Below are 72,089 nucleotides of genomic sequence, written 5' to 3'. Positions count from 1 at the left end.
CTACCATGTTACACCTTTAACAGTAGTTATCTCTAGGTGAAAATGTTATGGGTCATTTTAATTTTTTTTTTTTTTTTTTTTTTTTTTTTTTTTTGTGATGGAGTCTCACTCTTATCACCCAGGCTGGAGTGAAATGGCATGATCTTGGCTCACTGCAACCTCTGCCTCCCAGGTTCAAGTGATTCTCCTGCCTTAGCCTCCCAAGTAGCTGGGATTACAGGCACATACCATCACGCCCTGCTAATTTTTTGTATTTTTAGTAGAGATGGGGTTTCACCATGTTGGCCAGGCTGGTCTCAAACTCCTGACCTCATGTGATCCACCTGCCTCAGCCTCCCAAAGGGCTGGGATTACAGGTATGAACCACCACACTCAGCCCATTTTAATTTTTTGTGTTAGCTTTTCAGTGTTTTCTATTTTTCTTCTATCAGCATGGCTAATGAAGGCCTTCTAACGCAGAGTTGAAGATCAAGGACATTAGCATCAGACAGCAAGCGTTCTGGCTGGGTCCTGTCCCAGCTCTGAGAAAAGCTGCATCCTTGCATGGCAGCCGTCAGCTGGAGCTGCCCTTCACCCAGAGGCACCCCAATTCCCATAAAGTCACCCCATGGCAAGATGTCAGCAAGTCCTTTTTCTCTTCTGGAAATCATCCAAAAGCAACAATTTTTACTGAAATGTAGAGACAACCTAAACTCCAGGATGAAAACTATTTGGAAGTGCTGCCCAAAGCAGTGGAAATAAAACAGGAGATAGAACAAGGGGAGCACGTGAGGCCGTGAGGGGCTGCAGGCCTCCGGGAGAGCCAGCAAACATAATTTTCTACATTGAGGGGTATTCCCCCAATATGCAGAATGAATCACTTGTTCAGAACAGTGAGTTCATAGTAGGGGTTATTGCCTAGCATATGGAGATTTTCCTGGACATGGTTTTCTTCTAAAAAGCAAAGGAAAAGGGGCTATAAATGAGAGCTCACCCAAACTAGCTATATGTGCAGGCAGGAGTTTGGGGAAGCAGCAGATGAGAAGAGTGAATTTGTGTGGCTAAAACAAACGGCACTCCCCGAGAAAACAATAAACAAAACCCAGCTTATTTCCACTGGCTTGGGAGCAGTAAAGGCTAAACAAACTCACATGCAATACCTTGCATCATTTCGAAATAAAACAAAACAAAAAACCCATTGTGCTGGGGACATAGTGGTGAGGCAACTGGTCATACTTCCTACCCTCGTAGACCTCACAATCCGGCTGGAGGAGCCAGGTGACAGCCAAATAATTCCACGAACCACGAACTGCAAATGCAATATGGTGGGTAAGAGCTTGGGCTTTGAAGTGACGTAAACCCAGGCTCTAAACCCCCACTCCTCCACCTAACCTCTCAGAGACTCTTTGCTCATCTGCAAAATGGGAAAGTATAATATAATAGCACCTGCCTCTGTGGGTTGTTGTGGGGTTTAGAAGACGTCACGTGTGGAAGACACTTAGCGCAGTGCCCAGCACATAGTGGGTGCTCAGTAGATGTTGGCTTTGCTATTGTTAATATCACTGGCATGATCAGTAGCAACAGCAGCAGTAGTTGTAACACTATGATAAAGAAAAAGCACAAGTTGTTGTAAGAACTTACAATGTTCTTATAAGGGCCTGGAGGAGGGCATGTTTAGATGGTGGTCATGGAAGCTTCTCTGGGGAAGAGCTAGAGGAAACAAAAAGAACGTAAGTCCCCAGAATTTGCCATCAGTCACCTTGCATGGAGTCTGCGCAGCCCCCTTCACAGAGACACAATTAAATCTACCCACATTAAAGGAAAATTCCTGCCACCCACCCAACACCCTTCTTTCACAAACACTCCCATTCCAAAGATGTTTGGTTACAATTGTATATAATTTCAAATGTTTTGCATATTACAAAATGAATACAAATGTTTTCACAACATGGAAAAGAACCGGTCTGATTTCCATTGATGTCTCTCCAAGTGGCGACTTTGAATTTCTGCAAGTCACTTTTGAGGACTGTGCTCTCTCTTTTGTAAAGTGCGGAGCTTGGGTTAAATGATTTTAAAAGTCCCTTCAAATACAAAAATCATGGGGATGATCCGGATTCCTCCAGTGCGTGGCAGGCGTATTCCAGCTGAGCTTAACTAGTTCTTAGGGGCCAGGAGACCCCTGCCGCCATTGGAGCCCTACCATAAAGCGGAGGGCCCCTCCCCCCACTCCGTTCAGCCTCTCCTGTCAGCAGGTGCGGCAGACTGGCAGAAGCTAATGAAATGTTTACTGAAAAGATTAGCTTGTCAGTGGAGCCTGGACAGATGGCTATTGATCTTCTGCTCATCTGTCACCCCTGTTCCATCTGAGACAAGGTGCAGGAGCAGGCTCTCTCTGATCCAGAGCTCGGCCAGGGGCTCAAGCCCCAGGTACGCATCCCCAGTGGCACACAGGAAAAGACGTTCGCAGTGTGAGAAGGTCTCTTAGATCTGTGGCCTGGTCTGAGCAGTCCCTGGGTCACTGGAAATCCCCACCTCCTCTCTGTTCAATTGTTCAGCTGTGGGATCCTGGCAATAACGTAGGAAAGGTCAGACCTGAGTTCAGATCCTACCTTAATTACTTTGTGAGTTTATACCCTCTAAGACTCCATTTTTCTTACCTGTAAAACAAGGACAATAACACCTACCTCACAGAAGTATGACAAGACTAAGGAAATTAGGATATCACAGTTCTAAGAACCAACACCATTGAGAGAATGTTTGTTTTATTTGTTAAAATGAAAAAGTTGAGGCCAAGATTGGAAACCTTGCAGAGTAGAGGAATTTTCCCAGTGTGTCATGGCCCTGAGTGGTCTTGAAGAATCTTGCTTCTATGATGTTCTAAGGAGCTTGACCTTACCTCAAGGGCAACACCATGCCACTGAAGGGCATGGCCTGATGCAATACGAGTTTAGCAAGGTAGCTCTGCCTTTAGGGAGGTAAGACTGGAATGTGTCACAGTTAAAGTAGCGGCAATGGGAATCCAGAGGCTTGCTGGAGATATAAGAAGGTACAAGGCTTGAAGAGTGATTGATTGATTGATTGAACATGAGAGGTGGTAGCAGGGATGACTCCCCTGGGCATGGCGGCACTTTCAATGACACAGAAGCCCTGAAGTAGAAGCAGTATAGGGGAAGCTAATGAGCTCATTTTGAGCATGGCGAGCGTGAGACGCCTGCAGCACTCCCGAGTAGGAGGACTCCCAGGCCGTTGATGGAGTCTGAGGCTCAGGAGTCAGATCTGACCCTGTATAGAGATTTGGGAGTTGTCATTGTCATCATCTTCCTCCTCTTCCCCTTCTTCCTCATCTAGTTGGTAACAGAGCCACAGAGTGGATGAGGTCACCCATGGAGAATATGTGACCAGAAGAGAAGGGGCCAGCACAGAAAATCCTGTGGGAACCGCCAGAAAGAAATGCCTGGAAAACACAGAGTGCTATCATGGCAGTCAAGAGTTTCGGGGGGAGGGAGGGAGTGAGTGGGCAACAGCAGAAAATCCTAAAAAAAGGTCATATAAAAAAACACAAACAAAAACCTACACAGTGTCTCCTGGACTTAGTAACAAGGAGGTTGTTTTAAACTCGAGAAAGGCAGTTTCTGTGGGGCAGTGGAGGGCCAAAGGTCAACTATGGAGAATTGAGAGTGGGTGGGAGGTGAGAAAATGCAACCTATGAAATGTCCCTTTGGAGAAGCTCGACACCAGCTGGAGGACCATGGGAGAAAGCAGGGCTGATTTAGGAGGGGCGTCCCCTGAGAGTACGCCCTGTGCTGTGGGGAGGATGCAGGAGAGAGTGAGCGAGTGGAGACCTGCGGAGAGAGAATGAGCCCGAAGGAGCCTGGAGAGGTGCGAGACCAGAGTCCAGATCCAGAATGGGGGTTGAGGCCAACTCTACAACCAACTACCACCAACAGGCAGGCCCTGTAGACAGGGCAGGCTGAGCCCCAGAGGGAGGAAGGGAAGTTAAGTAGGCCCCTCCTGGTGGGCTTGAGTTTCTCAGGGAGGGCGGTGAGGTTGTCTGATGAGGACATTAAGGCAAGTTGGGAGGCTGTGAAACAGTTGCCCTGGGGAATGAAGGGTACTGGCCAGGGGTCCCCAGAGCTGCCAAATGAGGAGGAGACCACGAGTATGCACAAGAAAGGAAGCCTGGGCTCAAGGGACGCCCAGGGTCAAATGGGCAGGACCCTCCATTTCTCGGCTGGGGGTGCAGTTGCCACTCAACCCAACTGCACAAATGGGGAGGGACAATGTGAGAAGACCTTCGGGGCTGCCTGGAGACGCGGCAGCTGCTCTCCATTTGTGAGAGGGAGCCCCCTCCTCTCCGTCTCTCCCTCTCTTCTCTTAGAAGCATCTCCCTTTCTAGTCACCCCCTCCCACCCCCCCCACGCCCTCCCCTACCCACCCACCCCCAACCCCCGGCTTCATGCAAGTCCGCATCCTGAGTGCCTGGCATCAGGCACAGAGACCAGAGAGGACAGCATGTCTCTCTCTCTCTCTCTCTCTCCACACACACACACACACACACACACACAGGACAGGGTGGACAGGAGTGCCAGCCCGGAGGCCTCCAGCTAGTGTCTGGCCCTGGGACCCTGAGGCCTTTCTCTGCCTGTTTCCCCATCTACCCAATAAGAAGGCTGTCCCCAGGAATCCCTAAGTCCCCTGGCCAGTGCAATCATTCTAGAGAGTGAAGATCTCTTTATGAGTGTGTTTTTCATCTGAGCTGCTGGCAAGGGAGGGTAGGGAGGTGTGGTGCAGGGCTGAGCTCAGAAACACAGACACAGAGTTAACCACCGAACTGTCTAAACAAGATCTGAATGGAAATGCTGCCCTGTTAATTAATGGCTGCTTTTGAGGTTATTAAGTTAGACTGGGTAGGTGTGTGGCCTTTCTTTCTACTGCCCTTCCAATTAACAGGCACTTTGCTTGGTAAATGTTAATTTAGAGTAATTGGGCGTGCAGAGGAGGGGAGTGCAGGCAGGGGAAACAATGGTCCCTCTACTGTAGGTTAATTGCTAGTAAACGTTTGTTCCCGGCAGCCCTGGTCCCAGATGAGGATGATTAATGGCCATGGAGTACTGGCTGAAACCCTCCGGGGTCAGCAGAACTGCGGCAGGTTTAACCCCTCAGTGACCATGATGAGGGCCAAATCCCAGTGACTCCTACTGGGTTTATGAGCAAGAGACCTTGAGGTGTGCTCCACACCTGTGAAAGAGGCTATGGGGTCACTTCTTGCAGGTAAGTTAGCAAAGTCAAGCACCAAGTTGGCAAAAAAAAAAAAAATGCTTCATTCCACTGATAGATGGAAGAACTCATTGCAGCTGTGATTACCCTGGGTGGTATCCTCTATGGAAATAACATTGATTTCCAAAAAAAAAAGGTAACAACAACAACAAAAAACTCCAACGCCCCCCACTTAGCCTCTGCTCTCACACAATCTGTTTCAGCCAAGTCAACCTGTGACAGTCAGTTTGATGGGTGAACTCATGAACAGCCCCATATTCAAGCAAATGCTAGTCTAGGAATTGCTATGAAAGCATATTGTAGATGGCGTTAAAGTCAGTTGACTTTGGAGCGTATTGTAGATGGCGTTAAAGTCAGTTGACTTTGGAGCATATTGTAGATGGCGTTAAAGTCAGTTGACTTTGGATAAGGAAGATTGTGTTGATAACCAGGGTCAGCCTGATTCAATCAGTCGAGCAGGGCCTAGGCTTTCCTGAAGAAGAAATTCTACCTGTAGACTGAGGCCACAGATCCTGTCCCAGAGCCCCAGCCTGCCTTTCCTGATGGCCTGCCCCTCAGATTCCATAATGGCGTAAGCCAATTCTTTGCAATAAAACTCTTAATCTATATCCCCTTCAGATTCTGCTGGAACTCTGATTGATACACAACCGAAAAGTCACTCAGGGCTGCAGACAGTGCTCTGAGCTAGGCTTCTTTTCCCTGCCTGCCTCTCTCAGAAATGCAAATGAGAGGTGGCTCATCTCCCAGCTCTCAGAGCCACCTGGTAAGAAAGCTCCTGCGCTCACCTGGGTCCCAGAGCCTCCCAAGCCCAGCTGTCTTCTGGGCTAAGGATTCTACAATCACCAGGATAATTTCTCCCCTGAAAACCTCCTCTCAGGAAAAGACCATGGATACATTCTTCTTTGGAAGAAAAATAAATTATTGTAACATGCATGGGATTGTACCTATACATACTTTGTTGTGAAAAAGCAAATGGATCAGTATTTTAAATTTATTAATTTTAAAACTTCTAGGTTATAATGGGGAAGAATAAAAGAAGAACACTGTGTAAGAAGGGAGGGAGGAATACAAATATATGTTCATATTTACATAAGAATCACTGGAAGGACAAATTAACAAAGACAGTTGTCAATGGAGGTGGTGGGGTGGAGTGAATTGGACAACAGTGAGAGGGAGAATTCTCAGGGAAAGATACTCTGATTTTTTTTCTTCCAATATGATCTCAAGATGATTTTTAATTAAGTGATTATCTATTCAAAAAATAAAATTAAAAACATATTCATTTCACAAGAAGCTCCTAAGCACCTCTATGATGGACTCTAAGAACAGAGAAAAGAATCAGAAACAACTTGTGTGTGTCTGTGTGTGTGTGAGAGAGAGACAGAGAAAGAGAGAGACAGAGAGAGAGAGAAAGAAAAACAGACAGACATTGCCAGCTTAGAGAGGGAGGCTATCTAGAGTGGACGGTATGAGTTTTGAGCTAGGCAGGAATCAGACAGGCAGAGGAGTAAGGACATTTGGCGATACTATGATGGCCAAGGCCACACAGGAGATGGTCATCTGTAGCATCTCCCAGCTCTGAGACTTATCCCATTTCCCCCTCCCACACACCCGCCTTTCCCTTCCCCTTCCCCTTCCCCTGCCAACCTGAGTGGATTTCAGGCTTTTCCCTCCCATTTGGAAAGAATAGAGTTTGGTGGAGACACTGTCCAGTCTCCATTGCTTTTCTCGCACAAGATCAGTTCAGCACACTGGACCCAGGATGGGAATGTGGCTGTGGGGGAGAAGATGAGCAGAGGGCCATCAGCAATCATCTTCATTCTTCAGTGAGACATCCACATCCAAGGCTTCCAGCTGCCACAGCAGAGTTGGGTCAAGTGGTGGGGGAGGAGGGGGATCTCCTGGGCATCTGCCTGGAGCACCAACCCCTGTCACTCAGAGACCCCAGAAAGATGCAAAACTGGGGGGAAAATGCATTGGAATTGTTTACAGGGAGGCTATTCTGTGGCTAGAACATTTCAATAAACCTCTTTTTTAGGGGGGAAGGGGTAAAGAGGCACTGAGGGTCATGTTTGAGTGATAAACTGCCTCAGAGGAAAGCGGGTTCAGTAGCTGCAGGGTTTGGGGTTTTCTAGGAGGTGGTGTATGTAGAGAGAGCTCCCCTTGTCAGCAGGAAAAGGAGAAGTTGAGCTGAGGGCCATAACCAGCAATCCTCCTCCAAACCAAGCTTGGCCTCTTCTTTAAAGTGTAGCTGTTTGGTACAGCATCATTTATGTAAAAATGGAGAGGGGGCTATATGCATGGTTGGATATTTGTGTTTATGTACATATGAATGCATTCATGCATGCGTGCCTGTATACATTTGTTAGTTTATGCATGAAATATCCCTGGAAGAATCCAGCAATATGGTCACATTGGTTGCCTCCAGGAAGGAGAGCTGAATAGCCCAGAGATTATATCAATTAGCAGACAGACTAGGCTGTCTGTCATAAGAAGTGACCCCAAAATGCAAGGCTTAAACAAGATAGCATTTCAATTCTGTCTCACATAGCAGGGCAGGTATCATGGTGATGAAGTGTCAGGGACCCAGGATCATTCCATTGTGTGGCTTTGCCATCACTACAGTGTTGCCTTTCTCTGCACAGAGGAAGATGACTCACCATCACCTCTGCAATCCAGCCAGTAAGAAAGGGGGAGTAAAGAAAGTGAAAGGCACATCCACACCCTCTAGGAGAGCCAATGAACAGTCAGCACATGGCGTCTACTCACCTCCCACTGGCCAGAACTCAGTCACTTGGACACATCTAGGAAACGCCCTCCTTAGCTGAACAGTCATGAGTATGGCTAAAATTGGAGATTCTGTTTCTAAAGAAAGAAGGGCAGAATAAATATAAGAGGACAACCTGTAGTCTTTATCTGGGATAGGATGAAAGGGACATTTTCACTTTTTATATCCTTTTAGTACCTTTAAGAATTTTTTTTTCCTGTACCCTCTTAGACCCTTCAGTATCTTCTGAACTATGTGAATTAGGAAAAAAAATTAAGTTTGAAAAATATATTAGTTTGGAAGTCACAAATTGAGCACATGCATCCACCTCTCCACTACACCGTGGATCCATGGGGGTAAAATATAAAGTATTTTTTAAAGAGTGAAATCAGATCAGTGTTGGAAAACAAGACAGGGTGCCAGCAGACGAGAAAGTCTGAGAAAATAATGGAAGCTAGAAAGTAGATGGGATTGGCCAGCTGCGGTGGCTCATGCTTGTAATCCCGGCACTTTGGGAGGCCGAGGTGGGCGGATCACCTGAGGTCGGGAGTTCAAGACCAGCCTGGCCAACATGGTGAAACCCATCTTGACGAAAAGTACAAAATTAGGCGTGGTGGTGCATGCCCATAATCCCAGCTACTTGGGAGGCTGAGGCATGAGAATTGCTTGAACCCAGGAGGCAGAGGTTGCAGATAGCCCAGATGGTGCACTCTGTCTCAAAAAAAAAAAAAGAAAAAAGAAAAGAAAAAAGTAGATAGGATCACATCAACTGAGAAAGGACAAAGGTAAACCACAGCCCCAAACACCAGGACCAAGAACTTTCCTTCTCAAGGGAGCCCTAGAGAAACCCCAAACTCAGAAACAAGAGACAGAAAGCAAGAGTAGGCCATAGGATAACTATCAGAGTAACTGAGCAAGGAGCTGCATTCACAGTGGCTGGGACATTCGGGGTCCCTCCCTTCTCCCTTCCCCTGCTCAACATATGCTCAACCTGTAAAGGAACAACTAGTGGTAATTTTGCCCTTTGGGTCCCTAGGACCCAATCATTATTCTTAAAAAATGTGAGTGATCTATCCAGGAAGGGATCCTAATACAGGTGGCTAAAGTCAAGAGAGAAGCAGAACAAGAACAGGGTTGGAAGTCTATGTAGGCCTCCCCAACAAATATATATGGCAAGTTGGGGGTGAGTAGGTATATTACTCCTTTCTCACGCTGCTAATAAAGACATACCCGAGACTGGGTAATTTATAAAGAAAAGAGATTTCAATGACTCACAGTTTAGCATGGCTGGGGAGGCCTCAGAAAACTTACAATCATGGCGGAAGCGGAAGAAAATGTGTCCTTCCTCATATGGTGGCAAGAGAGAGAATGAGTGGCAAGTGAAGGGAGAAGCCCCTATAACCATCGGGTCTCATGAGAACTCACTCACTATCACGAGAACAGCAGGGAGGGAAACCACCCCCGTGATTCAATGACCTCCCACCAGGTACCTCCCAGGACACGAGGGGATTATGGGATTACAATTCGAGATGAGATGTGGGTGGAGACATAAAGCCAAACCATATCAGAAGGCATGGAGGGGTGGTAGAAAGTCCTCTGTCCAAGAGGAAATTATAGCTAAATACTCCAGTCCATTATTTAAATACCTCCTTACCTTGGCAGGCGTAGGCATCCCAGGCTGCCTGCTGCAATCTAGAGATGAGCCTGCTGACAACATGGCCCAACCACTCAAGGGGACCTGAACTGGCCCTCCCCTTCCAGGGAGACGCCTCTTGTGGAAGCAGGCCACACCAGCTGTCCATACAGAGTAATCTAATCCTTCATTTAGGAAAGTGGATGGAGAGCCATGGAGCCCCAAATATTTGAGGAAAACCAATAGCACAACCAAGTTGAACAAACATGAGTAAGCACAATGAGTTACCCTGGAAAAAAATAAGATGCAGTAGGTAATGTTAAAGATAAAACCCTAATTAGTATCTTTGGAGAGATTTGAGAGAACGTGAAATCTCCAAAACAAGAGCCAGCTGCCATAAAAAAGGAGTCATCGGAGAACAAGAAATAATTCCTAGAAATGTAAAATGGGGGTCGAAATTTTAAAAATTCAGCAAACAGGAATAATAGAATGGCCAAGACTAAAAGCCAGATCAGTTGTGTGGAAGTCAATGAAGTCTCCAGAAATACAGAAAAAAGTCAGCGCAGTAAAAACTAAAAGTCTAGAAACAGAGGAAAGATCCAGGAGGCTAACATCCATCAATTCAGTAGGAGTTTCAGAAGGAAAGAAAAAAAATCAGAGAGGTGGTAGGGGATAAAGTCAAAGACATAATAGAAAGTTTCCCTGAGCTGGGAAAAAATACAAGTCCTCAGATTGAAAGAAGTCACTAAGTACCAGGCAGGATAAATGAAAACAAAATCCATACCTAGATACTTGTAGAAATTTCAGAACCCCAAGAAGAGTGAGAAAGTCTTAAAAGCTTGAATATTAGAAATGAGAATTTAATTAATTTCAGACTTCCCATCAGAAATACTTTAAAAATCATGCCTTTAAAACTCCAACGGAGGCTGGGTATGCTGGCTCAAGACCGTAATCCCTGCACTTTGGGAGGCCAAGGTGGGCAGGTCACTTAATGCCAGGAGTTCGAGACCAGCCTGAGCAACATGGTGAAACCCCATCTCTACTAAAAGTACAAAAATTAGCCAGGCATGGTAGCACATGCTTGTAATCCCAGCTACCCAGAAGGCTGAGGCAGAAGAATCACTTGAACCTGGGAGGTGAAGGCTGCAGTTAGCTGAGATTGCACTACTGCACTGCAGCCTGGGTGACAGAGTGAGACTGTCTCAGAAAATAGAAAAGAAGAAAAACTCCAATGGAATATGAATTTGAGCCGAAATTATACTCAGCAATGCAAGGAAAGTTTATCATGTGTGCACTCAAATGTAAAAATTACTCACGGAAGTACTTGTGCAAGCAAGACAAAGGGAATGAAAGAATGAGATTTCAAAAAATGAGACTAAAACAGATAAAAAACAATGATACCTGAATAAAAGTGAGGAAAGTAAAAACTACATTAAAATACCAAGATTTGAATGTTGACAGTTGTGTGGCTGGTATTAAATACATGGAATATTCCTTCTTTCTCTATAGATTTTATCACACTTTGTTCTGCAGTGATTAATATTTACATAACCACAATATGGTAAATGCTATTTTTATTCGGTTTAAGTATTCAAGCTTAGAAGACTTGACTGTAGTTCCGGAACAGAATGTAAATGTTATGTGAAGCCAAGGTGGGTGGATCATTTGAGGTCAGGACTTCAAGACCAGCCTGGCCATCATGGTAAAACCCCGTCTCTACTAAAAATACAAACATTAGCCCGGCATGGTAGCCAGCATCTGTAATCCCAGCTACTCGGGAGGCTGAGGCAGGAGAATTGCTTGAGCCTGGGAGGCGGAGGTTGCAGTGAACAGAGACTGTGCCACTGCACTCCAGCCTGAGCAACACAGTGAGACCCTGTCTCAAAAAAGGAAAAGAAAAAAAAGAATGTAAATTTTATAAGCCATGAAAGTGGGAAGAATGTTGATCATATATGTTGGCGTGGAAGAACAAACACTATGTAAAGAAGCAAATGTAACATGCAGAATAACATGGTTAATATGACCCCATATATATATGTCATATATATGAACATACAGATAAATAACAGTTGTATATATAAACATACAGATATATAACATTTACATATATAAACATACAGATGTATAACATTTGATTATAAACATACAGATATATAACTTTTATATAGTCATATTATCCACACTATTCTGCATTTATATATATAAATGCTATATATCTATATGTTTTATAACTATATGCATTTTTATATGCATAGCAAAACACCTGGAAAACTTTCATTCACTTTTTACTTTCTACACTTCTGTAGCTTTTGAAATTTTACAACCATGAATAACTATTATAATTAAAAATGTTAAATAATAGAATACTAGCTTGAAGATTTACCGAATTTTTAGCTGGCCTAGGAGATACTGCTTTTGGTAAGGCCTCAAGAAAAATAATCTGAATAAAGAACTACATTTAGTAGAACTCAATCTAAAGCTAGGTAGAAACCTCAACTCTTTTCTAATATGAAAACAAAACAAACCAAAATACTCCCGCGGACCAGAGACCCAAGAAAGATCAACACTGCCACCTATTGAGGATTGATTGGAGAACAGGCAAAGTTGAGTTTTTATTTTTATTTTTAAACAAATTTTGAGATCTGCACAGACCTGAAATCTGGGTTATCTTCCACCAGGCACATGGATTCTTAGCCATAGAAGTGAGGAACCAGGATCATACTGAGGGATGCTTGGGAAGGTATGAGTAACAGTTTAAGATACAGACTCTGTTCAGCCTAGTAAAGAGCCTACCCAAAGGGACTCGGTCTCAGTTTCTCACTTGCTGTGCTAGAGGACAAAGGCTGAGAGTGTGGGACCCCGGCAGACGGGTGGGCAGGAGGTATGGGCTAACATATGTCACTCTGCTAGAAAGAATGCTTTAATTGTTACTTTCCAAAAATAAGATACTGTTCTGTGAAAACAGTGAATGCACCCTGCTCACTGAATATGTATCAATAGAGAAGCACTGTGACCCTCCATCCTGGAAGTTACAGAATAACATCTGCATTTCTGAGGGAGTTAGATTACAGTTAGATTATCTGCATGCACTCATGTGTTCAACAAATACTTATTGATGCCCATTCTATGTTAAGTACTATGCAAGGCCCCTTCCACCCAGAGTCACAGATCCCATTCGACTGGCTTTTGGAATGACTCAAACATAGCCAAGGCATGAGATAGTCCAGGGGGAATCAAGCTATATATTTGGTGAGCCATCCTGAACCCAGCCTGCAGTTGGCAAGCACCGAATGTCGGTATCAAACTTAACCATGCTTAGGACACGTTCTTTTAAAAGGTAGGCAGTGGCTGGGCATGGTGGCTCCTGTAATCCCAGCACTTTAGGAGGCCGAGGTGGGCAGATCAGGAGGTCAGGAGTTCGAGACCAGCCTGGCCAACATGGTGAAACCCCATCTCTACTAAAAATACGAAAATTAGCCGGGCGTGGTGGTGGGCGCCTGTAATCCCAGCTACTCAGGAGACTGAGCCAGGAGAATCACTTTAATCTGGAAGGCAGAAGTTGCAGTGAGCTGTGATCTTGCCACTGCACTCTAGCCTGGGCGAAAGACTGAAACTCTGTCTCAAAAAGAAAGAAACAAATAAACAAACAAAAACCGTAGGTAGTGTGATCTGATGAACCAAACTCTTGTTCATTTTTAAGGTTGACAATGAGACACCATCTCACACCAGTCAGAAAGGCTCTTATTAAAAGTCAAAAACTAATAGACGGTGGGGAGGCTGCAGAGAAAAGGGAATGCTTGCACACTGCTGCCGGGAATATAAAGTAGTTCAACCACTGTGGAAAGCAGTTTGGAGGTTTCTCAAAGCGCTTGAAACAGAACTACCATTCAACCCAGCAGTTGCATTACTCAGATACCCAAGGGAAAATACATTGTTCTATCCAAAAGACACTCACATGTTTATTGCAGCACTATTCACAATAGCAAAGGCATGGAATCAAACTAGGTGCCCATCCACAGTGGACTGGATAAAGAAAATGTGTTATATATACACCATGAAATACAATGCAACCATAAAAAAAATTCATGTTCTTTGCAGCAACATGGATGCAGCTGGAGGCCATTAACCTAAGCAAATTAACACAGAAACAGAAAACCAAATATGGCCTGTTCTCATTTTATAAGGGGGAGCTAAACACGGGGTACACATGGACACAAAAATGGGAACAACCAACACTGAGGACTGTGGCACGGGGCAGGTAGGAGGGAACACGGGCTGAAACACTACCCATCGAGTCTATGCTCACTACCAGAGTGACAGAATCAGTCATATCCCAAACCTCAGCATCACACAATATAACCATGTAAAAAATCTGCACATGTACACCTTGAATCTACAAAGTTGAAATGTTTTTAAAAATCACATAAAAAGGAACTAACTTGAGAGAATAGATAAATGAATAATGGTTGAAAATACGAACATTCCAATTTCATTCAATCACTGGTTAAAAAAAATGTAAGAACTATATTAGAATCACAACATAATAGAGCCAGAAAGACTTCCACAATGGCCTGGATCACTCTGCTCATAAGCTGGGCTGAGGTCTAAATGGCTGTGAATAAGACCTCTGGTATTCATTTAGGAGAACAGTACAAGAAAAGAAATATAAAGAGATGAATAATACATATAGGACTTATTATACAGCCAATGTGCAATAAAGAGAATGCAAAATTGAGAATAATTATCGAGAATGTAAAAATATTCTTTCACTTTATATAATTCAAATCAGAAGATCCCAAACTTCCATCTTACTAAAAGGTGCTGGGTTCTGACTAAGAAGAGCTCATTGTTTTATAAAGAATGCCATCAAATATGAGAAAAATGTAAACGAATAAAAGGACAATGGAAGTGGTTGATGGAATAAATAAACAGAATAGCAAGGGGAGGCCAGAGACTGGGGCAGTAAGAAATCCCTTTATTAAAAAAAGTCTGTAGGCCTTGCATTTGGGGAGCCCCAGGACGAAGGACTCTCCTTATCTATGAGTAAATATCCATCTCCATTGTGACATTCTGTTAGATTGGTTCATATTCATTTGGGATTACTTTAATTGGATGTTCGTTTAGTCAACAAGTTCCTCTTAGTGCCTGCTCTGAGCCAAGTCCTGGACTAGGCAAGAGCTTCACAGAAATGAATCAGACAGTTCCTGTTCTCCAGGCATTCATAGCTAGTTGCAGCAGCAAGCCTTGTAACAGAGACGTAAAATTAATACAAGGGCTTAGAGGGAAGTATGTGTACAAAATGATGCGGCATTGGAAACAGTGTGGTGGGAGTCATTTAGGGAAGACCCCTAAAAGTTTGAACAAAGCACCCCAAACATGCCAGACTCCCGGAGCATCCAAGGACCCAGCAAAGTTAGCACCCAAATAAGCACTGAAACTATTTTGTTAATGTTTACGTTAGGCGCTTGGAAAGGGAAAGGCGTAGAAACCATCTGCTTCTCTCAAGGGGAAGAGAGGGAGAGCAAGAGTCCTAAACTCCCTAAGGGGATTAAAACAGGAATGAGGTGAAATGAGATGAGGCAAGTGATTTGGAAATGCAGCGGAGGATCAGTGATGCGCCAGCAGGCAGGATGCGCAACAATAGTGAAGGAAATGCCTTCCGACCTCAGCTTTGGGGTTGATTCAAGTTAGCAAGGCAGAGGAGAGGGAAAAGTGCAGTTCCAGCGGAGGGCGGAGCCTAGCAGAAAGGCAGGAAGCAGGGTGCGTCGGGACATGCAGCATGGTGGACCCACGGAGTATGGTGGTTGGCAAGAATGGCAAGGTGAGACCTGGTGCAGTGGCTCACGCCTGTAATCCCAGCACTTTGGGAGGCTGAGGTGGACGGATCACCTGAGCTCAGGAGTTCAAGGCTAGCTTGGGCTACATGCTGAAACCCCATATCTACTAAAAAATACAAAAATTAGCCTGGAGTGCTGGCGGACGCCTATAGTCCCAGCTACTCGAGATGCTAATGGGGGAGAATCACTTGAACCCAGGGAAGTCAAGGTTGCCCGGAGCTGTGATTGCACCACTGCACTCCAGCCTGCGCAACAGAGAGAGTCCCTGTGTAAAGAAAAAACAAAAGGCAAACAGTAACAACAAAAAACTGGCAAAGGCAAGTTTTACTTTTTTTTTTTTCTTTAACAGACTTATTGACGTATAGTTTACACACCATAAAATTTCCCATTGCATGTGCACAATGAATGATGTTTAGTAAATTTACAGAGTTCTGCATCCATCACCAAAAACAAGCTTTGAAACATTCTGTCACAGGTAGAAGAAGGTCGTAACTGCAAGTTGTCCAGATTCCTGGCGTTTTGAACAGAGTTGAACGAAACGCCCAGCAAAGCAAAGAAAGAATGAAGCAACAAAAGAAGGAAAGCAGGGATTTATTGAAAACAAAAGTACACTCCACAGTGGGGGAGCAGCCTGAGCAGTGGTTCAAGGGCCCGAATACAGAATCTTCTTTGTTCCAAACACCCCCTAGAAGTTTCCCATTGGCCACTTCATGCATACTTCGTGTAAATGAAGTGGTAGCCCGCAATCAGTCTGATTGGCTGCAGAAAGCAGCCAACAAGAGGCTGAAGTTACAAAGGTCACACTGCTGTGCAAACATCTGATTGGCAAAGGCAACCAATCAGAGGCTAGGGTGAAGTTAAAAAGTTATACTTCTGTGCAAATGAAGACTGACTCAGCCCACAATCAGTCTGATTGGTTGTGGACGGTAACCATTCAGAGGCTGGAGTTAAGTCACAAAGTTGCAAACGAAGACTTCACTGGTACTCAATCTGATTTGCTGCAGACAGATTTCCCATCTGCAGCCTCCGTCCTTTTGTTACTTAGGTGTGGAAAGTTAGGGTCTTCCTTTCAATTTGGTTCTAGGAAGTCAGGGTGAAAGAGCCTTAGGTTCCCTGCCTCCAGACCCTATTCTCCTGCCTCAATTCCCATCATCCCAAAAAGTTCCCTCGTGACTTTTTGCAACCTTTTCATCCCACTTCTTTCACTTAGCATGAGGGCTTTAAGGTCATCCACACTGCAACAAGAATCAAGCAGTCTCGTAAACCATGGTATAAATACCCCACTTTTTAAATATCAGTTCACCAGTTGATGGACATTTAGCTTGTTTCCATTTTTGACTAGTAGGAATTATGCTGCTGTGAGTATTCACTTACAAGTCTTTGTGTGGACTTATGTTTTAATTTTTCTTGGATTAGAGTTGCCAGATTTAGCAAGTTAAAATACAGGATGCCGAATTAAATTTAAATGTCAGATAAACAATACTGTTTTTAGTATAAACATGTTCCATGCAATATTTTGGACAAACTTATACTAAAAAGTTGTTTGTTTTTATCTGACACACAAATTTAACTGGGCCTCCTGTATTTTATCTGGCACCTCTACTGATACCTAGAAATGATATTACTGGGTTACATAATAGGTTTCTATTTAACCTCTTAAGATACTGCAATCTGTTTTCCAAAGGGAGTGTTTACATTCCAACAATGTGTGAGATTCATCTTTCTCTCATCTTTATTGACACTTACTTGGCTATCTGTCTTTTTAAAAACTATAATCATTTGAGTGTGTGAGGAGTGGTTTCTCATTGTGGTTTTAATTTCATCAAGTCTTTATAAAGAATTATGTTTATTAGCCATTCATATATCTTCTTGGGAAAATGTCAAATCTTTTGACCAATTTTTATTTTTACTTTTTTTGTCACAGTCCTACACATAATTCTTGGTATTCAGAACATCACTTTATCAACTGTTGCCAAATTACCATTTAAACATTAATACCCAAATACAGAATTTAGAACATTATTTTAAATTTTAACTCTACCATCCCCAATCTCTGAGCAATGAATTTGTTCACCAATTTTTAATTGGGCCATTTGTATTCTTATTGAATTGTAAGAGTTCTTTATACATTCTGAATACAAATCTCTTATCAGATGTATGATTTGCAAATACTTTATCCCAGTCTTTGGCTCATCTTTTCATTCTCTTGTTTTTTAAAGCCACAAATATTTTAATTGCTGTGAAGTGCAATTTATCAACTGGTTTTTAATACATTTTGCTTTTGAAGTCCTATTAAAATCATTGCCTAACCTAACATCACAAAGATTTTCTCCTGTTTTCTTCTAGAAGTTGTATAGCTTTAGCTCTTACCTTCAGGTGCGTAATGAGCTGAGGGTCTAATTAACCTTCTCCCTTTTTTCCTTCCTTTTAAAATACAGATATCCAGTTGTCTCAGCACCATTTATTGAAATGACTGTCTTTTCTCCTGTTGAATTATCTTTGTGCATATCTTGAAAGTCCGTTGGTCGTCTGTGAGGGCTTATTTCTGGACTCTTAATTCTGTCCCATTGCTGTATATGACTGGCTGACTGTCCTTGTGTCAATAAACACTGTCTTGATTATTGCGGCTTTACAGTAAGTTTTGAAATTGGGTAAGGTAATTCCTCTAATTCTGTCCACTTCAAAATCATTTAGGATCTTTTAGACATTTTGCATTTCCATGTAAGTTTTAGGATCAGCTTATGAATTTAAAGAAAAATCTTTCTGGAATATTGCTAGGGATTGAATTGAATCTATAGAACAATTTGGGGAGAATTGCCAACATAACACTGTTGAATTCTCTAATCCATGAGCGTGGAAGTTCTCATTTACTTAGATCCTTTGATTTCTCTCGGAAATATTTTTTTCAATTAAATAAATGTGTATTATATTCTATTTGACGCTATTCTTAGTTTACTTTTGAAGGTACTGTTTATTGCTAATATAATGTCAATTTTTAAATATTGATTGTGTATCCTACATTCTTGCTTGCTGAATTTATTAGGTCTCTTAGCTTTTTTTTTTTTTTTTTTTTTTTTGAGACGGAGTCTCACTCTGTCGCCCAGGCTGGAGTGCAATGGTGCGATCTCGGCTCACTGCAAGCTCCGCCTCCCAGGTTCACGCCATTCTCCTGCCTCAGCCTCCCGAGTAGCTGGCACTACAGGCGCCCGCCACCTCGGCCCGGCTAGATTTTTTGTATTTTCGATAGAGATAGGGTTTCACCGTGTTAGCCAGGATTGGTCTCCATCTCCTGACCTCGTGATCCGCCCGCCTTGGCCTCCCAAAGTGCTGGAATTACAGGCGTGAGCCACCGCATCCGGCCAGTCTCGTAGCTTTAAAAAAATTTTTTTTTTCCAGTGGATTCTTTAGAATCTGACAGGTAATACTACTTAATAAAGACAGTTTTACTTTTTTCCCCAACCTAATGTCTTTCTAGTCTTTTTGTAGGGAGAGGGAATAGGGACTGGATAGAACCTCCATGACAACATTGAACAGAAATGATGAGAGGATGTTCTCGACTTGCTCCTGATTTAAGGAGAAAAGTATTCTGTCTTTCACCATCAGGTATGTTGGCTGTGAGTTTTTTACCGATGCCTTTCACTAGGTTGAGGAAGTTGCCTTCTATTGCTAGTTTTCTGAGTTTTCATCACGAATGGGTGCTGAATTTTGTCAAATGTTCTTTCCTGTGGCTAGTTATCATAATAATATGGATTTTACTGTTTCTTCTATTAGTATGGTATAATACATCGATTTTTTATGTTAAATGAAGGATATGACCCATTTGGTCCTGGTGTATAAATTATTTTATCTGTTGTTGGATTCAGTTTCCTAATATTGTGTTTTAAGGGTTTTTGCATCTATCCCCACTGGCTTTAAATACTTTTAAAGTATAGGTATTTAAAAGTGTAAATTTCCCTTTAAGCAGTGTGTTAGCTGTACACTATACATTTTGACATGCTGTACTTCCATTTTCATTTAAAATTTTAGAACTTCCTTTGTGACTTCTTCAATACGTGGGATTTTAGAAATGTGTGATTTAATTTCCAAATATTTTGGGATTTGCAATTTTCTGTTGACTTCTAATTTAATTTAAATATGGTTGGAGAACACTTTCTACTATATTTCAACCCTTTTAAATTCAGTGAGACTTCTTTTATGAAATAGCATGCGGTTTCCCCTGGAGAATGTTCCATGTGCACTAACAAAGAGGGTGCATTCTGTTGGTGGTGGGTGGTAGTGTTAGGACAATTTGGCTGACAGCATTCTTTTATATGCCTGTGATTCTCAGTTGAGTCGTTCTATCAATTATAGATGTCAAAATCTCCAAACATTCAATTGTCCATTTCTCCTCTCAATTCTATCATTTTTCTAATTATTTTGGGGTGCTGTTAGGTGCATATACGTATGTTAACTGTTATATCTGATAAATTGGCTCTTTAAATATCCTCTATTTCCAGTAACATTTCTTGTCTCAAAACCCTCTTTATTAATAGACATTCCAGCTTACAATTACTGTTTGCATGTTTTTTTTTTTGTTTGTTTGTTTGTTTTTTTTTGAGACGGAGTCTCGCTCTGTCGCCCGGGCTGGAGTGCAGTGGCCGGATCTCAGCTCACTGCAAGCTCCGCCTCCCGGGTTTATGCCATTCTCCTGCCTCAGCCTCCCGAGTAGCTGGGACTACAGGTGCCACCACCCCGCCCGGCTAGCTTTTTGTATTTTTTTAGTAGAGACGGGGTTTCACCGTGTTAGCCAGGATGGTCTCGATCTCCTGACTTCGTGATCCGCCCGTCTCGGCCTCCCAAAGTGCTGGGATTACAGGCTTGAGCCACCGCGCCCGGCCACTGTTTGCATGTTACATATTTTTCCATATTTTCACTTTCCAGCTATTGGTCTTTGAATCTACAGTGTGCCTCTGTGAACACCAGGTAGTTGGTTTTCTTTTTAAATCCATCCTGACCATCTCTACCTTTTAACTATTTAGTCCATTCACATTTAATGAAATTATTGGCATGATTACTTATGGCTGCCCTTTTGGTATTTGTTTTCCAAACGTCTATCATTTTGCTTCTCTGTCCCTTTCTGCCTTTTGTGTTAAATATTTCTTGGTGTACCATTTTGTTTTTTTAATATATTTTAAAATTGATGCTTTAGTGGTTACTCCAGGGTCTGCAGTATGCATTTCAATTTATTACAATCTTCTTCAAATTAGGAATAATTAATTCTAATAAAATACAGCTTGGTCCCAATAGAGCTCCATTTCCTACCCACTCCCTTGTGTTATTGATATTACACTGCACCTATACTGTAAACCCAACAGTATGGTGGTGTAATTACTATATAGTCTTACGCGATTGAAAGAAAACTTGTATTTTGGTAGGCAAATATTTCCCCAAGATTTCCGTTCTCTATCTAATCCAACACTGATCTTGGTACTGCTGTGAATGGACCTCGCAGGTAAAACTGACGTTACTAATTAGAGTAATTATCCTGGATTATCCACATGGCCCCTTAAAAGCAGAAGAGGAAAGCAGAAGCATCAGAGAGACAGTGGAGATATGAGGCCGAAGGGGAGATCAGAGAGAAGTGCAAGGATTCAACCCATTGTTGCTGGTTTTGATGATGGAGGAGGGAACCATGAGCCAAGCAATGTGAGTGGCTTCTAGAAACTGACAACCACCCCTAGCCAACCTTACAACCATATGGAGCTGAATTCTGCCAACAACCTCAATGAGCTTGGAAGCCTATTCATCTCCAGCTTCCAGAAAATAATGTTGCCCAGCCAATGCCTTCATTTTGACCTTTTAAAATATGGAGCAGAGAACCATCTTGAGCTCTGTTATGCCCAGACTTCTGAATTACGGAACTCTGAGATCATAAATGGGTGTTGCTTTAAGCCAGGACAGTTGTAGTAATTTATGGCAGCAATACAATCATACAGTCTTTTCTATTTGTACACATATCCACTATTTCCGGTGCTCTTCATTTCATCCTGTGGATTCAGGTTACCATCTGGTGTCATTTATTTTCTGTGTGAAGGATTTAGTATTTCTTGTAAGGCAGATGTCCATGGGCAACAAATTATCTTAATATTTGTCTGGGAATGTCTTTCACTTTTTTTCCAACTTTCAACAAAAGCTCCATATCCTCGTGATGTCTTTATTATAAAGAAAAAAAAATCCCTAAATCCAGCCTTCAAATTGAAGTAATTATCTTTAATGTGAGAGCAATCCTATTCACAAAGCCCCTCCCCAGAGTCAATCAAGGGTTTGGGGACCACATCTCATCATTTTTCCAGTTCTCTTGTCAAGCCAAGTTTTCACCCCCAGGAGACTAACAAATGTGCTGACCCAAAGGCAACAGAGTTCACCTGTAGACAGTCCATCATGCCCCACTGGAAGACCCACACCCCTAAGCATGTGGAGAAAAGCCTCCAGGCACAGAGACACACCTGCAGACAGGAGGACACTCCCCAAACATGCTATAATATTATAACTTGCACTAGGCAGGGTTAGAAAACTTCTAAAGACTCTTGTAACTCAAAGGTTCTAGTTGCCATCTACAGCAGCTACATATGGCATGACTCATTCCAACATACACACTTTATTTTAAAATATGCCACTGGCACTTGGGAAAAATGTAATTTATTTGCACTGCTTCTGTTCTTCTACTGTAGTGTTAGGACTTAACATAAGCATCACTCTTCTATTTCCTATTTACATTTGGAATATTACTACAAATACAATATACAATTTAAAAAACTTATGGGGAAACGCAGCTTATGTTTTTTTCTCCTCTTTACAGGCTTCTCAGTATCATTCGACTTAAATGGAAATTTGTATGTACATTTTCTGTACATATCTTAAAAGGCAGAGATTACACTGATAAAGCCAAAAGAATTCTGCACAAATACAATACAGAAAACAAAAAATACAGATGATGTTATCTGGGGTACAAATATAAACAATACAGTACCATTTGAGTAACTGAGCAACATAATACCCATACTTTATAGAAATAAAACTGCAAACCTGGAGAATGCTCTGACAAATATTAAACATTATATACACAATGAGGTAAATGTACCTTGGTCTCTTGAGAGGTAATTTAAGTTTAAAGCAATTGACATTTTGAAGCATCTCCTTGACATATGAAGAAATATCAAACACCCCATTCCGTTGGCACGTGAAAAAGGGGTATCAAAACATGGTTCATGATATTCAGTTCACAAATCTTGTTAAAAAATAAAAACAAATTCACTGAAGTTCCTTTTAAGTTGTAAGAAACAGGTTGAATGTTATTAACCATATTTTTAAAAGTTTACATTTACAAAACAAGATTGCATAATGGGATTGAAAAGTTTAATGTACTGACAATCATCATAATGTCCTAGAAGTCCAGCATTCTTAAGAGAGAGGGCCCATGGGTATTCCAGTAATCCAAAACAGAGACAAGAAGCTGCAGTACATGTCCAGAGATAATCCATAGTATCTCAAAGTATCTGAGTTGGCATTTTCTGCCGAAGCCTTAACAGAACCATTACTTGGAATCACTACCATTTGGAGCCAGAACACTGCCATGGTCAAGAAACAAACAGTTGACTTACAATTCTTTCAGTGCAAGAATAAAAATAAGCTTTGGATGACGTGTCTAATGGGACAGTGATTTTGTTGTGCACTTTAATGATCTCTTTGCCATCTTGTTTTACGAAACAGCCTATATCTGATAGTTCTCAGACACAGAAAAAAAAGGTAACTCATGCATGGACTACAAAATCGCCAAGTGACCACTTACATTTTGTAATAAGAACTGAAATCTGGGATTCTTGATGGCCATGGCACTGTACACCAACTCAAGGCACTTCTTGAGCACTATCATTATTACAGCAGAATTACAGGCTCAGTTCTTCAGACTTTACCCTGTCTTATAGGGGATACAACTGACCACTGTTTCTGGCACAACTCCCACTGCAGTAGCCACCTTACTGCCATCCCACTCCTCATCCATGGCTAAAGTCAAAGCAGGGGCATCCCAAGCCTCATCTGCTCAATCTCCAAACTTAGAGATCCCTCCCTGCCACCTCTAATGACTAAAGGAAATGGAAGTATGTCCCACAACTTCCATCAGCCATTTTACTCTGGGTCTCCAAAGCTGCTCTTCAGTCAAAAGGCTGTGGGGGAGGCAACGGCCTCTGTGTCAGGGACCAGCAAGCCGGAGAGCAGGTTGCAAGAAACAGCTGGAGACAGAAAGGATGGACCAGGGATGTCTATGCCCCACTAATTCATATTTCCCCCATCCCCATTTCTCCTGGCTATTGACAAAATGAATGTGGACACACAATTTACCAGAAGATGTTTTAGCCAAGTTGAATGTTGGAAGGTGAGCATCCTAGGATGGGCAGTATAAACGACTGTGTTTTTAAATGACAAAATTATTAATCTAATCAGATTTATCTGCAGTTATCGACAGTAATCATGATCCATCCCACCTTTTAAGTTACCTTCATTTTCAATATTAGCCAATTGTGATTTATCAAACCATCCCTAGCCAAAAAAGGAATTAACTGCAATAATATGTAAAGTCAATTTAGAACTAAACTCCAACTTTAAAAAAATTCCCTGATTCATCAAAAGTACATCTTATCCACTTAGGTTAAGAAAAGTATAATCGTAACTCAATCTCTGATTCAGTAAAAAATATCTTCAGCGAAAGTGGGTAACCTTACATGAAAGTGAGAAATCATGTATTACAACTTTAAATCAGACAACTTTTGGTATATCCTTAAAATTATATAAAAATAGTTTTAGTGATAAAATGCATTGGTCCCCTGGATTTCATAAAGCAGATCTGGTAGGCTTAGATATGGCCCCCCTCCCCCCCCCAAAAAAACCCACAAAAAAAGTACCTGATCACAGAATTAGAGATTATTATTAAACAAGTAATATAACACAACTATAAAAACAAACCTCTCAAACTCATTCATTTGCTTCAATGAAATATGGTAACTACAGAAAAAACTCAACTTTGTTGTCAAAATAGTAACCTCTAAGCACTTTTCCCATGTTTTTAAACACATGAAATTGATACTAAATTCCTATGTAATATGTCACTCATTCTAAAATTACTTTGGTTTTAAGACCAAATAGTCTTCCAAATTTATTCTACATATAAGAGATAAGACATTATCAGAATGCAACTCATTCAGTGTAAATGGCCACTTTCTCTTCCTGACCAAAATACTGTATCGGTTATTCTGACCCTGTATCGGGGAACTGATAGCACTATAAAGTCGAAGTCTTGCCTCACAGCTATGAAAGTTTTTCCTCCCCTCAGAATAAGATCACAGTGATAAAAGGACTTCGAAAACTGTAAACACCCTGCAGAGACTTCATAGCATTGGAATTAAAAACCAGTTATTATAAGCTAGTTTCAACTTAATGTGAGAAGACCATGACAAGTTTGCTTTCAATATTTGACCAAAAACATCTGTAAATGGAGAAGAACCTATACTCAGAATGTTCTTTAGCTACCACCTCTCCCAAATATCAAGGGTGCACTGAATGCATTACATAAATTACATGTAAGCAGTTGCAATGTACGCACACATAAGGAAACACTGAATTAAAAGCTGCCTTCCTCAAAGTGTAGCGAGACCTCAAAACCACACTAGCTCTAACCTCAGTTACAAAGACAGAGGATCCACCGAACGTTTACTCCTACATACATAACAAATGTGACTCTCTTGCACATCTGTTATCTATTCAAAGTATTAACTACTTTCGCCTTCCTAGAAAAAGGCCTATTATTTAACATTAACCATATTCTAATTTTCAATGTAATTCATTTCTTAAAAAAATAACAGTCTTTGAACAGATAAAGAAAAAAATGGCTTACAGAATACCACATAACTTTTCACAAGCAGCTAGACAAACTTTCCCTTTAAGAAAAATTAGTCTGTATGCTACAAATATTAAAGTACTATAAGTATCTAGAGTGCCACTTGATTTTTTAAAAGCATACTTGGACAACACAATTAAAATGCAAAAGCTTGATGTGAGAATATTCAAACATGACCATGCTAACAATTTACTAATTAATGCCACTTCATTTCTTTAGTAGCTTAAGCACATTTTGGTAGGAGAAAGGCATTTTCAAAATAGAATACCAAATGACATACCACAAAAACCCTTCCAAAAAAAAAATAGAGAAAGTTTGGGTTACCCAGATAACTAAGCTTTTTGAATTCAAACACTATAGGTTTTTAACATAGAGACTTTCAGCAATTCTACTCATTTCCATTAGAAAGACACAGAAGTGGCACTTACTGGTATAGTACAATCCCATTTTGAAGGCATGTAATGTTCTGATTAAGTGAAAGAACAATAACAGTATACAAAATACAATTGCATAAATTATGTTCCTCACTACTATATGAGGTCATTTTTAGACTCAAGATAAGAGTTTTATAAGTGTTAGTTTTAAGATCCTGAAAAACTATAGAACAGTACATTCAAAGTCTGAATCAAGGAAACTCTAGTGGTTCAGAATCCTCTGAGAATGTACTAACCAGGAGCAAATCACTTTCTTTAATAATAAGAAATGTTTCATCATAACTCAGCAATCCAACTCCTTTGCCCTTAAAGATGATCTCCAGCACAGCAGAGTTACCTAAAGTTAAGACCAGCAATCATCTTTTTAAAAAACAAGTTTTGTTAATAAAAAATAAAGGTAGACTACACAACATTTTGTAACTGTCCTGGGAAAGAAGCGTTCATAGTGCACAGAAAGGACCCACACGGCTGTTTCCTGGGTCCAAAGAAATCCTGGGAAGTTTTTAATTGACTTTATTATACTGCTGCAAAAGGAAGCAACATCCTTCTGTTCCCTCTCAGTGAGGTAGAACAATTGACCTCCCAAATTAAAACCCAGGAGCAGATCTGAAGAAAAAAGTAGAGTTCAGGCAAAATCGTAGAATTACATTTTGATGCCTTCCTGTTGACTGAGTTGTGATAATGTTTTCTTAATCCGCAATGCTGTAAGCCTAGCTGCTCCGTTGGCATACCAACATTCTCTCATAATTTTAGCCATTACTCTCAAGGCCTACAAGAAAATACAATAAAAAAAAAAAATATTAATGCATGCACCATTTTCCATTGGTCTGGATAAGAATTTTTACCTGTAAATTTTCTTTTTAAATGCCATATACACTTTGTTGTTGTTGTTAAGCACTGTTTGTAATAGCAAATGAGTAGAAATTTCACAAATTTCCATCAATAGGGTACTGATGCCAGTGCTGGAAAGCAGGCAGACAAAGAGTAACTCACTTAGCAAACCTGAAGAGGTCGAATCCTAAACCAGAGCTGGGCAAAGCAAAGAAGAAATCTGACCTCACACTGAAATTTTAAGTTTGTACTTTGAAGTATCCAGATCAAATTTTTCTTTTTTTTTTTTTTTTTTGTTGAGACAGGGTCTCACTCTGCCGCCCAAAGTGGAATGCAATGGCATGCCCTCAGCTCACTGCAGCCTGGGCTCCAACAATCCTCCCACCTCAGCCTCTGGAGTAGATCAAATCTCTAAAAGACAAAATCTAGCAGCACTCTCATTTGTTAAAGTATGTCACATGCAAATTCCTTGAGCATGCTGAAATACATTTTATTTGGGCCTGTAGATGTGATTTTGTTGGAGGTAGCAAGCTCTCTTGGTTATCAGAGGTTCTGCTGAGTCCTACAGCAGTTTAAGATGTAAAACTAACTACTGAACTGAACAGCTTTTTATAGCCTTTTTAAGCTACAAACCTTCAAACCTGGAGGAATATGCCCTGCTTCACCAATATTATAATAGTAACAGCTAGCAACTAAGGAGAGGTTAAATAAAATTCATCTTACGAATCTTTAAATTTACAATTACAAAAACATTTCTAAAACTTGTTGTTAGAGCTGAGGCTGAGAAGCTCAGACACTGATGGAAAAAAAGCATTTTCCCTAAATTCCTGGTTAATGGTCATCTGGGCAATCAGATGAATAAAACGGAAAATCACTCGAAACACCTTTGTAATCGCCTTATCTGAGTTCCTCACCTTACAAAGGGACATTAAGGTTCAGAGAACTAAAGTGATTTGTTCCAAGTCAGACCCTTGAAATGGTAGTCAGGCTGGTCTAGAATACAGGTCTCCTAATTCCTGTCCAGCAACTGTCTACTATTCTGGGTTGCCCTGGCTGAAGGGAGGCATTCATTTAAAAAGTATGTGCCTTAGTTTGCCCGGCAGACCTAAAACTATGTTCTGATACACTAAAGGCCACTGCAAATGTTCCACGGCCCTTTCAATGTGCTTGCAATTGAATATGAGAACCAAATTATTCTGTTTTTACACATTGGTTTGACTGCTATGAAAAAGAAACTTCTTAAAGAAAAGCAGCAAACTTTTGCTTACTAAGCAGAAGTTGTTTAGAAAATTGCCTAATATCAAAAGGAAATACTCACTTCGCAGCTCTGCCATCTGTTTGGGATATTTGGCCTTAACTTCTGTTCACAAACAACTTTTCTCATTTCTTCCACTGATGGGTCAGAAGGTACAAGATCATAATAAGGCAGCTGGTAATCTTCATGAATTCCTGTATCAGTTTAAAAAAAATTAATTTTGATGAATTTATTCAGCGAATGCCAAGGCATTAAAAAGATCACCTGAGAGGCCTATTACAGTGTCTTATTACTAAAGTAGGGAGGTGGAACAGAGATTACAGCTTTCTCTATCTCATCCAAATCTGTATCAACAAGTCACTTCCCTGAGTTGACATTCTGCCCATACCTTGAAACTAAGTATTGCCATGAGATCAATAAAGCCTATTTGAAATGACAGTAAACTGTGAGCTGTGACCACCAGATTGACATTTTCCCCTAGAACCCTACTGTGCAGCAAATGAGATTCTATTCTGTAAGTGCACAGGCTCTCACTTGTACAGGGATATATAGACCCTATCAGTGAGACACGAATCCTATGAGGCAAGTTTAAGGTGCAAGTCCCTTTCTCTACTTGCATCTGTCCATAATATATCCTATTTACTACAATACAGAGAAATACTCTGTCCCTCACTGCTTCAAACACCTAAGGCACTAAGGTCTCAGCCAAGCCCAGGTCCCCAAGCCTAAGAGACTGTTTCCTGAGTAAACATTATAAGTACTCCATCTAAAACGCTAGAAGTTAAGACAAACTAACTCTAGAAAACAACACAATGGTAACATAATTGTATTCTGTGTACATAATCTATAACTATCAAGTTGGAGAAAATAACCTCAATGTCAAAGAAAAAAAATAAATTTGACACCCAGGTACATGCTAGAAACAGCTTCCTAGGTGAGCCTCTCAAGCAGCTGTCCATTCTAAAGAACTATATTCTAGTATAACAAGGGTTTGGGTTCTGATGAGTCTCAAGATTCAAATGGAAACAGGAAGAGAATACACTAGGCTAGAGCTGTGCATGTGCACACCGTGGCACTGTCCCCTCCCAAAGGTTTCATCGCCTTTGTTTTCTCTGGCACTCGGTGATGTCCTGTTTCAGGTAATGGATTGTGCATAATTTCATTCAATAAAAAAAGAAGACAATTCTCGAACAACTTCTTCTGCTCATGACAAACTGTTGGGGGAGAGGGGAGCAATTTACCACCAATGGAACATCGTCGAGCAATTTCCCAGAATACTAAGCCCATTGCATAGATGTCAGCACGTTTGAAGGATTCAAAATGTTTCATATTTATGGAATCATCGAGAACTTCAGGGGCCATGTACCTAAAAAAAATGTGCAAAAAGAACTTTGAAAATCATCCCCTTACTGCCACATTTTGATGAACATCCTTTCAGACATTTCTCTATACAGACATATATACAAAATATTACATAACAAATATTAGACTCAAGAAAAACATTAAATATCCACACTGGTTTGCACATTAATGATGTCAACTAAATCCCACAAAACGCTAAAATAGCAGTTTCACACTATCTGCCTCATGATCTTGGTTTCCAATGAAAGACATATACAACTATTGTGACTGTTAAGGGTGTCCCAATGTACACCACCTATACATGTACTAGGTAGAAACCATGCATTTTAATCTAGAAGTCTTCTCACTGAGGATGAAAGGAAGGGCAGGAATATACTCTAGGGAAAAAAATAATAGACACAGAAGAATGCCAGTCCTCATACTGAAGCTTCAAATACCTATGAAAATTATGGGTCAGGACCCACAGAGACCTGCAGCAACCACTGTCAAGGACCCCTTAGCTGGCTTGATAGTTTAGAGTCCCCAGGGAATCCAGAAATCTCAAAATTATACATAAAATTTGAATAGACTAATGCTGCTGGCTCTCCAGCTCTCTCCAAGGCCAAGGAAGTAGTTTGAAGAAATGCTGTGACAGCATGTGATAAGGGCTTTGGGTCAGAAATGCCCAGGTTCAAATCTCAGCTCTTCGGCTTATCATCCACATGAAGCTGACTGTATTATTTAACCTCCTCCAGGTGGTTTCCTCGTCTGTGAATTAAGGGTAACAACACCTACCTAATTAAGTTCTTTTGAAGACTCATGGACTCAACAAATATCTACTGAGGATCTACCATGTATTAGGCACTGTGATGGATGCTGGGAATACAAGGCTGCTCTCAAGCAGCTTGCACCTAATAGAATATACAGGCAAATAAATAAACAGTTACTACATAATGCATAAGTGCCTCAATGGTCCCAGTTTAGTGTGCTATGACAGCCCCCGGCAGGGACTCCTAATAGTCTTGAGAACCAGAAAAAACTTCCTACAGGAAAGGTGGGTATGAAGCTGAGAAACAGTAGGGTAAAATACGCTCCAGGAGACAGCATGTGCAAAAGTTCTAAGAAAGCAAGAAAGGCATATTTTCAGGAACTGAAATATGAAAATAGCAGGGCTAGCTATAGCACAGTATTTGAGAAGGGATTAAATGAGGTAATACAAGTAAAAGATCTATCAGACGATTGGTACATAGTAGGTGCCCTATAAATGTTAGTTACTACTGTAATTATAATTAACATGCCCACTGATATTTTCTGGAAGGGCAACATTTCATTAGCAGGCATCTTTTTAAGTCAGGTAACTTTGGCTTCAGAGCAGGCAAGACCATGAGATCTTCTTGCCTGTTGGCAATCTAATAAAGTACAAGTTTAAGCTGAGTTTCAGCAATGATATGTATACATGAAAGAGAAGGGAAAAAAGGTGATTTCAGAAGATATTAAATATAGTTGTTCAAAAGTATACCTTTTTGTTCCCACTCTGTGGTTTGGAGCAATATCAATGGTATCTGTGGCTGAATCGTGTCTTACTGCCAGTCCTAAGTCTGCAATACAGCAAGTTCCATTCTTCTTTACCAAGATATTCTTTGATTTCAAATCTCTATGAGCAATGGCTGGCTTTCCTAAAGAATCAAAAATTAAACATGACTGCTTAAAAGGTAGTACCAATCACAACTCACACCTTTAGGTTCAAAAGTCTCTTCTCCTGACCCAAATTATCAAAGCATTTCAGCCCACATGACCGACAATACCTATGGCATTATTAAACTCAAGAGAATCACTACACCAAAAGTCGCTGAAATTGTATTTCTTTAAAGAAAATGTGGACAATAACATGCTTTAAAAGATGAACAACTCAAAGACTGGGGCAAAAAAAGTTATCGGTTTATCTGTTGGTGCCTCAAGAATTCTTTTTAAGAAACTTAGCCATAGACTGATATTCCAGCAGCCCAGGAACCAAGCATGTAGATCATCACTTCCCTATCAACTGGAATGTACTCAGTATTAAGTGTATTATCTTTGATACTAACCACTAGAAAATGCGTTATTAAAAAATAATAATTATAGTGTGGAAAACTTGGAACCTTCATATACACTGCTGGCAGGAATGTAAAATGGTACAGGCACTTTAAGAAAACAGTATGATAGTTCTTCAAACCATTAAATAGAGTTATCATATGATACAGTAATTCAACTCCTAGGCATATACCCAAGATAACTAAAAACATGACACTACATAAAAGTACACAAATGTTCATTGCAGCATTAGCTACAATGGCCAAAAGAAGAAACAAACCAAATGTCCATCAACAAATGGATACATGACAAACGGTATATCCATACACTGGAGTATTACTCAGCCATCAAAATGACTGAAGTGCTCATACATGCTACAACATAAATGAACCTTGAAAACATGCTAAGTGAAAGAAGCCAGTCACAAAAGACCACATATTGTATGATTCATTTATATAAAATGTGCAGAATAAGCAAATCTATAGACAAAAAGGAGCAGATGTTGCCTGGGGCTAAGGAGTTTGCGGGGAAAGGGGAGTGACTGCTAGTGGCTACGGGGTTTCTCTTTGGAGTGAAGATATTCTAAAATTGACCATAGTGTTTATTGGTTATACAACTCTGAGCATTCTAAAAACCACTGAATTTTATACTTTAAGTGGGTGAACTGGATGATGTGAATTATAACTCAATAAAACTGCTATAATCAATAATAATAATAATTACAAAGATGGAGCTAGCTAATATGTGAACTAGCACTTATGCTGTATGTAAAGTGGGGAGTGGGGGAGCCACTGGGTTGCAAGTGGACAACTGCTAGAGTAGAGAGATATGCTGGCATCTGAAATCCTACATGGCACAAAAACTATAGCATACAAATGTCAAAACTAAAACTTAGTATTTAATTTTTCAACTGTAAAACTATCTCATGCAGTCTCCTTATCTCAAGGTCAAATATAATTATTAGATGGCCAGATAATAGTTACATAGCATGCTGATGTTTACAAAGCATTTTCACATTTCATTTGATACCACACTTAAAAATATATTCACTTGGACTTGAATTCTGAAACTGAGATCCTCAAAAATCGTAAGATTGAATGCTACTTTTAAGAACTCAAAAAAAAAAGTCACAGTTTTGTTACAATGACAAGAGAATCTCTAAACAAATTTCCAGATTCCTAGCTCTACCTGAAATTTTGAACTGAAAGATAAAATGTTCTCAACTAAAAAATTTGTTTTAAATATCTCCAGTTAGGCCACCCACTGTTCCCTTTTTTTTTTTTTTTTTTTTTTTTTTTTTCTGAGACGGCGTCTCACTCTATTACCCAGGTTAGAGTACAGTGGCATGATGTCAGCTCACTGCAGCTTCGACCTCCCAGGAGCAGGTAATCTTCCTACCTCAGTCCCCTGAGGAGCTGGAACTACAGGTGCATGCCACCATGCCCAACTAATTTTTTGTATGCTGGTAGAGATGGGGTTTTGTCATGTTGCCCAGACTGGCCATGAACTGAGATCAGGTGATCTGCCCACCTCAGCCTCCCAAAGTGCTGGGATTATAGGCATGAGCCACCAGGGCCAGCCTCCACCTTCTATTTTCATAGACATTATTCATGGAAATTTAAAGCTTAAATAATAGAACTGCTTATAGAATTACCTTGGGTACCAACAATCTCCATGTGAAGATGGGCAAGACCACTCGCTGTGGACAGAGCAAGTTTTATCATTCCTTCCACAGTAACTGTGTATCTGTTTAAGTAATCAAAAAGGGATCCATGCTCATGATAATCTGACACCAACCAGAGCTGAGTCCAAGTGCCATTGTCTGTAAAACAGAATTAACATTTCAGTTGGGCTGTAACCCATTTATGATTTATATGTTCAAAGGTTATCACTTTTTACTCTCAATCCTGAGTCACACACTGCAATATAATGCCACCTTAAGTCTGTATGTATTTCCTTCACATTTTCTTCTACAGTTTGTTTTATACTTTTATGTACACATTCTTTAGTTCCTCAGAGTAAGCCCCTCTTCTTGAGATAAGGCAATAATAATTAATCCCATTTAAGAGACAAAGATGGTGACTTTCTTGAGTATTCACAGATAATTAGTATCAGAGTTGGCACTCTTAAGTGCCTAGAAAAATCTCTGGGTCGGGATGGGTGCTCAGTGGCTGTTCCTGGAAGGAGAGAAGTTAAAAAAAAGGAGGGGAACATAGAGGGAAGGAAGGAGGTGAGAAGAGTCCAGAGCCCAGTGTGGCCACAGAGGGAATGGAAGAGTATGGGACAAAACTGGAAGTGAGTTTCAATGAGAAATGACAAGCTTTAGTGACAGATTGTGTACACAGTTCACAAAGACGCAAGACAAGATGATTATGATTCCAAGGTTGCTAGCTTAGAAAAACAGAGATAGTGATACCTCTAACACATGGGGAAGCTGAAATAGGAACTGAAATGTCAGGAGAAAAGCTGGAAAAGCTGGGACTAAACTCAAACAACTAGGAACGTGGGTTCCAAAATTTCCTCTGTAAGCCAATACATGAGTTTAAAACACGTTTTCTCATAGGAATAATGGTAAAGATACTAGCTAGGCTCCTAGGCTAGACTGGTCCACGACAGTCTAATTTAACCTAGAAGCAGCTGGAGAAACCACATATTTAATTAAGCCACGAAGAAAAAAAAAGCATTACAACATTAGGAGACAGTACAATCTAGCAAAAGATACATGCTTAAGAGTCATTCTGACCTGGCTGAAATCCACAGCCTGCCTGTTACTGATACTTTCTTAGCCAAGGAGCCTCTGTTTCTCCTTTTACACAAGAATACGTCTTACTTTGTAAGACTGTTAAGATTTTAAAAAACAGAATACTAGATTCTTTAGGTAAGAAGTACATAAACTGTGCTCTTTCTCTCCCTGCTGGTTGTAAAACAAAAGAAAAAAATCCATATTGACAGTTTGAAACCACCTTCTATTTTGAAGGTATTTAGTTGAAGAAAACCAACTCTGATTAGAAGAGATTAAGAAAGGAATGGAAACTTTTCAGAAGATTCTGGAGGAGATTTCTGGGTACATTTAAAAGGACTTAGTATTAATTTGTTCTTCATGAACTTTATAAACTGATTCTGTCCAAACTCGCACCCTGGCTTTTCCTTGATATAGGCACATCAGTAGCTTATTTGCGTGCCTCTTAACCATTACTGAATTTTGAAAAGCTCACCAATACAAGAAACAAAGTGGAACGCAGGCAGACGGAAGAAAGGGAAATCGCAGGTTACGGACAAGGCAGAAGGAAGGTTATATATAAGGGGCCATACATACAAAGGGCTGCCGGGGTAGAATTAACTAAATCAGAAGATAAAGGAACTGGGGTGGAGGGACTAGGCTCACAGAAAGTACATTAACCGCTGACAAAGAAGAAAGAAGGGGAGCAGGGAAGAGCCAGTAGGGTTGGCTAGTTCCCATGGTGACCACCAGATGACAGCATCAGCTTGGTTAGAAGTACAGGGCACAAACTCACCAACATTTTGTGCTGCTGTGTTTGTAACTTGGAATGTGACAAAATCCAGACCCCGGTTGAGCTTTAAGCTTTCAGATGGAGATTTGAGACTTGCCAACATGGTAGAGTTTGAAACCACAAATGTGGCTATGTTCTTAAGGAAGAAATTCCCACTTACAGAATCAGTACCTTCATATGAACCAGTGAGAAGAGTAAGAGTTGAGAAAATAAAGACAACTATGAAGAAATAAAAGGAACGAAGAAAGTCTAGGGTCACCAAACATAGTAAATAAAGAAAAGGTTGTTTTAAGAGTTGGAGGAGGAAATAAATCGTGTTAGAGGCAGAAACGAAAATGAGAACTAAGGATTTGGTCAGACTGATTGCTATTTTTGTTTTTTGTTTTGTTTTCTGAGACGGAGTCTCTGTCGCCCAGGCTGGAGTGCAGTGGTGCAATCTCGGCTCACTGCAACCTCCACCTCCCGGGTTCAAGTGATTCTGTGCCTTAGCCTCCTCAGTAGCTGGTATTACAGGCACCTACCACCACGCCTGGCTAATTTTTTTGTATTTTTAGTAGAGATGGAGTTTCATCATCTTAGCCACGCTGGTCTTGAACTCTTGACCTCGTGATCCACCTGCCTTGGCTTCCCAAAGTGCTGGGATTACAGGCGTGAGCCACTGTGCCCGGCCTTTTTTTTTTTTTTTAACTTAAAGGCTATTGCACTGTCAGGTGCCACTGATAATTGCTACCTACATCCATCATATACATCACTGCCCCTGTCTTAAACACTATACACCTCCACATATGATGGAATAGGATGTATATAATATCCTTAGTATGTATTTTGAGAAAACCAATAAAACTCCAATTAGGTTTAGCTTCGAAATCTAACTACCAGTTTTTAGAAAAGATAGAAAAACAAGTTAAGAGACACTATGAAAATTCAATTAGCAAAATCCAGAATATGATAGGCCTTTCAGGACAAACAATCCAATTTCTTCAACAAATAAACTGCAAGAGGAGAAAACAGATGAAGGGGGGAACCTAAAGATTTTAAGACACATAAGAGAAATATCAACTAAATGCAACATGTGGACTTAGAATCATAGTTTGAATAAATAATTTTTTTAATAGGAGACAATTATAGAATTTGAACCTAACTGGGTATTTGATAACATTTTAAAAATTGACAATGGTAGTGTAGTTGTTTCATAAAAACATTTCCTCATCATTTGAAGATACAAATTACATTTTATAAGTGTTTACGGATGAAAACATGTTGTCTGGGACCAGCTTCGAATTAACACAATTAGGGCAGAATAGGTGGGATGAGACATCAATTATGATTGGCAGTGACCTGACAACTGTTGAAGCTGGACAATGAGGGATCACTGTAACTACTTTGCTTTTCTACATACTGGAAATTTTCTCCAAATAAAAGTTTAAAAAAAAAAAAAAAAAAAAAAAAGCAGTACATGCTTGTAAATAAATTTGAAACCCCAGAGAAGCTGAAAGAAATATCATAAAAATCACCCATAATTACCAACTGAGGTTAAACACTGTTAATATTTGAATAAATAAATATTGCTGAAGTAAATGGAAGGTGAGAGAAGGAAAAAGATGACTACAGGTCTGGCTAAGCTAAGAGATAATGACAGCATTTTTTTTTTTTTTTAACAGGAAAGCTTGGAAATATATTTGATTCAAGGGTAGGGATGATAAGAGTGGAGCTGAAACACAAGTCTCTGACAGAGGCAGTAAAAATAGGAATCATGGGGGCTGGGTGTGGTGGCTCACACCTGTCATCCCAGCACTTTGGGAAGGTGAGGTGGGTGGACCACGAGGTCAAGAGATGGAGACCATCCTGGCCAACATGGTGAAACCTCATCTCTACTAAAAATACATACATTAGCTGGGCATGATGGTGCCCACCTGTAGTCCCAGCTACTCAGGAGGCTGAGGCAGGATAACCACTTGAACTCAGGAGGCAGAGGCTGCAGTGAGCTGAGATTGCGCCACTGCACTCCAGCCTGGCTACAGAGCGAGACTCCATTTCAAAAAACAAAACAAAACAAAACAAAAAGTAGGAATCATGGGCATAATGGTATTAACGGAAGCTCAGAAAGTGGCAGCAGCACAGTCTAAGGTCACTGCTTGCAGTCCCCACTCATTCTGACTCCCCACTGACAGGCTTCCTTCCTTCTTCAGCATCTGACCTGATGCTGCGCCTCAGGAAAAAGCATTATAGGCAAAAAAGTGTTCGCACGGTTACCAATGGCAGGGTGGCTGAAGAAACAATTTCTCTCTTTAATTGAGTTTGCCAAAAGAGTCATCTATTTAGCCCTTGGCAACTTAGAACACTGACAAGTTATTTGTACTCTCCCCTTAAATAAGTTCAATAGTCTATATTGAAACACTCTACTGGTCAGGAAGAGATTAAAAGGAAACGACTATCTAAGCCCTATTCTCAAAATTTTGAGCAAGTTTATGTATCTTTTCCATATCATGACTACTCTCAATAACTAACTGCCCTAAACTAAACCAACGAAGTATATGGCTTTTTAAAATAGCTCTTTTACATTTTATAAAACAATAAGAGATTTTAGGAATGTTATCAAGAGTCAAGAAAATCTTTAAGAAGTTCCTAGTTCTAAAAGTTACTAATATATTGTATTTGACTTAACGGGTCTAATCTACATGACAGACATCTATTTCTCATCTACTTTGATGATGGTTAGTCACCATATCTGAAAAGACTTAAAGAGATCTTGTTATATATAACATAAGGAAAAGCAAATGTTACAGACCTTTATTGTCTGCTGCTATAAATCCCAGGATGTTTTCATGACGTAACATTACAGTTTGATAAATCTCTGCCTCACGGAACCATGAACGTTCTTCTCTAGAAGAGAATATCTTAACAGCAACTTCTTCTCCCCGCCACTTTCCTCGCCACACTTCTCCAAATCGACCTTTGCCAATGCTTTCTTGTAACACAATAGTTCTCGCAATTGTCCTCTGAACAAGCAATGGTAAACCTAAAGGTAAAAATAAATAGTACTCAACACAATCAACAATATTACATGTTTCAAACATCCTGATAGGCATAAAGAGTGACCCAGAAAGCTGACCCTTTAAGCTATCCTTTTAGCAACTTATCTCACTGGGGAGATATGTATTTTATTTGCAATAAAATAACTAATTAAAAAAGGAAAATAAGATAATAAATATAATAAAAGAATCCAGAAACTTGTGCTGGAGGGTCAAGGTAGGCTTTGTAAAAGTCAGTTGAATTTTGACTATCCCTTAAGTACGGTGGTTAGGCAGGAAGAATGTACAGGCAAAGGAAGAGAGAAATGAATGACATATGTTTAGGGAAGCAGCCTGGGCAATCAAAGAGAGGATGTATGTGGCAAAGCCGTGAAAGAGAAAGTAAGCTGTCACCAGAAGATGAAGAGTACTGAATACCAAGCTCAAGATAACCAATGAGAACTTTAGGTAAAAGAACTTCTAAAAGATTTCTGAGAAAAAGGGCCATGGCTGGAAGCAAGATAATTTTAAAATCTTATTTTAGAAAGATGAATCTGGTAACTGTTTCATTGACGGGAAGAAAAAAGGATGTGAACACAGTAACACAGAAGTAAATCTGGCTTTTTAATAAATCAGTAAGAATCACCACAGAAACTATTTCAAGGAAAGCAATTTACTTGCTAACAACTGGCTACATAGGCAACACTAGTATCTTGAAGAACAAGGCTAAGTAACTTACCTTGGTAATGCAGCACTGTTTTTCCACTAATTGAACTTGGCTTTCTCCAAAATATGTATGTTTAAGTATTGCCATACTTATTTCATTTAAAAGGGTTTACTAACTTACCTGCAACATTTAAGTGTCACTATATGTAAGACAGTAACCTAATATCCTATCCCCCATCTGGTAAGTGTCATTTTAAATTACATTGACACTAACAAAGAAAATGCCAGTGTACATCATGTTCCTCACTAGCATCTTATTTATACAATCTATGTACACATAAATTGGTGTCATTTATAATCTATACTCAAAGCTGCTTGCTAGATCAAATTAACCCAATGACAGTAAATGAAATTATCTGCTCTCTTTGGTTCCCTGATGTGAAATGCTTATAAATCCAAACGTTAAATCTTTAAAGTGATCAGAAGCTCTTCTTCTTAAGTTTCTTAAATGGGTCCTTTCTTCCTTTTGCTCTACCCTCCCGACCTCCTATAAAGTAGTTAGCAGTCTAACTATAAATGTTTGTGTTTATAAGGAGGCTGCCAGTGAGAAACAGATCTGTCTGAAATCCTTATTTAAATCATAGAGCTCTTTCACACTATGAATAATCAATTCTAATTATGTCGTTTAGTGTAGATACTAATTTACTACATTTTATGAAGCCTTGTAGAGGGCCACACCACAGACTTAAAAGTACATCTAAGAGTTAATTTCAGGAGATTAATCTGGAAATGGCAAAGGCAAGTAATGAAAAAGAAAAAGGAATCACAAACACGAATTCTGAAAACACCTGATAGGTTCAGGACTTGTGTAAATGGTATGGTCAAGAAAGGCCAACAGGACAAGGAAAGTTTTTGTCTTCCCCTTTATCACTAGATTCTAGATGTCAATTAAAATTAAAAAGCAAATCTTGATCCACTGTATTATCTATATTGGGTTACTTCACATGAATAGTTGAGCATTTTTAAAAAGTTAACAATTGGCCAGCACAGTGACTCACAACTCTAATCCCAGCACTTTGGGAGGCTGAGGTGGTTGGATCGCTAGAGGTCGGGAGTTTGAGACCAGCCTGGCCAACATGATGAAACCTGGTCTCCACTAAATGTACAAAAATTAGCTGGGTATGGTGGTACACGCCTGTAATCCCAGCTACTCAGGAGGCTGAGGCAGGAGAACTGCTTGAACCCGGGAGGTGAAGACTTGCAGAGAGCTGAGATCACCCCGCTGCACTCCAGCCTGGGCAAAAGAGTGAGACTCCGCCTCAAAAACAAACAAACAAAAAAAGTAGCAATTTTCTTCTAAAGATAAAACGAAATAGGCCTAATTTAGATCTCTATATTCTCTGCTCTACTCTTCTGTACCTTTAGAACTCTTTGAGAGAAAACTTCAAAAGGGAAACAGGGACTCCACAGCTTCACATGCAGTGAACAGGAAATAAGACCTGAACAACATGCATATATTACAAGAGCTCCTAAGCTGCACAAGCTATAATGAACACTGGCCTAGAAGACTCACTATCAAAAGCTGGCATATATGCACATGTGCACACTCACACACTTGGGGTACAGCTGCCAGAACCCAACTCTTCATTGTATTCCCTGAAGTACCCAAGTTAAAAGCACGGTCTTCAGAGGTAGAGATAGGGCCTTTCCTTAATTATGGTCACAGTACTGAGTAATGAACACATGAATTCAGAATGTGAAATGCTTATACCTTTTCCTCAATTAAAGAAAGAACTAAAACAAAGTATTATAAACACACAGTTTACTTACTCACAGGCACTACTCTCATGCCTAAGGTGGCATTAAGGATTTATAATGAATAGAAGGGAAACAGATGGCATTTTCTGCTATTATTCACCAGAAGATGGCTTCTGCCTGGATAGGTTTGGAGAGAATTCAGTACATAATGAACTATGACAGGCAAAGGAGGCCTTAAACTAAGTTTTGTAAAATGTAGTCAACTGATAATGTATGTTAGATTTTTCTTCCAAGTATGTTTTCAATAAGAGTAACACTTGTTATTTGGACATAACTTTACAATTTACCAAGCGCTTTCATGCCAACATTTTGTCTTGCTTGAACTCACAACAACCCAATGATGTGCACAAAGCAGAGTCCATCACTTTTCATTTTAAAGATGAAATAACTCAAGCATGAGACATTGGTTAACTCCCCAAAGCTACAGAGCTAGCAAGCAATGCAGACAAGTTTTTGCAGGGTAAGGCATAAAAAGAGGGAGAGAAGCTTTCAGAGAACAGAGAGCTATGGTCCCTCATGGATCTAGAAATATATATATATATATAATGGAAACAGAATTATTTCATTCTTTTTCATGTTTATCTCTTAAAAGGTTAATGAAGATATTCTTATTCAGTAATCAACTATCACCCACCCACCAATTCCTTTAATCAGTTAGGTGGGCTTATTCCATTGTGGCAAGTGGCATGAGCTGCTGTCTTTCCAGAGTGTACAAGATAACAGGTCTGAGGGATTAATTCCAAATGATCTGAAGCCATCCTGATTTTCTGTGGCTCTGGTCCTTGATTATGACAGTCTTGCGCAGGATTACTTCTAGAATGAGCAAAATCTTTTTGAAGATCTGAACTGAGAATAAATGGGAAGTCCCAGGAAAGCTCTAAAATAACCTCTGTCCACCACTCCTCCCCAAAGACTATCACACCTTCAGTACTAAGATGGCTCCATCTAAGTCCAAACTCTCATTGTCTTCCTTGCACAAGTGTTTCAGGAATCCCTAAGCTTGCCTTCTGACCTGAGCTCCAGTGCGAGCCTGTATGTGTCCTAGCAGTCAAGGAGAGAGTTCTCTTATTGAATACATACGGCCAAATTCTACAGAAGAATAATTCAGGTAATAAAATCAGTTTCTTCATTCTTAAATGAATGGATATGCAGACATAACAATATATATTCATTTCCTTAAAATAAATAGACATTTGTCATTATATGAGCTTTCTGCAACATTAGATATAATTTTATGCTCAACTTCTGCTTTAATATTCCTTTAATATCACTCAATTATAAAATTAGTGAATTTTTTTTTGAGATGGAGTCTCACTCTATTGCCCAGCCTGAAGTGCAGTGGCACGATCTCAGCTAATTGCAACCTCCACCTCCCAGGTTCAGGCGAGTCTCCTGCCTCAGCCTCCCGAGTAGCTGGGACTACAGGCGCATGCCATTATGCCCGGCTAACTTTTTTGTATTCTTAGTAGAGATGGGGTTTCACCAAAATTAGTGAAATTTTCACTATATATGCTTTCCAAATTTTCACTTTATTCATGAATTTAGCCCTTATTTGAAGACGACTCATACTTTTCAAAGGATAGTATATCTCATTTAAAAGTCTTAACAAACCACTTGAAGTGTTTTTATCAGCAGTATGGGTTCCATATTTTTGATGAAGAAACAGAAGCCCAAAGAGGAAACATGTTTTAACCAAGGTTATACAGCCAATCAAAGACAAAACTTGCTTGGGAACCTAGATCTATTTATCCTTAGCCAAGTGTCAAATTCTAAAAACACAGGGGATAGGAGTGTTCCTCTCTTAATACTTTTCCAAACCATATGCAAGAAAAAGTAGAAGATAACGCCCCTTCAGTTTAAATATGAAGCACTGCTATGCCAAAATCCACCTTGGGATGACTCTGACAATTAGCTCATCTACTTCTGATGCCACAAACATCAACAAATAGAACTGGGAAAAGCAAACCTCATTAGGGGCCAAAACTACATTAAATAAGAAGGTGATTAGACATTTTTCTGAAGTGAGAAAATGACGTAAGAGTTCATTAGTTTAATTTTAAAAAACCAGGCCTGTACAAAAGACAATTTCATATAATGTTTAAAAAGCAAATAACCTTCACAATTCTGAATACATTTTTGTCATGCCTGTTTTCAAATATAAACATCAGGCTGCTAAACAATCCTGAATAGAACGGGTTAGTTGCAGATCATTTGAACATCTCTGAACTTCAGCTTCATCTATATGAGAATAATTGTTCTTATCCCTTCTACCTCACAGTGATGAAAAGCATATTAGATCATACAAGTGAGAACGCTTTGAAATTTATACCACCATGGAGCTGACTGACTTGTTTTAACAGTTTAAGTAAGTTCCAATCTATTTTAAACCAGCCACAGTCATATATACATCAAGCTTAAAGATTTTTGTAAGTTTCAAACCTGGAATATAATTTATATTATCTCACATTCTAACAAGTTGGCTTATTAGCAAACTAATAAAATAAGTATCACTTAATTTTAAAAAGACGTCTTAGGAAAAAGGAGAAACAATTAATTACATTACCTGAGCCAGAACCTGATGTTGTCATATCATAAATTAAGTCTTTCAACGTGGTGCCCTCTGAAATAAAAGGGCGATCTAATGAAGGGTCCTCTTCATTTGGCACTCGATGGTGAATGACAGTGCGATTGTGGCAGATATATACCATCAACATGAGTGAGATGCAGACAAAGCACACTGGTCCAGCAATGACAGCTGCCAGTTCCACGGGACCAAGGCCAGGTGACGACTTTACTGAAAAAGGGCCTTGAGTGAAATAAACATCAACAACAACAAAAACACTGTAGGTGGCAACCCCCATTTTCCTAATCCTACACAATTCCTGCAGCTGGCCACTGCCACCACATAGCCAAAGAGCCTCATTACAGCAGTTTATAGGGCTCAAACCCAGAACAAGTGAATCATTCAGTCTTCTCCCACTAGGCCTCCTTTCATGCACACCAGCTCTGTCAGCACCCACTTACTCCTTCTGTACTCTTCAGCCATCATTACAAGGCCAGCTGCTACCAATATCATAGTACCTTCCCCACTTATCACATCAGGTCAGTAATACCAATAACCTGTAACAACACCCATTAACGTCTCCTTAAAAATCATATATATTTTTTAAAGTATGTTTGACTTGTCTTCTTGTTCCAAGGCCAGTACATGCTCATAGCAGGAAAAACAAACAAAAATATCAAAACAAACAAAAAAACACACACATCTTCACTCCCAAACAACTCACATTTTAATATATATATCTCCACCAATTTTTTTTTTTTTTTTTTTTTTTTTTGAGACAGAATTTCACTCTTGTTGCCCAGGTTGGACACAGTGGTGTGATGTTGGCTCACTGCAACCTCCACCTCCCAGGTTCAAGCAATTCTCCTGCCTGAGCCTCTCAGGTAGCTGGGATTACAGGCATGTGCCACCATATCTGGTTAACTTTTGTATCTTAGTAGAGACAGGTTTCACCATGTTGCTCAAGGCTGGTCTCGAACTCCTGACCTCAAGTGATTCACCCACTTTGGCTTCCCAAAGTGCTGGGATTACAGGCATGAGCCATGCCCAGCCAATAGCTCCACCAGTTTTTTAAAGGCAGAACATATATATATATATATATTTTTAAACAGTTTGCATATATATACATTTTATTCTATCTTAACCTCCTGAACTTTTAAGTCCAGATCATTTTCTTGTAACTTCCATTAATAATTAAAATTTTCTGGTTGTTTCAGAAAATTACAATTATTTTGACATTCATCCTGAGTCTTACTGGTTTACTACTTACCACCATTTCTTTCATACCACATCTTTCCCATTTTTGAGATCTTCAGTAGATTAATCTCTTATCATACAGAATCCTATTTCTAGTAATTTCCTTCAGGAACAGTCCATGCGTCCTTGTACACTGAACTTGTGGCAAGAAGGCTGTTGCCTTTGTATATGAAAAATCTTGGCCTATTTAAAGAATTTTAGGTGACTACAAAAATGTTCCATTTGCCCTCTGATATTTAAGCAGAAAATCTGAACCTTTTTTTTTTTTTTGCCTTTTATAGGTAACCAATGTTTATGTGTGTTAAATGCTTATATAATTCTTTTATTTTTAAAACTGATACTTTTTATTATATGTGTTTGGATTAATATTTTTTCATTAATTTTGCCTGGTATTCTGTCTTCTTTCTAGTCTCATGCCTTTTTCTGGAATTCTGATAATAAGCATATTGGATCATCTAAATCTGTTCCCTATATCTCTTAATATGCTCACCAACTGTCTTTTCTCTGAATTGTAACACAATTTCTTAAGCTTGTCCCAAACTTGACTACAAAATTATGGCATCCAGTCTGTTGTTCGCTCTCAACAGTGCATTTTCAAAAACATTCATCAGTTGGGCCTTTCTTCTGAAAGCAACCTTTTACAACTGTGAAATGTGCTCATTTCATAGTGAATAACTGAAAATAGACCCTGGACTGTTTGAAAGTTCCTCCCTATCATGTGGTAAACCTATTTCATAGGATGACATCTAATCTATCTAGTTCAGACTACTTCTTTTGAACTCCTAACTTTTCATTGGTAATTTTTTGCTGTTTGCTTATCCTAGAGCTGGAAATGAGAAGTTTATATAAGTTAATTAGAAATATGAGAAATGAGTTGACTTCTTCACAAGGTTTTATAAATCTCTATTCAGATATTTCAAGCTCAAATGATGGAAATGGGAAATTCTGGAATTATCCTTTTATTTGTCACATTATAACTGCAGATGCTTTCATCAAAGTCACAAAGACATTGTAGTCTGACCAACGCTTACCACGGGAGAGCTGCATTATCATGGTGAACAGGTGGAGGACTGGCCTTTTCCTTCTGTGCTACAGCAGTGCTTCCTCCTTTAATTAGCACAAGGCCTGGACCAACTCTGAGTGGAAAGTGAGCAACTGTGTCTGCTCCTCTGAGCACTGAAGCCAGGTGCTTCCTAAAAGGGAACTGAGAATCCGCTCGTACCTTCACCTCACCCCCAATCCTTTGTCTAAGTTATTGGTTGGACTTTTCAATGACTAACCTTTCTTATTAGTTATTGATCCTATTCTTTACCAGTCTGGTGTCATCTGTACTGTAAATTGCAGAATTGCAGAAGTTCCTCACAAGTGTTGGCATGTGGGTGGTATTCTACCATTAATTCCACTAGCATTAACATAGGTTGCCCTCATTTTTATATTCCTTTGGGATCTGGGGAAAGAGGTAAGAGTTAAACACATGTGCTCAGACTTCCATATTAAACCGGAATCTTAAAATTAAAAAGTTTATGAAGCCTTCAAACTACTGGTTCTGCCAGGAAATTTTACTTATTTACTTATTTAATTATCTTTTTTTTTTTTTTTTTTGAGACACAGCCTCACTTTGTCACCCAGGCTGGAGTGCAGCGGCACAATCTCGGCTCACTGCAACCTCTGCCTCCCAGGTTCAAAGATTCTTGTGCCTCAGCCACCCAAGTAGCTGAGATTACAAGCATGTGCCACCATGCCCAGCTAATTTTTGTTATTTTAGTAGAGATAGCGTTTTGCCATGTTGCCCAGGCTGGTCTCAAACTTCTGGCCTCAAGTGATGTGCCCACCTTAGGCTTTCCAAAGTGCTGGGATTACAGGCATGAGCCACCAGCCCCGGGAAATTTTAAATGTAAACTACAGGTGAAGGACCAAAATTCTAGAAATCATGTATAATTAATTTATGCATAAAGATCATAAAACAAGCTGAAATTACAAAATGAAAACATCTAGACTACTTAGTGCTGCTCTGAATTACCACTCATTAAAAGACTGCTGATTGCTTTAAAAGACAGGAGCATTATATAAGGAAGAAGAAATTCACTCTGAGAACAAAGTAAAGACAATCTGAAGATGTTGTTGTGGGCTTTGTCAGAGTTTGCTTTTATCTATCCTTTTAGGTATAACAGATGTCAGAGGAAGTTCACCCTGGAACAACCTTCTTAAACAACACACACCCAGGAGGCAGGATCTTGGCTACTCTTATAAGTCTGTAACAATGGACAAGCCACTTCTTGCCTCTAAACGGAATGAGTTGGATTAGACAACTTCTATGATCCCTTCCAGTTCTAAAGTCACAGAGTATGAAGAGTTTTTCTTGTAGTATCTAGGAAAAAAATTTTATAGAACAACTTACCAGTAGTTGGAAGTTCTATTTTATTGCAATGGTCCTGATTGCAGCAATATGTTGTAGTCACAGACCCAGTTTTTGAAGAGGGTGCACAAACAAATGGCCTATCTGGAGGAATTAAGTCAATTTCAGCTATACACATGCTGTTGTGTATAACTTTGTCTGTGGTCTCTGTGACAGAGACAAAGCAGAGCCCATCTGTCACACAAGTAAAATTGTCTTTTGTACAGAGGTGGCAGAAACACTGTAATGCTGGAAAAAGAGAAAGATTCTATTAGAAAAAAATCTCAAGGTTAACAGTTTGAAATTATCCAGTATTCACTCTAATAATACATTCTTGATCCTATGATCACACAACTTCTATGCACTGTTCAAAAAAACAACTATTCGTTGCTCTTAGAAGTTTCAAATTATATTAAAAACCACACACATGTGGAAGCCCAAGGAAATGTAGTAACACTTGGATCCAGGTTTTTTCCTGAAGTTTTTTGCTTCCACGTATAGAAAAATTTTGTTATGTTCAATTTCATCAAAGCAAGGCAAGCATTTGCCTTCCCATTAGAAACAAAGTACATTTAAATTTGTAATGGTTATACTTTTTTTTGTTTTGTTTTGTTTTTAACCAGCCCCAAACTAAACATTCACATACTCCTCCTTTGAGAAGCAATGCATGAAAACACTACCACCCATTAACTGTAGGCTAATGCCATTTCAGTGGCTTTCTGGGTAATGGAGTAACGGAAACAGATTTGTACTGAGCCAGACACTCCCTATTCCCCTTGGTGCAAACCCTAAAAAAGACATGTGTATTCTGGCCAGGACTGGGGCATTCTCTTAATGAAGCCAAGCAGACTACACCCATAACAATACATACATGCTCCAACCACACAGGCAACCTAACTACAAAAATGACTGGCGGCAAAACACTAGCTTCATGCCCACTTGTATCTACTTGATCTTTATGGCTCAACCCCAGGAGTAACCTCTTGAGGGAAGTCTTCTAATTATCACCAACACCTTCTCATACACACAGATACACCTTCAACCATGCTCTCTGATGAAGTTAAGTGCTCTCCAAAACACACACTGCTTACCAGAATTGCTATTTTTCTTTCTCCTATGAAACTGTAAACTCCTTGAGGCCAGATACCTGTATTAGTCATTCCTGTCAATCTGCCATCTAACACCATGCCTCATGCACAGCAGCATTCAAAAAATACTTGTTGAATCACAATGATAGAATTGGTGCATAATTTCACCATGGTCACATGAAACTGCAAAGCAGACATGTTCTTAAATCTAAACATTCCAATTACTTGTTGGAAGGGAAAAAAGTCTGAGTACATGGAATGGCCATCTATGACGAGAGCAGGGAGGTACACTGTATCTAGAAAAGGAGTGGCTAGGCAGACAGGGGCAGGATAGACAGAGCTAACTCCCTGAACAGCTAACTTGCTGTACAAGAAAGGGTTAACTCAGCAGGACTGAGTTGCTCAAACCCTGCATATTCCCAAGACTTGTCTTCAAAACTGGCCTTGGCTGGCTCTTAGTAGATGAGTTCTGAACCTCTGGAATATTCTCCCTGATAAGAATATTTCTGTATGCCTGAGGCCTTGGGTTGCATGGTACCAATGCCGTCAGACAGCTTATTCTAACAATGTGATTTACAGTGAACACCTATTACTTCTAGGGGCAGGGTAGGAGAAGTCTGAGGGGCTGAAGCCTGTCGTGCAGGTGCTGCAAGCCTAAGTGACTGACCAACAGTAAAAACCCTGGACACCAAGGCTCAAGTGAACTTCCCTGGTTGACAACTTCGTGCATGTTGTCACATATTGTTGTTGAATTAAGGCCATCTATGTTATGCCACTGGAATGGGACACCTGGAAACTTGTGCCTGAATTCTCCTAGACTTCACCCCGGGTGCCTTTTCCTTTTGCTGATGTTAATCTGTATGATTTTGCTGTAATAAACTATAACCATGACTCTAACAGCTTTTCTGAGTCTGTGAGACCTTCTAGCAAATCCAGTCTGAGCGTGGCCCTGCAGACTTCCAACTCACTTGCTAAACTCAAATTCAGGAATGTCAGGTTTTCCTCAAGTGGCTGTTTCTTGGTTGCCGGCTTAATTCATATACTTGTCTATTATCTTTACAGACCAGTAAAGTTTTACCTTAATCATTTAAAATGCTTTCTTTATTCATAGACAGGTCAGCTATTTGCTTCCTAAATATGAAAGAAACTCAAGAAAATTACAAGAAAGAGACACAATCGTAATATATATATATTTTTTCTTTGAGACGGAGTCTCGCTCTTTCACCCAGGCTGGAGTGCAATGGCACGATCTCGGCTCACTGCAAGCTCCTCCTCCTGGGTTCATGCGATTCTCCTGCCTCAGCCTCCCTAGTAGCTGGGACGACAGGTGCCCGTCACCATGCCCGGCTAATTTTTTAGTAGAGACGGGTTTTCACCGTGTTAGCCAGGATGGTCTCCATCTCTTGACCTCATGATCCTCCCGCCTCAGCCTCCCAAAGTGCTGGGATTACATGCATGAGCCACCGCACCCAGCCTTGTAATATATTTAAAGACTGCTAAAAGAGATAGTAACTATTCATGACAATGTGTGATGGTGATGGCTGTCTGGGTATAATTTCCTAAGGAGGAATTCTGAACCAGGAATTCATGGAGTGGCTTCAGAGGTACATGAATCCCATAAAACTATAAGCCAAATGTTATATGTATTTACATTTTCAAGGAAAAGCTTTCAAAATCACTCACAAAGGAGTCTGTGACCCACAGAGCATTAAAACTACCACCATAGGAGATTGTCATAATTCTCTCCTAAATCCTCTTTACGCATGATTAGTCATTCAACCCATGTTTTCTAAGCATTACTTTCATCAGTTACTCTACCAAAAGCTTAGTACACAAAGATTAATAACTAATGCTCACAGCCCTTGAAGCGCTCCAATGACAAGTGAAGGAGAACACTGTAATACAATGTGGTAACCACTATATATAAAAAATATTGCCCTGAACATTCTCCCAGTTCTCAGATCACTGTGGCTCGCCTATGTTGATGAGATAAGGGCTAAACACCTAGTCTAACAAGACTTTTAGTTTGGGGTTCCAACTTACTTCTCACGTGATAAATGCTATCTAGGGCCACACACCTCTCACCATTACAATAATCATGTCTTTCATGACCTTGGTCTTTACATATAACATCTCTCTGTCTAGTTTAAACCTATCTCCTTATCTGACTCATCCTTTAAGACCCTATTTCAACAGGACCTTTTCCATGATGTGCTCTAAATCTCGCCCTTACCTGCACAATAATTGGTAGCTCCTTTCGATATGTTCCATAGTGCTCTTTGCATACCTTTAGAACAGCGCAAATCAATCTATTTATAGCTTGCTGTTAAAGTGTCTTTCATTGCCTTAGGAAGGGCCAAGCTTGTTTTGTTTTTCACATCTCTGAATCCTGGTTCCTTAGGTAGTGATCAGAAAAATACTTGCTAAAATAATGCTTCCCAAATATACTGGGAGAAAAAAGGATGTGTAAGTTGGGTACAAGTTTTGAAAAAATATTTTCGTTCCAAAAGATAATCTAAAAACAAGAATAAACATTCAAGATCATGAGTAGCCACTGTCTCAACACTGGCACTAGGCTTTTACTGCTGCTGCTTCAGTTGTGTGAAGATCCCCTTCAGGCCAAATGTCCTTGCGGCACACTACACACAGCATAAGTTTCATAGTCATTGTAAAAGAAAGAGTAAAAAATAAAGGGAATTTGAATCGAGCACATGGCAATATAGGCATGGCATGCATATTCAAAAGCCAATAGCCTAACAGCCAATACCATATATGCACTTTATTATATGCAAGTGTTATATGGGTCCTATATGTGTAGTACAATTTGCAAACATTTGTTAGCAGTAAATATAATTGTAGATATGTCATGTTTTTCCATTCTCATTTCCAGCAATAACTGGTTTAGAAAATCATGTAATGAAGATTTCAATAATGTCAAAATATTAACCTTATCTTCCAATGAACAAAATGGATGACATCTCAGTAAAACTTACAAGCCTGTATTTGAGGAATGCTCGCTGGCAGGTGTTTTGGTTAGGTATGATGTCTCCTCCCGAACTTAACAACAAGGCCTTGAAGTCATTAATACCCTCCTGCATAACATTACTGATGAGAAGAGGCACTACTCACAGCTTGTATTATCACTGAAGTTAAAACACAGAAACAGATTTAAAATGGAATTAGACCTAAAGCTATTTTTTTCTACTGCGAAACCTAAACATCATCTGTCACATGGAATAAATGTATTCATTTGAATTTTGTTTTTTTTTTTGTTTTGTTTTGTTTTGTTTTTGTAGTTGTCTTTGTATTTAATTTGCAGATTTGGTTTATAGTGGTATATGAGCCAAGAACATAAGGGTTTTATATCTAGTTTCATGTCTACAGAATTTAAGTAACATTATGAAAAATACACTCTGTACTTCTCCTTTCAAAGAGGTCATTACATTACGGTAAATTTGAAAAAGTCAGTGCTAAACGGTTTCTCTTAACTAGTCTTTCAATAAGAAGAAGTCACTAGACAAATAAAAACATCACGATAACACAAAGCTTAACTAGGTAAATATTTCTCTCTCCAGGGAATTAAAAAATTCCACTTCACCACTTGAAAACAGTCTTGATTGACCACAAGACTGCTGTTATGTGATACGGCAAAATCATTTAGGGAAAAACTAAAACAGGAACTTAATTTTTTCCATGAACATATGAGTTTTAATTGCCATTTTTTTAAAAAAAATTCAAATTTATTTTATTGATAGATTTGGCCCCTGGCTCCCCACCCGCCCCCCTTTTATTCAACTAGGTTTTTAATTTTTAAATGCATATATAGGGCAAAATTTCAATCTAAAAAATGTATACGATGACATCTCCTTCCACCAGTCCAAAGCCCAAGTTCTCCTCACTCCGCAACACATCACCTTGACTCTTTCATTTGATTCTGCAATTATTCACTAAGCATCTCTATATGCCAGGAACAGTGTGGGCTATGAGGTGTAGAGATGAATAAGACAAGGAAGGTATTAGAACTTGAGTAGTTCACTAGGGTGCAAGAGAAAGGCATTAAACAGATCATTAAAATCCTGAGTCCTGAGGAGAATGATCAAAGTGTTTCTACTCAGGTGTCGTAGAAGAGATTATCAAGAAAAGCTGCACCAGCATTCAAGTCAGAACTTGGAGAATACATACAATTTGTTAGATAGATGAGGGTGAGAAAGCTTTCCTCACTGGGTTTTCCTTCTCAGTGGCAGGATTTCATCCTTATTGGCTGGCATACCAAGTAAGATGATCAAATTTAAATTGTTCAAGATGCTAACCACCACATTTTATTTCATCAGGAAAATGAACATAATACCTTTCTGACCTATTTCATCACCTGATTGAGCTAATCAAATGAGATACTGTACATTATTAACACATTTGGAAACTAACATAAACGATTACATAAACACACAGAATTATCCCATATGATAAATGGCATTGTTCCCATGTGGTTTTTATTCACAGCCACCAAAGGTAAACTTCTTCCCAAAAGGAGTGACAAAATTCCACTGTAGAATCCCAGACTAACAGAACCACATGAAACTTTGAATATCATCTAGGCAATTCAGTTCCGTCATTTTATTAATGAAGAAACCAAAACGTAAGAAAACCAAAACGATTTTAAAAATTTTAAAAAGAAAACCAAAAAACCAAAATGATTTATACAAATATTCTACCCAGATTACAGGTAGATGTGAATCCTCACTATATTCTCACCAGCCCACAAGTAAAATCTATGCAACTATTTGCTGTACCACTATCCCCATGCTAAGTAACCCTAAACTTTAAAGACTCCCAGGTGGACCTGATATGGTTTAGACTCCTCCCACAGTTTTGAGTCTTCTGCTTGATAGCAAAAATAAGAACCAAATCCCCTGTTTAGGACCTTTCTACTACACTGTCCAACTTTGCCCCCAATCTCTAACATAGAGGGCACAGCTTTCTTAACTTTGAGATGCACATTTCTCTAAGCTTTACATTTCTAAAATCCGAATACAATTTACAACCAAAGTAAAAAGAAAACTCCGGCCTCCAGACTGAAAGGTTAAGACATGATGAGTTGTTGTAACCTATGCATGTGCAAACTTGGCTATACACAGAAAATATTACAAATTGAGTATCCCTCATGCAAAATGCTCAGGACCAGAAGTGTTTCAGATTTAGGATTTTTTTCAGATTTTGGAATATTTGCATATACATAATGAGACATCTTGGGAATGGGACCCAAGTCTAAATATAAAATTCATTCATGTTTCATATATGCTTTATATAGCCCAAAGGTAATTTAAAATAGTATTTGAAATAATTTTGAGCATGAAACAAAGTTCATGTTAAGTACTTATGTGTAGAATTTTCCACTTGTGGCATCATGTTGGTGTGCTCAAAAGGTTTTGAATTTCAGATTGGGGTGTTTGACCTGTATTCATTTCACCATCACTGTAATTACTTGTCTTGATAGCTCCCTCGCAACTATAACTTAGGTTGAACAAGGATTTCACTATGATTCAGCACTAAAAGGAAAAGCTACTGTGTACACAGAAAATTATAGCAGAACCATGCCAGGAAATACAATTACGAGCAATGAAATTTCCAAATATTGCAGAATAAATCAGAATTTTCAAAGTTTGCAGATGTTAGCATGGTGACATTTAGACGTCAAAGGAAGTGACATGAGGAAAAAGAGACGACAGAACCCTTGGGGTTATTATTCACGGTATTATAGTATCAGGGTAACAACTCTCGGGGTAACATATCTCAAGTTGAGATCTTGGCTCTTAGGCCCAATATAAAGGATTTCCTTGGTTGCCTCATTTCAGTACGTCTCGAGGTCACACATGGAAGCACTATTACTTCTATCTACTGCCAGGGCTACCCAGGGTTAATTCACAAGCCCTATGTCTTGCTAGAAAAGCTGAGAGGTAAACAGCTGTGTATAGTATTAATATATGGAACAGACATTTCTATCACCCTTGTTAAAGAAATAAAAATTAGCAACAGAAACCTTGTCTTCCCAGGCTTAGTGTGTCATCATCTATATAACCTACTCATAGTCTTTTTATGCATATGTTTGAATACTCTTTCCTTTTTCAACCCTTGTTACTGGCCCTCTCCAGCCTTCCATCACCATCTTACTCCAATTCAGAGTTCAACTGAAATCTCTCTTTGAAATTCACTAGCAATGCCCTTCTGGTCAAATTCAATATTCTTTTCAAAACGTTTCAGGATATAAGACAGAGTGCCACCCTTTCTTTATTAGTTTTTATATGACATTACAGTTCCCAAACTTTGCATTTGGCCCTTTGGTACATCTCAGGTCTACATCTCCAAGCCTCTTGGCCTTTTACCTGTGCTCCAAACTTGTATTTTAACTACACCCAGGAAACACTCTGCTTGGCTTACTTATCTATGCAAAGTCAAGCAGGGAGTTTAAAATCCAGTTTTTTCATCACTCTGACTTTGCTGGTGATGACCCTTATGTTCCTCACTCTACCCACTACAGCACAACTATACTTTTCTTCGCAGTGAGAGTATTTCCAAATATTACAAACATGTACCAACAGGCAAGTAAAAGACCTAACATGCACAATGTGCTTTATTCAGTTCGCTTCACTACAGCTGAAAGCAGATCACATCACTGCTGGCAAAGATGAAAGCAAAAGTTAGAAGTTATTTTTAAAAACCCTTTCAGGGACTAATGTCAGCCCTTTTTATCATCCAACCTATTCTTCTACCCCAGTTCTTCTGAGTAATCTGCCTTATCCCTTTTCTCCATTCTCAACACCACACCCCCTTCTCAAGGAGATGTGCCCTCTCTTCTCCCTCATCCACCTCTGGAGTAAAGCACACTATACAGATTTTCCTCTTCTTTTTATTAAATATGTTGCTTTGTCTCTGTATACATGGCTAAAACCCTGACCTCCAACCCCTTCCAGCCTACTGTCCTAGGTTTTGTTCCTCAAAATACTCAGTTCTCAATTCAACCCTCCTGGGGCTACCCTGCAGCAGTAATATCAAAGTAAGCTTGTCAAAATAGAGAACACCATATAATGTACACAAAATTTTCCTCTAGTCCAGATAATATTTCACCCATGAATTTAGGGCATCAGAATAAACATCTGATTTTTTCCAGATAAATTCCAATTACTTCTGCCACTTTTAAAGAATTTAAGATGTACTGTTTATCATTTAACCCACATCACATCTTAAAAGAATAGGGCACTCCCAAATTCACAAGCTCTTGCTTTTCCACATTATCTTCACTTTCCAGTCTCCTAGTCTCAATGGAATTAGCCAATATAATGTTAACTGATATCAGAGAAAACACACTAAAAACAGGCTGCCCAAATGGCAAGATGGGATTTAACAGGGCAACTAATACAAAGGCTTTCACTTATATTCAAAATAAATCACACAAGTACAGCATAAAGATCTGGTTCGCAGATTTGAGGAGTTTAACAACACATGTGAAAAGAGTCACAGCCTTTATCTTTTAGTCCATTGACTGTACTACTTAGAGTTGTCTGAGGAAACAATAGGTGAAAGCAAAAATCCAAACTTGTAGATGTTCATTACAGTATTTTATGATTGAAAACAACCTATGTGAATGACAATACAATGACAGAATGAATCCTGATCCAATCATAAATGAAAAACTATATAGCCATTAAACTGGTATTTCAGAAGCATGTTTAAGGACAAGGAAATCGTCCTACTATTAAAGGGAAGGAAGTAAAGCTGTATAGTGTGATTACAATTATAGTCCTGTCAAGTAACCTTGTTTTTGTTCCACTTCAATGAGTTGAGGGGATATTTTAATATACAGAGCAGATGTGTGCACTGCCTTACCCCAGGCCCTGAAAAGAAATGGAGAAACTTCTATGTCTAATGGTGAGTGCTAAAACAATAACCGAATTTCTTATTTCCTCTCAATCTAAGTATGCTTTTACACAGTTTCTTATTAGATTTTAATTTGACTAGTGGGTAGGTATTATAAGGATATGGTAGTTAAGTTGATGGAACTCAGAGACAGAAAGACAAGTTAAAATCCTATCTTTGCCAGTCAGGCACTGAGTAATCCTGAGGAAGTCACTTAACTTATTTGAACTTAAATTTCTTCAACTTACCTCCTAAATTCATAACATGCTAACAGTACCAATTCTCAGAAGGTTTGAGGGTTAATGAAACAGCATACACAGAATACTTAGCACAGTGCCCAGCACATAATAAAATGCTCAAAAATTACTTTATGCACTTTTTCAGCAAATATTTCTTTAGAGCTCCTACTATATGCCAGTCTCTGGTCTAGATGCTAGACAGAGAATCAGAGCTAACACTGAGACAGCTCCGGGAGGCAACACTGACACAGAACACAATACAAACCATATGCACATAAAACAGTGAATGTTCACGGTACCTCTATCGTCTCTTTCTCCTTCATAAATATTCATACAGTTTTTCAACAATATGACTGAACAGACCTGGCTCAAGAACTTTACTATAGTAGCATTAGGCACACACAGAAAGTATATTTTCAGTTCCAACCCAAATTAACAGTGTAGGGACACATCTAATGTATGTATGTAATATCCCTAACTAATAAACAAGTTAATATCTACTTAGCCATAAAATGTTCATGCTGGAAGGAATGTGAACAGAAATATCAGATCCCAGGTCCTTTAGAGATGAAGAAACAGAAATGTCCTAATAGTTACATCAACATAATCTAGATTTACTCCAAAAGTACACAAAGAAAAAAAGGATTACTTGATAATCTACAGTGATTTCCACCCCTACTCCCCACAACCCCTCACGTAGGACGAAATGAAAAATTCAACCTTTCCCTTTGGAAAGCACGAGTGGCTGTAGGAGACACTGGCTTGGCTGCACAGATGATAAGGCGTAATAATGAATGTAAATGAAAGTGGCAGATCATCCTGGGCTAGGGGAATGACATACAAAACAGAACTGTGGCAGAGAAGGAACTGTGGTAAGAGAACTGTGGTAACCACTCCCAGCTGCCATATACTCGGGCAGAGGAGAGCAATACCTGGGCCAGCAAACAGCGAAAGATCTCTTGGAGCCACAGTTGAAGAAATGAACTGATGGTCCTGTGCAGTTAGTAATTTTAGAAGCAGAAAGCAAGACCTGAACACCTTTTTCTCAGAACACGACAGTGAACGTAACCTGTGTAGCAAGAAAGAAAAAAATCTTTACGAGGACAGAGATAATCAGGATGAGATTCCTGCCCTCAAGTTCACAACACAGAGAACACGCCACTGATAAACAGTGATGCAAAGTGCACAGATCAGAGGACAGAAAATGGAGATTTCTCTGAAAAAACGACACCTAAACTAAGACTTAAGGAAAGCTAGTGAAGAAAGGAAAGTCATTTTAAGTAGAGGATATACAAAAACATCGTACAAAAGATGCCAAAATCGGCCAGGTGCGGCGGCTCATGCCAGCAATCCGAGCACTTTGGGAGACGGAGGCGGGCGGATCACGAGATCAGGAAATCAAGACCATCCTGGCTAACACGGTGAAAACCCATCTCTAGTAAAAATACAAAAAATTAGCCGGGCATGGTGGCAGGCGCCTGTAGTCCCAGCTACTAGGGAGGCTGAGGCGGGAGAATGGCGTGAACCCGGGAGGCAGAGCTTGTAGTGAGCTGAGATCATGCCACTGCACTCCAGCCTGTGTGACAGTGAGACTCGGTCTCAAAAAAAAAAAAAAGCCAAAATAAAAACTTGAGCCAGGCGTGATGGCATGTTCCTGTAGTCCCAGCTACTTGGGAGGCTGGGGCAGGAGGATCACTTGAGTCCCAGCAGTGTGAGGCTGCAGTGAGCCATGATCAGGCTACAGCACTCCAGCTTGGACAACAGAGTGAGATCCCGTCTCAAAAAAAAAAAGAAAACAATAAGGGAGTTTGGCAGTTTAGGTGACGTAAACAAAAACCAAAAAAACTGATAAAATTCAACAGTTGTTCATGATTTTTAAAAATCTTAGCAAACTGATAAAATTCAACAGCTCTTCATGATTTTTACAAATCTCAGTAAACTGCAGTATTTAAAAAAAAAATCTGAAATAATCAGATTAAAGAAAAGGCATAAAAGCAGGCATTACATTTAATGTTGCATGACTGTTCGTTTTCCCCTGAAATCACAAATAAGAAAGGGATATCTATCACTACTTCTCAACATTATATTACAGGTCTGAGTGTAATAAGAAATAAACAAAAGGAAGATAGACTGGAAAGAAACAGAACTATCATTACTTGCTGAGGACAACTATGTACATGGAAAATCCAAAAGTGACCTACAGATCAACTATTAGAATCAATTAGTAAATCTAGCAAGGTCACTAATACAAGGTTACTCACTATACCAAAAAAAATTAAATTAAATTTAAAAATCATTCTTAAACCAGCAACAAATAGAAAACATTTTTTAAAAATCTAAAAACTAGGAATAAACCTAACAAAAGACAGGTAAGACCTCTGCAGAGAAAGCTTAAAAAATATTACTCATTGATAAAAATTACAAAGGAGATAAAATAAAATTTTAAAATGTATTTATAAATGGAGAAAAATGACAAGCTCCTAACTGGAAGATTCAATACTGTAAAGAGGTCAATATTCCATAAAGTGATCTGTAGATTCAATAAAATCAAATCAGAATCCCCACAGGGTTTTTATTCAGTGGGAACTGACAAGTTGATTCTGAAATTTATATGGAAAAACAACATCCCAAGAATGACCAAAGTAATCTCTGGAAGACTTACACTACTAGATATCAACACTGGTAACATCATAATAATTAAGACAGTATGGTAATGGCACAAGGACAAATAGGCAAACAGAACAGAGATTCCAGAGACACAGACCCTCACATGTACAACCTCTTGATTTATGATGAAGGTGATACTATTGTACACTGGGGGAAAGAAGGTATTACCAATGAATGGTTCTGAGTCAACTAGGTATCCATATTTTAAAAATAATAAAAATCTCATACCATAATAAATAACCAACTCCAGATGGACTACACATCTCAATGCGAAAGGTAAAACAAACCCTTTAAATGAAAACACAGGAAAACATTTTTAAAACATCTGGGTCAGAAAGAGTAAGCAAACAGGATTCAACAAGCACTTAACCTTAAAGAAAAAAATTGAAGGCTGGGCACAGTGGCTCACGTCAATAGTCCCAGCACTTTGGGAGGCCGAGGCAGGCGGATCACCTAAGGTCAGGAATTCAAGACCAGCCTGGCCAACACGGTGAAACCCCGTCTCTACTAAAAATACAAAAAAAATTAGCCAGACGTGGTGGCGGATGCCTGTAATCCCAGCTACACATGAGGCTGAGACAGGAGAATTGCTTGAACCCAGGAGACAGAGTTTGCAGTGAGCTGAGATTGCACCACCGCACTCCAGCTTGGGTGACATAGTAAGGCTCCGTCTCATCTGAAATATTCATCTCCCTTGTCAAACAAAACGCCAAAGCAAGCAGTTAAATTGTGGTTGCAGTCTCCTAGAACACAGCTGAATTAAACCAAGCAAGGACAGAAAAGCCCGCCAAAATGAAAGCGCTTTTGTATTATTTATATAATATTTGTATTTTTATAATATTTCTAATCATTAAATTTTGGACTCCCTTGGGGCATAAAGATATAAGCATCTGGTGTTGACTGAACTTCTTTCAGGGGAACATTTGCCCTTTGAGACTAAATTATATGTATATGAAAACTTAGGCGTGAGATGTACTGCAATCAAGCTAATAAAGTTTTCAGACCTCAAAATCTACATGCTGAGGCTTGGCATTAGGATATGGGTTTCCAACTGCTGGTAGCATTGATACAGTAGCATCTTCGCTAATGAAGAAAGTGGTGGGTTGGTTATTAAAAGATAAGGATCTGCCAGGCTCAGAGGCATAAGGGTCTTGATGTCATTTATTCCTTGGAGAACTGAAGATACAACACAGAAGACTATCTTGCAGAATTATGAAATCTATATACAAGACAAAAATTACTAGGCTCTAGACAATAATTTAGAATGGTTCACAGGTGATTATACTCATGTCTTCCATGAGACTTTCCTTTTTCCCAGTTACAGAGACTAAGCTAAATCAGATGGAAACACCCAATTGCTTAGGGCAACTACACTATTTCCTCAGGGACACACCATCTGTTTGCAATGCACAGCTAATTCTGAGCCTGGTGGTCCTTGCAGTTTCCCTTAAGACTTCTGCCTGATGCCTAAAATCCCTTAAAACTCGTCCCTCCTTTCCCTTCTCCCATGGTAAGGCAAGAGCAGGCCAGATCGGACAAAACTTAAATGATAGATGAGATCTAGATAAAATACTTATGTGGCCTTATTATTTATTTTTTTAAGAATAAAGAGGAAGAAACAATTATGATCATGGGGAGAAAGAGAATGTGAGAGCAGAAAGGCTCAAGTTTCTATATGCATCGAAATAAGAAGGAAGAAAACAAAAGGACAATGTACCATGGAAAGAAGGAAAGCAAAATAATGGAAAGGGAGAAAAAAAGAGCATCTCTTCCTAGGAAAGTAATCTACGGTGCTGTGTTAATCTGCCAGTGCTCTGGTGGGACTGGCAATCAGAAACTGTCTTCCCTCACAGACAAATATGACCAGACTCTGGCCCCTGGTTTGTAATTTTTTTCCCAAATGTAAAATGAGACAAAATAACTAAAACTACTTTAACTTGTTTATTTTGATAAAATAATTACATATTATTATTGTTGAAGGAAATCTACAATACACAATCTTGGGTGTTTTTATTTAAATCTATTGCACATTGAATAACAAAATTAAAACGTCAGTTTTTCAATTGGAGAAAGTACTCAAATCAACAACCATGTGCTGAACAAAGAGACCCAATTAGAGCACATTATAGTTTGATTTGGAAATGAATACATCAAGCAAAAAACTAAAAAACCCATACATATATCGTGTGCATGCATACAAATGAAAGGACAGTTACTGCTTTTCTATCTCTGTATTTCTCTTCAAGTTTAACTCTATCCTCCATGTTCAGTGCTCCCAAATATCTGTATTAGTCCTAGTTTCTCACAGAAAAAGCCATTTGTTTTTGCCTTTTCCCAGGGGACCTATTTGTAATTCAATGCATATTTAAGAATCGTATAATGTAGAAATGTAACAGGATGCCTGAACAAGGTGTCCTAGAACTATAAATATACATTATTATGTAATCAGTGAGGTTTACATCTAGGAAATCTAGACGGAATGGTTTTCCTGAAGCAAATGAACAAAAATAAGGAGGTTCCGTCTCAGTGGTGAGAACAAGGAAACACTGGAACAGACCTGAAGTAGCTCTGCAACTGCAGAAAAAAAGAAAAGTGAATCCTTACAAATTATGGAGAGTGATAAACCCAAACTGTTCACTTTATTTCTCAATGGCCCATGTACAAAGACTTCTATAAAAGCGTCTGCTCAAAAACAGAGACAAGCTTGTTTTTCCCAATGAAATCACAATGTTTCCAACCAAAGAATGCCCTCATGCTAATGTACGTGCCTATCTTTTCTATGAATACTGGGATTACTGTGAGACCAGTACAGTAGGGCCACACTCCCAGATAAGTGTGGTCTCTCCTAAAGTAATAATTCCCAACGTCCATTACTCAGAAATGAAGCAGTTCTTCAAACAAGAAACCCAAGCAAAGACACTCTGGATCTTGCTGACTTGCACGTGTTTGAAGGTAAATGTCTGGCTCTGCCTTTGGTGGCAGTACTCAGATGAAGTGTACCAAATGGAGACACACCAAAAGATAAGGGTGTGAGAAAAATGTCTTTGTAGGCCAGACTGAATAGTTTCATGTTGCTCTCTATTCATTATCCTCTAGCTTTTAGCAAAGCTTGATTTAAATGTCCTAGCCTTACATCAGCTGTTCCATTGGCATTAGGGAAAGACTAATGTGTTCATACTTGGATCAGGGACTTAAACTGGAGAAGGATGGAGGCAGCAGCACTAAATTGAATCCTCAATATGTGTTAAAGGGGAAGCCTCGGAACAAGAATCAGATTATTGCCAGATCCAGCAATAACCTCTTACCACTTGGAGATTCTCCCTGTATTATAATCTTGGCGTTTGGGGTTCCACTTTATTAAGGAAGGTGGCAGCTTCCTCATGAATTCTCGATAGGCAATGAGATCTACGCAAATTATCAGTCTTCCTTACTTGCTTTGGTTACCAGAAAACTCAGAGCTAAGTAAGTACTGTGTTCAATGGATAATTGTAATCTTTTTTTTTTTTTTTTTTTTTTTTTGAGACGGAGTCTCGCTCTGTCACCCAGGCTGGAGTGCTGTGGCCGGATCTCAGCTCACTGCAAGCTCCGCCTCCCGGGTTCACGCCATTCTCCTGCCTCAGCCTCCTGGGTAGCTGGGACTACAGGCGCCCGCCACCTCGCCCGGCTAGTTTTTTGTAGTTTTTAGTAGAGACGGGGTTTCACCGTGTTAGCCAGGATGTTCTCGACCTCCTGACCTCGTGATCCGCCCGTCTCAGCCTCCCAAAGTGCTGGGATTACAGGCTTGAGCCACCGCGCCCGGCCTATTGTTATCTTTCTCTTTGCCTTTTTAACTTACCGATTCTTATCTTTTGTGGTCAGATTTGGTCTTACTGAATTTGGTATTATTTCAAGCTTCCAAAATCCTTTTTTGGAAAATGACCAGAATACAAGCCAATCAATGGATAAACTAACTTTTCTCATATAATACAGGAGTTACAAGATACTGCTCATCTTGAAGCCATGAATCCTAGGGATATTTAGACTATATTTGGCTAAAATCGGTAAGCAAGGAAGCTTGGACTATGCCCAAACATACAGAATTCTAGAGGAGAAACAGAGCTTAGAGATAAACAAGTCCAACCTCCCACCTAATGTAAGAAATTCCTTCTACAATTTCTCAGACAGGTTATCTAGCCTCTGCCTGAATAGTTCCAGTGTGACAGGGAACATACTACCTTACAATGTTCCATTTTGACAGCTATGGTAGATAGTCATTCCTTACACTGAGTTGAATTCTGCCTTTCAGTCTACCAATTAATTCTAGTTCTTCATTACACAGACATGTATTTCTTCTTTCAGAAGACATTCTTTCACTTATTTAAATATATAATAATTCCCCTTTATTGAATACCTACTGGTGTCAGGCTTCGTACTAAGTGTAAATACTACTGTACACTATCTTCACAACGATCAGGTAAATTAGGAAGTATCCTCTTTTGAAAAGTGAGTCACAGATACACCGATTAGACTCTTAATTACAGCCAGGTATGTTGGGGCTTATATACTACTCCTATAAACAAAAATTTCATTAAATTTCTGACAACCAAGTCACATGAATTGAATCTGCCTTCAAAACTGAAAGAAAAACTTAAGTTAGATCAATCCAAACAGAAAAGGAGAGATGGTCTAGGGATACAACTGCACCAGTGTTTGGTTCATTGGGAAAAACAACAGGAAAAGCATTTAAAAGGATAGCCATCAGGGAGCTCCAGGAGATAGTAAAGCTGACACCTGTAACATCAGCAACCATGACCGGAGGCCTAGGCCGCAAGCAGGAAACTTCCTCTCTTTTATCTCAGCCAAGAACCACACTCGCAAGAGATCAAACGCATTACTGCAGAGAAAGCTGCACTGTCCGAAGGTTAATTTCAATACAACCAGAAGATCACAAGTAATTCTGATTATATACGTCTTTACTAAGAGAGGTGGGAGAAAAACAGAAAGCGTGAACCTGCAAAACAGGAGAGAATTATATCCCAGCAAACGGACCAGGACTCCAGATACAAGCTAGGACCAAATAAAAATTCCATTTAAGGTAGCGTTTTAGGACACTAGACTCCTCCCACCCCCAAAAGAGAAAAAGAGAGAGAGAGAGAATATGAGGTGAATGCTAGATGCCAGTAGCCATTTCTTTGCTTAAGATTCTCTCCCATTTCCAACTAGGTTCCATTTTTTACCTTTGCTGACTACTGAGCAATTTTATTTGGCTACCTTCACCTCAAACTCAACAGGCTTAAACCAGAATTCATCTCTCCTTAATCCTCATGCCAAATTACTCATTAAGTTAAAGGCATTATCCACCCTTAAAAAGCTTGGAGTCATTCTTTTTTTCTTTCATGGAGTCATTTCTGTACTCCACCTGTTTACAGCTAAAACCTACTGCCACTCAGTAAATATTTACTGAGTGCCTAGGATGCACCAGGCACTTTCTATACACTTGAGATACATTAGTGAACAAAACGAAGACATTCACTTTCACAAAGTTTAAAATGATAGGAAAGAGACAATAAACAGCAAATAAGTATATATGATAAGTAAATACAGTATGTTAGAAGGTATTGTTACAGAGAAGGAAAGCACTGTAGGATGATGACACCATTTTAAAAGGTGGCAGGATAAGCCTCACTAAGAAAAAGGTGCCATCTGAGCAAAGACTTGCAGGAGGTGAGGGAGGAAGCCATGCAGGTATGTGAGGGAAGAGCACACAAGCAAGGGAACAGTCATACACAGGCCCTACTACTAATTCCTCTGATTTCTTCGTTTCAAATGTCATACAGTCACCATTTCACCCCGTTCCCAATGCCATCAAACCAACTCCAAAATCTCCCTGGGTAGCCACCCTGACCCATTCCCTCTGTGGCACAATTAGACATTCTTTTTCCACATTAAAACACTCACCTGATTTTCAAGGCCTGTAATTCTCTGCGCCCAACCTTTACACCATGAACTTCCATTTCTCCCCTTAGAATTCTTGAAACTTAGAATGCTCTTTCTCCACACACGCCATCCTTCCCAGCTAAGAGGTGCCTCCTTTCCACCACACATCCACTCAAAGCCCTATCCTCCTGCAAGGCAGAGAGATCAAGTCCTACCTCCTCTGTAAAGCAGTCCCTGTGGTTGCTAGTACTGAGTCTGTAGTCATATTTCCTCAGCATCAATTTTTTAAAAAGCAAGACTGCCTCTCACTTTTCCTATATTTCTCATCATGTTGATCACTACTAAATATTTGCTAAGAATAGATGAGCTGTTTCCTCTGTAAATTGAAGCTCTTTGTCAATTTAAACACTTTTATTAGCTTTCATAAACTGCTGAAATAGAATGATTAAAGAATGGTTTGTTGTTGGTTTTTTTGAGATGGAGTTTCACTCTGTCACCCAGGCTGGAGTGCAGAATGATCTCAGCTCACTGCAAACTCCGCCTCCCGGGTTCAAATGATTCTCCTGCCTCAGCCTCCCATGTAGCTGGGATTACAGGTGCATGCCACTACGTCCAGCCAATTGTTTGTATTTTTAGTAGAGACAGTTTTTTTATTTTTTGAGATGGAGTCTTGCTCTGTCACCCAGGCTGGAGTGCAGTGGTGCGAACTTGGCTCACTGCAAGCTCCGCCTCCCGGGTTCATGCCATTCTCATTCTCCTGCCTCAGCCTCCCAGGTAGCTGGGACTACAGGCGCCCACCACCATGCCCGGCTAATTTTTTGTATTTTTTAGTAGAGACAGGGTTTCACCATGTTAACCAGGATGGTCTCGATCTCCTGACCTCGTGATCCGCCCACCTCGGCCTCCCAAAGTGCTGGGATTACAGGCGTGAGAGATGGGGTTTCATCATGTTGGCCAGGCTGGTCTTGAGCGCCTGACCTTGTGATTCACCCGCTTCGGCTTCCCAAAGTGCTAGGATTACAGGTGTGAGCCACCGTGCCCCACCCAAGAATGGTTTTTTATACTTCAAAAAAAAAAAAAAAAAAAAAAAAGCATAGGTGCGAGATTTTCCAAAATGTTAATAATGGCTGGTGATGGCTTTTTTGTTTTCTCTAATACAAATTTTAAATCCTGTGCTTATGTTATTTTTAGAGGAAAAGAATTTGCTATGAATATATGTATAAATCAATAAAAATAGTAAGTAATCAACTATCACTGGACTTGTCAGGGAGACTAAAATTACCTAAAAATATAATGTTAAAGAAAGACTGTTAGTATCTGAATAGCCTGCAGTTGCAAAGAAACAGTAAAACTGTAATCAAGACAATCTGAAGCAAATTCTCATGGTTTGCAAAAAAGAAAAAGGAAACTTTCCTGCTGAAGTGGCTCTAACAATGTATTTACTCTATATGAAAGCAGCATGGAGGTACATGACCCCATCATAAGTAGAGGAGCATTTGCATAGGAAAAGAGCACATACCCTGGAGTGCTCACATGCAGGCTCCACCTTCCATTAACAGCATAACTTCAGTTTCCTGGTCCATAAAATGGAAACAAAAAGGGTCTTCTTTCATAGACATGAACTAGGTTCCAACCTGAGCAAAATTATGTCAATCCTGCCTACCCAGGCAGATGGGGTTTATGGTAATACAAAATCATTTGAGTCTCAGTGGTTGAACTATTGTTAGTCTACATCTGTGCCACTCAAAGCAGTGTCTTCCTTTTATATGTGTATTTATGATTAGAGGATGAAAAACAAAATACTAACACCTTTGGATAATGTTTAAGAGAGCTAAAAAGAATCTTGGGGTAGAGCCAATGTTATCAAAACCTACAGTTATCTTCTGAGCACTGGTCACCTGTATCTGGGAACAAATGGACTTAAGAGTTTGGAAATTAACCAGCAAATAAATAAGTTTTGATACTCTATACAACTACCATTCAAGTTTGGTTATGAGAATTAAATGATGGCATATTAGCCATGGTCAAAGAAAAAAAAAAGAGAGAAGAGAGAATTAAACGAGACGAGACGGGTAGAATACATAGCACATTCTTGTAACCCTTCAAGAAATTTCAAAGCAACCTGTGTGTATACTCTGCAAATCAATTTTTTTTTAAAAGTTAGATTATAAATCATTCTTTGAGGGAGCAGCTTTACAAAAGACTTGATCTGATCTATAAAATTGGGCCATAAAACCAACTGGACTCCGTCCACTAGTATTTAAGAAAGTGATGTCTGAGATGAATAATTACAAGTCTACCAACCAATTTTTTTCATGAAGAAGGGTAGCCACAAGAAACTTACCTGGAAAGCAAACAAAACACATAAAATTGGATCTAATTCAGAGCAGCAAACAATTTTAATGTTTATGGAGACTGCCTGGATTTGACATTGAGAAAATTCAGTTAAGAATGGCACTAAATATTATCCTAAGTATTGCAGTTAGACTGAGCCAAAACAAACCATACATTTTGAGAAGACTCCAAAAATTTCCTCAAGCTAGTTCTATGGGACAAAGCATTAAAAAATCTCTGAGAAATATGCCAGCATCTGCCCTCAATTCCAGAAGCAGGAAGCAAAGATGTGACCCAATCACATGATATCAAACCACAGTCCATCTGTTCAGAGAACTCTGTGTTACGTAAGCCATGATCAAGGAAGAACTGCAAAAGGCAAGAGGTTTGTCGACATTTGCAAGGGGCTCTGTGATTTGAAGAGACACGTTCTCACATTAGAAGGGCCATCCATAGGACAACAGCATTTTCAAAATTCCACTTATTACACATGAACATATTTGGTGCAATAAAATGACACTACAAGAATGGTGATGAATCCCTGTAACTGTTCAACTAAGGCCGAGAACCTTTCAACAGGGGTCTTCCTCACATGAGCGGCCCTCCTCACAGGAACAAGATTTATCTTCCTCTTGATTATTTTTATGTCAATTCCTCTCTTAATTTCAACAACAAAGCGGATCATCTAATATTCTAAACCAAGGCCTTTTAATTACACCCCAATTCAATTAACCGTACTTACTCAAGACCATCTTCCAAACTACTATAGGTCTACTTTTCTCAATCAATAAGTATTATACCAGGTCCTTTTATCAGCAATTAAAAAAAAAAAATACTGACCTTTCCCTTGAAGACTTTAAGGCTTTAATCATTCCCCCTCTCCTCTACCTTTAGAATTCACTTTTCATAAATTCTGTGAAGTTCAAGGCCTACTTCACTTAAGTAAGTCACTCATCCCTTCATGGATGCCAACACCTACCCCAACCCTGTCCCACCCCCACCTCCAAGTCCTTCACATTTTAAAGCACCATACAGGGCACGAGATGTGGAATCAGAAAATCAAAGTTCCTTCTCTGTTCTGCCCCTGTGTCACCCTAACAAATTCACCTGAGTCGTTTTTTAATCTGTAAATTGAAGTGATAATATACTTAGGACTTCCAACATTTGACTGCCTAGCCCTACTGGCCATCCCATAATGTTATTCTCCCTCACTCATTCCACTTTGATTACTTTTGTTTTGTTTCCAGCTATGTACTATAGCTTTTAGGATTGGGGAAAAAATGATAGAAGTTAATACATCCAAATTCCACAGTACAGAATAAGGAACCTAACTCGGAAGAGTCACTTGCCAGTCAGTAAAAGCCTTGTTTCCTCCCTTGGAGTAGACCCCAGGACAGTTAGAGACACAACTTTAAGAGAACTTTCACACTCATCAAATCCCCCTCTGAATTCTACCCACCCTTCAAAGTCAGTTTAAGTTCTAAAGTGTCCAGGAAGCTTCCCCCATTCATTCTAGCCTACACTAATTATTTCCCTTTTTGAATACTAATGCCTCCCTACAAGAATTATATTAAAAATATTTAACAACTGGCACTACAAGGGTACCAACAAATAAGAAAGGATGTTTAACCAAAACAAACATGGCCCAGTGGGAACTACTTGAACATCAGTCCTGCTCATTAGTAACAACACAGAATAGCCACCTCAAACTCAAATACCACTTTCTCATGTGATCCTCACAATCTCATGAATTAGGCAAAAGTAGGTATTGGCCCTATTTTCTGCATAACTGCTGGTGAAGGTGGGACTAATAACCAGTTGCTTTCAACACACCATACAACTTTTCCTGATTATTTATACGGAATTATAAGTTAATACTGCATAAACCAGACTTACATAAAACAGTATAAATACTAAGGGAATGCTCAAATAGAAATCAACAAGCATTTATGTGGAATAGAATATAAAACACAGTGCTAAGTTCTGAGGCCATAAAAGAAAGAAATGGCATGAATCTTGTCCTCTGGGTACCTATAACACATTCAAGTATTGCTAAGTAGCAGCACAGGCAGTAGAAACGGACAACACAAACTGTTAAGTGTTGCAGAGTTCTGGAAGACAAAGAATTCAAGAACTAAACCAGCACAGGAAGTCAGGGCTGAGAAGTTCTCACACTCCCACAACAGGGGCAAAACTAAACGTGTAGTGAAAAGGCTGAACAGTCAGGAGTCAGTGAGAAAGAGAAATTGCTTGAAGGTCTGCAGTCATGAGAAATGAGATCCCTGGTAGGACACTCAGAGATGGCCCCAATCAGCTGCTCAAGTGTGGTACTAAGTGCTGAATACAAATGGGAAATCTTATAAACCTTCATGGGGATGGCTGAGGAAGATTAGTTTGGCAGTAGCCCATAGAAAAGCCTAGATGAGAGAAACATGGGAAAGCAACTAGATTTGGAGGATAACAGGCAGGATTAAGCTGAAGGCTGCATACTAAGAAAGGAGGAGACATTCAAGAGGCATTCATAGAAAGAAGAGTTGGATTGGGGGCATGTTTTCAAAGAAAAAAAGTTATGAAATGGCAGAAAGGAAGCAAACAGCATTCTCAGATGGGATATAAATATAGACACAGTGGTACTAAACTGTGTACTAGGGACAAGGAATCAATTTCCCTAGAGAAATCTATGTTGGAGAGAGAAGTTGGGCAGACGACAATAAAACATACTCAGAACATAAAAAAGTGCAAGTCTTTAAAAGAGAAGCCAAATTACAGAGGGGAAAAAAAAGCATTTGACCTTTTTCAGAATGTCTTTTAAGGGTGGATTGAGGCATCATCATAACCAACAAGGAAGGCAGACAAGCTGAGGCAGCCTGGGCTTAGAGTAATAAGCACCTGGACAGCTTTGTATTGTGTGCATGCCAAGGAGACTGTAAACTTCTCCAGGACATGGACTGAGCAATGTTCTGTATATTCAACTAAGTCCACTACTGTTACTTGAATACATGAACGTTTCTTATGCTACTTTTGGTGGAAAAGAATGCACTGTGCTATTCAAGTTAATAGCGGTGTGGAAATGTTACCTGTGTTTCATGCCTAACTATACTGATTCTCCCAAATGTCCACACAGTTATCTTGCCTTCCTCCCTAAGCCAATATCAAAAATCCATTGCTTCCTCTAATGCAGGAGGCCCACGTGAAGGGACTCAGGAATGTGCTAAGAGTCGGAACGAAGCCTATCTGATATTCAAATCATGAGGACAGAATCCAAAGTGAATAATAAAGAACAATTGCTCATCAGACGACTGAAGAAGAAAAATGGGGCTACGCCAGATAGTATGATGTATATATATTAATATATAAGATATACTGGTTTTGTAAACTGAGATCTGAGTGAAAATCCTAGCTTTAGCACTTAGTTATTGGGTACTTAACGTGTCTGCACCCCACTTTTCACATCTGTAAAGTGGGGCAAATGCCACTACTCCTGAAAGTTTAGTTGTGGTGATTAAATAACGTACTTATACAATAGTGTACTATATGCCTTTACATCGCAGTAATGCCTAATACATAGACAGTAGCTATTAGGACTAATTATAATCGTCATCGTCAGTCTTGATTTTTTAAAAAAAATTTCAACATCTTGCGTCCAGTTTCAGAAACAGAAATGTACTTTCACTGCATTTTAGTTGCTAACACTGAGGCTCTGTATTTTAGCCTCTAGTGTCTCAGTTCAGCTGCTAACAAAGTTTTTCACTCATCCCTTCGAGGATGCCAACCACCTACCCCAACCTGATTTAACATTTTGAAAAATTCAGCGAACATTCTTCCTTGAAAACCAGCTACACAGATGTCTGATTCAAACGATTAACTGTCACTCAAGAAAAGGAATATCGCGAGTGATGGTCCTTCGAGGAAATAAAAAGCGTTTAATCAACTCACAGTCATTCCCAAAATTTCCAAACCCCGCAGAACGAGCAAACGTTCAAGTTTCCAGTACGAAAACAATCCGTAGCCTTCTGGTTACTGGACTCACTTCAACACTCCCCAGACGCACGAAAGAAACATTCCGCGCATCTCCGCGCTTCCTTCTTCTCACACAAAGCCCCCCTGGCTGGAGGAACAGCCCCTTCCAGCAGGGTCGGGTCGGATCGAGCCGGGCGGGAGTTACCGTGGCCTGTAGACCCGGGGGTCTCACCACACGTCGCCTCCGACTCCCACCGGCCGAAGCCCTAGCTGCTCGGAGCTCACACCCCGCCCAGCAGCCGCCTTCCACCCCAACCTCAAACCCCGCCCCGGGCCCGGCAGCCTTGGGCACGGACCCTCTTGGGGCGGGGGTCCCCGGAACAAGGTCACGCCGTGCCGAGGGGGCGGCGGCGGGCAGCCACCACTATGCCAGTCCCCGCCGGCCTCGCACTCTCTGCCCCTGGCCCTCGCCCACTCACACCCCAGAGGGCAGCCCCGGACCTCGGACGACTCCGCCCGACTCCACCTCCCTGGGGAGTCCCGAGCAGGGCGGCCTCGGGCAGCGGGACACGTCCGCCCGCGCCCGGACACACGCCCCTGCCCCGCCTCCGCTCCCCGCTTGCGGTTCGCACGGCGGCCGCCGAGCCGCGCGGGGCCACGAGAGCCCGGCCCCGGCCCCGGCACCGCCACCTGCGCCCCCGGCCCCGCGCCATGTTTGAGAAAGAGCAGGAGCGAGCCAGAGGCCGGGCCCGGCCCGCGCGCCCCGCAGTCGCCCGCCCGCCGCGCCGCCGCTCACCCGTCGCCCCCGGGAGCAGCGCCGCCGCCGCCGTCGCCAGCACGAGGAGAAGCAGCCGGGGACGCGGAGCAGCGGCCGCCGCCTCCATGGTCCCGCCGCCACCGCTTGTGGCCCGGCCCGGCCGCCGCCTCACCCCAGCAAGCCTCGCCTCGCCCCACCTCCCCCGCCGCCGCGGCGGCCTCGCTCCGGCCCTTTGTAACTGCTCGGGGGACGCGCGTCCATTGGCTGCCGGGCTCCCGCCGGCCCCGCCTCCCCGCCGCCGCGAGCGGCCGAGCGGGACCCAGCCGAGAGCCCCGCCTGCGGGACCACCGGGCAGCCAATCTGCAGCCGCGGGCGCTGGTTTCTGGCCACGCCCCATGCTCCCCGGGGCCGGGCCGCCAGACCGCGGCCCCGGCTGGATCGGCTCCCGGCTCCCAGAGGCCGCGTGGGGGCGGGGTCTGCCAGCCCGAGCACCGCCGAGCCGCTAGTCCCGGAGGGCCGGGTAGAGCGATGGGTGTGTCTGTGTGAGTCTCTTTCGGAAAAAGGCTGTGGCCGCTCGACGCTCTTTTCTTCTAACCTCCTCTAGGCGCGGAAGATCTGGTACTGCCTCAGCCCCACCCTG

General features: G+C 40.3%; 1 protein-coding gene across 2 annotated transcripts; it reads right to left on the bottom strand.

Annotated features, from left to right (window-relative positions):
- Window positions 1-21,619: 21,619 nt before the first annotated feature.
- Window positions 21,620-71,678, bottom strand: TGFBR1 (transforming growth factor beta receptor 1). Of its 2 annotated transcripts, none has more exons than XM_030919453.1 (9): window positions 71,489-71,653; window positions 46,581-46,826; window positions 42,926-43,168; window positions 37,656-37,886; window positions 33,010-33,177; window positions 30,805-30,961; window positions 29,186-29,310; window positions 28,008-28,138; window positions 21,620-26,627 (listed from the first exon to the last, which is right to left on the bottom strand). In XM_030919453.1, the coding sequence occupies exons 1-9, from the start codon at window positions 71,574-71,576 to the stop codon at window positions 26,502-26,504; spliced, it is 1,515 nt and encodes a 504-aa protein (XP_030775313.1). In that variant the 5' UTR covers window positions 71,577-71,653; the 3' UTR covers window positions 21,620-26,501. The 2 variants fall into 2 exon arrangements, with proteins under 2 accessions (XP_030775313.1, XP_030775314.1); XM_030919454.1 differs by having other exon boundaries at window positions 21,726-26,627; window positions 42,926-43,156; window positions 71,489-71,678.
- Window positions 71,679-72,089: the final 411 nt, after the last annotated feature.

This window comes from Rhinopithecus roxellana, chromosome 16 (genome assembly GCF_007565055.1).
Source record: "Rhinopithecus roxellana isolate Shanxi Qingling chromosome 16, ASM756505v1, whole genome shotgun sequence".
NCBI classification, from domain to species: Eukaryota; Metazoa; Chordata; class Mammalia; order Primates; family Cercopithecidae; genus Rhinopithecus; species Rhinopithecus roxellana.
The sequence above is the reverse complement of the archived record's forward strand: the minus strand, read 5'-3'. Positions and strand labels throughout refer to the sequence as shown.

Coding starts and splice junctions, on each gene's coding strand:
- TGFBR1 (XM_030919453.1), bottom strand. CDS start 71,576: ATGGAGGCGGCGGCCGCTGCTCCGCGTCCCCGGCTGCTTCTCCTCGTG. Junction 43,169..46,580: donor AATAGAACTTCCAACTACTG/GTAAGTTGTTCT, acceptor ATTTCACTCAAG/GCCCTTTTTCAGTAAAGTCG. Junction 26,628..28,007: donor ACAGATGGCAGAGCTGCGAA/GTGAGTATTTCC, acceptor ATTTTCTTGTAG/GCCTTGAGAGTAATGGCTAA.